Source organism: Mesoplodon mirus, assembly GCF_964341445.2.
Source record: "Mesoplodon mirus genome assembly, chromosome: 18".
Classification (NCBI taxonomy): Eukaryota; Metazoa; Chordata; class Mammalia; order Artiodactyla; family Ziphiidae; genus Mesoplodon; species Mesoplodon mirus.
In genome coordinates, this window is record NC_138994.1 from 7,843,487 (window position 1) to 7,910,738 (window position 67,252).

General features: G+C 53.7%; 3 protein-coding genes across 18 annotated transcripts; 2 read left to right on the forward strand and 1 right to left on the reverse strand.

Annotated features, from left to right (window-relative positions):
- The first annotated feature begins 340 nt into the window (after positions 1–340).
- On the forward strand, positions 341–31,227 carry NMT1 (N-myristoyltransferase 1). Its single transcript, XM_082605106.1, has 12 exons — positions 341–506; positions 12,287–12,395; positions 14,853–14,997; positions 20,954–21,072; positions 21,635–21,726; positions 22,614–22,730; positions 23,531–23,701; positions 24,752–24,860; positions 27,822–27,992; positions 28,611–28,778; positions 29,785–29,922; positions 30,654–31,227. The coding sequence occupies exons 1-12, from the start codon at positions 376–378 to the stop codon at positions 30,672–30,674; spliced, it is 1,491 nt and encodes a 496-aa protein (XP_082461232.1). The 5' UTR covers positions 341–375; the 3' UTR covers positions 30,675–31,227.
- Positions 31,228–36,777: 5,550 nt separating this feature from the next.
- Positions 36,778–55,540, reverse strand: PLCD3 (phospholipase C delta 3). 6 transcript variants are annotated; one of them, XM_082605102.1, is made up of 16 exons: positions 50,777–50,941; positions 47,022–47,062; positions 44,855–45,016; positions 44,528–44,756; positions 44,051–44,180; positions 42,948–43,176; positions 42,288–42,489; positions 41,976–42,120; positions 41,015–41,167; positions 39,731–39,874; positions 39,438–39,588; positions 38,482–38,598; positions 37,664–37,830; positions 37,356–37,491; positions 37,116–37,265; positions 36,781–36,973 (listed from the first exon to the last, which is right to left on the reverse strand). In XM_082605102.1, exons 3-16 carry the CDS (start codon positions 44,985–44,987, stop codon positions 36,885–36,887), a joined length of 2,175 nt encoding a protein of 724 aa, XP_082461228.1. In that variant the 5' UTR covers positions 44,988–45,016; positions 47,022–47,062; positions 50,777–50,941; the 3' UTR covers positions 36,781–36,884. The 6 variants fall into 6 exon arrangements, 5 of the variants coding, with proteins under 5 accessions (XP_082461226.1, XP_082461225.1, XP_082461224.1 ...); XM_082605100.1 differs by lacking the exons at positions 47,022–47,062; positions 50,777–50,941 and adding an exon at positions 55,257–55,540 and having other exon boundaries at positions 36,778–36,973; positions 41,997–42,120; XM_082605099.1 differs by lacking the exons at positions 47,022–47,062; positions 50,777–50,941 and adding an exon at positions 55,257–55,540 and having other exon boundaries at positions 36,779–36,973; positions 39,731–39,871.
- A 608-nt stretch (positions 55,541–56,148) lies between these two features.
- Positions 56,149–63,320, forward strand: ACBD4 (acyl-CoA binding domain containing 4). 11 transcript variants are annotated; one of them, XM_082605129.1, is made up of 12 exons: positions 56,149–56,300; positions 56,544–57,183; positions 57,281–57,389; positions 57,583–57,712; positions 57,969–58,089; positions 58,146–58,245; positions 58,528–58,648; positions 58,871–58,957; positions 59,279–59,349; positions 59,440–59,518; positions 60,235–60,374; positions 62,127–62,630. In XM_082605129.1, the coding sequence occupies exons 4-12, from the start codon at positions 57,625–57,627 to the stop codon at positions 62,190–62,192; spliced, it is 873 nt and encodes a 290-aa protein (XP_082461255.1). In that variant the 5' UTR covers positions 56,149–56,300; positions 56,544–57,183; positions 57,281–57,389; positions 57,583–57,624; the 3' UTR covers positions 62,193–62,630. The 11 variants fall into 11 exon arrangements, with proteins under 11 accessions (XP_082461255.1, XP_082461246.1, XP_082461247.1 ...); XM_082605120.1 differs by lacking the exon at positions 62,127–62,630 and adding an exon at positions 60,505–62,120 and having other exon boundaries at positions 56,150–56,300; XM_082605121.1 differs by lacking the exon at positions 62,127–62,630 and adding an exon at positions 62,711–63,320 and having other exon boundaries at positions 56,151–56,300.
- Positions 63,321–67,252: the final 3,932 nt, after the last annotated feature.

Sequence of the window (67,252 nt, forward strand, 5' to 3'; positions counted from 1 at the left end):
GGATGAGGTCAATCCTTGGATTTTGGAGCCCACGCCCCAAACCCTAGACCTGCATTGAACTACAATTCCCAGCATGCCACGCGGCCGCCCGGGTGGCGGAGCGTGGGCCTCGCCAACCTTGGGCCGTTCTTTCTTCCCGCGCGGCCGAACTCCCAGAAGTTCCGGGTAGTGCTGGCTTCCCACCCACGACAGCCTCCCCTCTTGATTTCTGGGTATTGTAGTCCATGTTGTTCCGGTTTCCCGGGAATGACCTTCTCCTAGTTACGGATACCTTCGCCACAAAAACTACAAAACCCAGAATATCGCGCAAGTTCCCCTCGTCCAATAGGAACCCCCCATGTAGCGGGGCGCGGAGGCCGGCTCTCGCAACTCAAGATGGCGGACGAGAGTGATACAGCAGTGAAGCCGCCGGTACCTCCGCTGCCGCAGATGATGGAAGGGAACGGAAACGGCCATGAGCATTGCAGCGATTGCGAGAACGAGGAGGACAACAGCTACAACCGGGGGTAACAAGATCCTCGGAGTCCAATTCCCATCCAGTCCCCGACAACCTGGGTCTCTGGGGTGCGGGGAAGTCATCGGGAGCTTAGTGTATCCCCACCCCCACCTTCTTATTGGCTGAGACATTGGAATCCTGCCTGGCGATTGGTTGCTGTCTGTGTCATTTATCAGGGGTGGGTGGTTAGTATATTAAGACCCAGAGACGTTCAATACTTTTATTATATAAAAGTTCCTCTGTGTAATGTTCCACTCGTGTGGCTCAGGCGCGTCCGAGGAAAAGAGCATGTTGGACGATGGTCTTCAATGGCACAACACAGGTCAATCTAACAGTGCAGTTCAAAAAGAACGTTACTTATAAGGTGGTGTGTGAACAACGTGATTAGCAGTAAACGAATAATAAAACGTTTCACTGCAGTTCACCTTCAATGAGGAAATTCATCAGGCTATACCAACCATAATTATGTTGTAAAATATCACTACTAGAGAATCCCAAGATATAAACTCACCTTATAAACCCTGCGTAATTACTGTATGATAATGTTTGGATGTATACCGTGTCTGTTGCTCCAAATAATCCATAAGTTTCCTGAACAGCACATAATTAGGTCTTCCAGTATCTTTGCTCTGTTAACTTTGCGAAGTAGCCTGGAGCTTCTAGAAATTGAGTGATGGTGCTTCCTTGGACAGTGTTTGGAAGTGGGTTTAATACTGCATCTCCTGTACTTGAGGGTCTTGCCTGCTGGTAACTGTTCCTCGGGTAGAATAAATGCATCAGGCGTTTGAGTGTTGAGCTTCCAAATCAGTGTTCAGTCTTGCAAGCCACACCCTATCATTTCTCTTTCTCCATATTGTTACAGTGGCTGGCGCTGACGCTCGCTCTCCCTATCTATATTTACATATGTGTTTTCTAACGGAAAGACATGAGAGACTGTTTTGGATGTATAACTTTGGCTGAGTCTTTGGTAGTCTGATTTTCATAGCCATCCTGTCATTTGCTGTATCGGTTGGTGGTAGTTTTGGAGGTAAAAGTAGAAGGTTGAGATTTTTGGATAAACTTTAAAGAGAAATTCTGCTACCTTAAGGCAGTGGGAGAACAAAGGACTATTTAAGTGGTTTATAAGTGGCTTGTGATGAATGCTTAGGTTAAAAGATCTAGCTTTATGTTCTTCAGTTAGCTTTAAAAAACACAAGAAGAATGTAGGGGAAAAGGAAGCTTGTCAAATTTGGTTTTTATAGGACTGTGTTCTTTTGCACACAGATCTCATGTAATGAAAGCCTTGTTTTGAAGTGTGAGATTCCTGAGAAAGGAAGAACTGAGAAAGAGGAAGTAGGAACTGGAAGGAGGGAAAGTACAGCCCTTCTGAGTAGAGATTCCAGTCGTATGTGAGAGTTCTTGAATTCGAAATTCGTTTCAGAAGTGAAAGTATGGCTTCATCTTTGCTGTGTGTGTAGTTGCTTTTAGTTTTCAATGCTAAACTGTTGCCTTGACCAGTGTCTGTAACTCGTTAATTGGTTTATAATCTATGAATCACTTTGCAAGGCTGTTTGGCGGAAAGTTCTGTGTTTTATTTAAAGTACAACAAAGTGGTAACCTAAAAAAAATCCTTTGGAGGTGTGTTGTTGTTGGACATGGTTATGGTCTGGGTGAACAAATTCAGTTTTTTAGCATCCCGAATCTAGAGATCTGTATAAATAAGTTTGGAGGTGGCAGGTGAAAAACAGAGGACCCAGCCTGGAGGACAGAGTCTAGTTCTGACACTTAGAATCTGGGATGGAGTCAACATTTTTCCATTAATTGTCAGAGGAGACAGTTTGGGGAAGAAGCTGTGTGGTATGATGGGAAAAGCATAGACTTTGGAATCATTCAAACCTGAGTTCAAAGCCTGGTTCTGACACTTAATAGTCCTGTGACCTTGGGAAAGTTAGTTAACCGCCAGTTGTAAAGATTAAATGACATAACATCTGAAGCAGCCTTCCCGCTTCCTTTTATTCTTCAAATCTTCCCTGTCCTCCTTCCCCCAGCTTGCCCCCTCATCATGTACTGTGTTTTTTTTGTAGCTTTTATCATGACAGTAGTTAAATAACATTCATATCCAGTCCGTGTCTTACCTACTGTGAGGTGTCTCGGAACAGGGATCCTGTCTTTGAGTTGCCTGGCAGTTAGTGGGTGTTTATGAGTGTTTGCTGGATGAATGAATGACAAATGTTGAAGTTCGTAACCCAGTGTTAGTGGGGCTTCATTTCTCCTCACTGAGGGGAAGGATGTCAGATTTTCTTACATGTACACTTTCTCTTCCCAAATAAGTCTCGTAAGCCTTACTACAGTTTTTGTGAAATAATCCACAGATATCAAGGATCCTTCAATTTTTCGTGGAAGTTTTCCACTGTTTTTTGGCTTCTTGAAATTTTTCTTGCCTTTACTTAATATTAGTTTAAATGTTTTCAAAAGTGATAAAAGAATTGAAGGGGAATATCTCCTTTTTATGCTAACAGTTCTAAAAGACAGTATGCAATAAAAGTTATTGATAGTTCAAACTAACCCTGGTTCTCTTGGGCCTTTCAGGATGGGCTCAGTGCTTTACACTAATGAAGTGAAATGCGTTCATGCACTGGAATAATAGGAAATACAGTTCTGCTAGTCTTACATCCCTTCTTTGTGTAGAAGTTTAGTTCTTGATTTTTTTAGTCATGTGTTTCTTCCATAATTAAATATTTAGTGAGTATAAATTTCATGTATACATATAAGCACACATGTGCACATGTGTGCACATACAGTATATCGGGGTGTGTGTGTGTGTGTGTGTGTATCTGCCTACAGTTTTTCTATCTGCTATTTTTTTTTTTTTAAATCCACTCAACAGAGGAAAGAAAGGAGGGTAGCGTTCCACCCCCACCCCCTCCCCAGTAACTTGCCTGGCATAAGTTACCGTGAGCAATTGAGTGGAGAGTCAGACTAAGATCATCTTTATGCTGTATCCCCCTGCAGGTCATGATTTACCTATGGGTTTAATTTGCTTGTTTGGTTTTTTCCCTTTTTAAAATTAAAAAAAAAATTTTTTTTATTGGAGTATAGTTGCTTTACAGCGTTGTGTTAGTTTCTGCTTCTTGTTTGTTTTTAGTAGTTTCTGCTTCTTGTTTGTTTTTAGTGAGACTTATCGCTAAAGAATAAATCTTATCAGCTGGCAGTAGATTTTAATTGTGCGATAACAAACAAGTAAAGTTTATCTGGGTGTTTTGGAAAGGGAAAACTTTTAGACTATTTTGTTTGTAGGATTCGTTCCTAGAATTTATTGTGCAGTGTCATCGATACCACTGAGAAGCTGGGAAGCCATGGATCAAGAATGCTTTGATAAGGGATGTCTGATGTCTGTTTCCCATTCTGTTCTCTTACTCCATGGGGACAGGTTAATATGGGTTCTTAAAAGTTTTCCTCACTTCCTAATCATGAGATATTATCCTTTATGAGGAAACTTAAGAGAAAAGAAAGGTCTTTTTGAATGGAATTCCATAAAGCTATCCTTACTTGCTTCTGTTTTATTCTTCAGATTCTCCAAGAGTGGTTCTTTCCACATTTATTTGATGGCTTATAGCTGTATCTGGCTCTTAGAAGAAGAAATCTTTTTAGTTCCTTTTTCTTAATTTCTCTCTTCAGCTTTTGGTTTTTCAAAACTAGATCAAAGCAGAAATGAAAAGAGAAACCTCATCACTGATATCAAATAAGTGTTCTAATTTTATTTCCCAATTAAGTGGCAATTAAAAAGAAACTAATCAAGAGCTGCTTCAGAGAGAAGGGACTGGAGAGCAGAAGAAATGAAAAGTAAATGAGAGCCTATTTCAGGGAGACTGCTGTTCATGGCAAACCAGTTTTGCTGATTTTTCACATTGTTTAATGTGCTCACTCTAAAATTTCCCAGCTTTACTAAGTCTGCCATTAACCCTTTCCCTGCAGAGTCCATGGGTCCATCAATTTAGTAACTTTAGGAGGATGCTGCTTTAGCTCTTCCTCTTAACCTTTTATCTGAAATCTCTGCCCTGCAAGCCTCTCTTCCAGTTCCCCAAGGATGGTGCTCTTGTGATTGTTGCATTTAAGGCACACAAAACACTATGTTCTCCCTTGAGAGCACCAAAACAAAACGAAACTAATATTCTTCAACAGGGTCGGTACTTGCTTCAGAATTTTTTCTACTGCTGCTTTCTTTGAGAGGGAGCTAAGGAGGGTTCACTGTTGTTAAGTGTTCAATAAATGTTCTCTGTTGCTAGCATGACTATGTGCTGGGCACTGTGCTAAGCCCTTTACATGGATTATCTCATGTAGACTTCACTTATAAAGACTGATTTAGCTTTTGTAATGAGGCTTGGGATTTGCAAATCCACCTCTCCCTTTGACACCCAGGAGGATCCATTCTGAACTTGCTGAATTTCTTTTCCCTGCTACATTGACTCCTTCCTCCTGACTCTGCAGCAGTGTGAGTCCTGTCTTTGGATGCATTCAATAACCCACGGACTTTCCCAAACTAGGGAGCCAGTTGGTGATGGAGGTAACCGGCCCCTTTAAACCGTCCTTGCTAGACTGATATCTTTTTCAGAGTTCATTCCAGTGTGTGAAATTGCTGCCAGCATTGAGTCACTGCTCTGAAAATGACTGAAAATGGTCTCTGAACCGCATTTGACTTGACCTAGGAGTTGCCAGGTTACAGTCTAGCTCACCAAACCAACCCAGAGTATGTAGAATTTACATTTCTGTCTCATTCCCATTGTAAACTACTTAGTGTATCAGAGCTTTTGTGACCCGTAAAAAAACAATTTTCCTTCATGACAGGAATTGGCTTGTTCACGCCCAAAACTCTGGCTAACTACCCCAGGGCGGGCAGAGGGTGGCAGTAAAAGCAGTCTTTTGTAAAATCCCTTCCCACAACCTGCTGTTCTTTTCACAGGCCTCCCGGGTACCTTGACGGCAGCAGTAGAGTGTTTTTATTTTTACAGTAATTTAGGACTCACAAGCAGTTTTTTGTAAGATTAACTGGGGCTTCCCTGGTGGCGCAGTGGTTGCGAGTCCGCCTGCCGATGCAGGGGACACGGGTTCGTGCCCCGGTCCGGGAGGATCCCACATGCCGCGGAGCGGCTGATCCAGTGAGCCATGGCCGCTGGGCCCGCGCGTCCGGAGCCTGTGCTCCGCAACGGGAGAGGCCACAACAGTGAGAGGCCCGTGTACAGGAAAAAAAAAAAAAAAAAGAATAACTGGTGGGAGTTTTCAAAGTTTGGGGGATTGCATTAAGTGATCCTGCAGTCTCAGCACGGGGATCGGCAGCTGATACTGATTCGTGCCATGTGTTTTCCACGTGGGCCCCCTTGTAAATGCCATTGATTCACCTGGCTTTGGGCCTTCTGAATACTGTACCAGTAGGGTTGCTGGTAAATCATACCTCATGAATAAATTGGTTTGCAGAAGGGGAGTTCCCTGGCGGTCCAGTGGTTAGGACTTGGTGCTTTCACTGCTGTGACCCCAGGTTCAATCTCTGGTCCAGGAACTAAGATCCTGCAAGCCACTGGCATGGCCAAAAAAAAAAATTTTTTTTTTGATTTGCAGAAGGATTTCCTGATGTCTACAAGTAGAATCAAAAGGATGTTAGAGGCTAGGATTTATTAAGTTTCTCTGGAAATTTTTAATTTTAGCCTAAAAAATTAACTTCTAGTTTTTAGGGGTAGAAAACAGGTAACCGAAAGTCGTGAATTTTATTTTCTGAACTCTTTTTTTCTTTTGATCTCATAATCAAAACTAAACCATGGTCTGTGTTTAAGACATTGGAACCATTCAGAGTTGTTAAAATGGAGCTTTTTTGTTTTAACTTTTATAGAACAGGTCCTAAGGAGGGAGAAGACAATGAATAAGAAAGTTGATAATTTAATAAGAAATTTGATAACTTAAAATCTCAAAACAGTGGCTCAAAAGAGCACAGCATTGCCACTGCTTTCATAGAATGTTAACACAGCTGTCCTATGGAAACATTGCTAAAGATGTTTTGCTGACCCTCTTTTGGGTTCTAGCTTTTCAGGGTTTTATTTTAGTCTGTTATGCCTGGAAAGCATCAGTCAAGCACATATTTGTTGAACTGTCAACTGTGTGCTCAGCATAACTAGGGATGCTGTGGGAAACAGCTGTGAAAGATATGGTCCCTATACCAGGAAAACTTTTATCTCATTGGGAAACCAGGCAGCAACACATTATATATATAAAGTATTAAATTGTGTGGGAGATCATAATCTTAAAACAGATGGACATCAATGAGAATGAGAGCTGGAGTAGTCAGGGAGGCTTTCTGGATAAAACATGGCTCACTCTCCTCATTGCCTTTAATGTCTGCTCCTCTGATACGCAAAAATTTGTTTTAGGGCTTTCGAAGGTTCTCAAGATAAATTCTCACAGGGAATGAGACTTCAGTGTTTGGGGAGGAATGGGCCAAGTGGTTAGATTGGTGACTTGTCCCTGGGTACTAGTTGGTTAGTTGATGCCTCATGTCCCTGGGCCTTGGTTTTGTCTTCTGTAAACAACAGGTTAAGCCAGACTGCCCTGAGATTCCTTCCAGCTCCGGTTGTTTAGCTCCCAGGATAACAACTTCCGTCCCTCAGCCACGCACCTTTGAGTGGGTTTTGTTATCAGTGGGATTAAGAGGAGGCCTGTGTCATGGGCCTGCACTGCTGCTGTCGTCTGGAGGTTGGCAGCTCGAGCTGCTCCTCTGTCCGCTTGCCCTTCCCTCCCACCAGCACAGACTCTGGTGCTGCATTCTATTTCTAGAAATAAGTACTGAAGTTCATTTTCCACCTCCTCCCCCAGCCCTGACTTTATTTTATTATTTATTTATTTACGAGTTATTTTTGGCAGCGTTGCGTCTTCATTGCTGCGCGCAGGCTTTCTCTAGTTGTGGTGAGCGGGGGCTACTCTTCGTTGCGGTGCGCAGGCTTCTCATCGCGGTGGCTTCTCTTGTTGCGGAGCACGGGCTTTAGGCGCGCGGGCTTCAGTAGTTGTGGCGCGCGGGCTCAGTAGTTGTGGCGCGCAGGCTCTAGAGCGCAGGCTCAGTAGTTGTGGCACACGGGCTTAATTACTCCGTGACATGTGAGATCTTCTGGGACTAGGGCTCGAACCCGTGTCCCTGCATTGGCAGGCGGATTCTTAACCACTCTGCCACCAGGGAAGTCCCCAGCCCTGACTTTATACCAGAGCATCCATAGGATTTCTTACGTGTTTGAACTTATTTTGACCTTCATTTAAAAATGACATTTCCTGATTACTTTTCTTCTCTGTTCCTGGTTTGTCATTCTGCTCATTCATCCCATATTCACTAGGTTGGTCGTTAATGACTTGAGTTGATCAACTTTACTTTAGAAAGCACATTTCAAAATTTTTATGTGAATTCCCATCTCCCTTTCCACTGCAGGCAAGCCCTTCCCCCCGCAAAAAGGGGGCAAGTTTCACTAATTCTCTGCTCATTATTTTGGAACCAAATGAACCAAAGTTAGACTTTGATTTGCTGTATTCCAAGGTTTTGGCCAGTCCCTTTGAAGTATGTTAAGGTGACTGGCAGGTTTAGAGAGATCTCTGAGAGATTTCTGTTTTAATTTGAAGAGCCCCAGCATGCCCAGGGATACTCACCCAGTGGGTATGGACTCCAGGTACATTTAAAAATGAAGCCAGGGGCTTCTCTGGTGGCGCAGTGGTTGAGAGTCCGCTTGCCGATGCAGGGGACACGGGTTCGTGCCCCGGTCCGGGAGGATCCCACATGCCGCGGAGCGGCTGGGCCCGTGAGCCATGGCTGCTGAGCCTGTGCGTCCGGAGCCTGTGCTCCGCAACGGGAGAGGCCACAACAGTGAGAGGCCCGTGTACCGCAAAAAAAAAAAAAAAAAAAAAAAAAGTGAAGCCAAATTCTTTTGAGAAGGACCAGCCTAGCTTCTGTGGGGTCCTTTGGTTTGGTTCTTCCCAAATCCAGATTGAGGCCATCCTGTGAAATGGTATTGGCTTCCTAAGATGCTTCCTAAAGACCTACTCTCAAGGCCTCTGAGCTTGGTTTCTTATGGGTAATTAAAGGTATTATAATCACCTGGAGAGCTCACCCTACTGTGCTCCTTGGAAGTCTCTTCGCCAAGTCAGTTGTCCTCCTGTTTGGCTTGTTGACTGTCAAACCATGTTGAGCTCATAGTGTTCTCATGGGTATGGCTCAGTACCTGGTAGCTCAGTGACAGTGACTTTTTTAAAACTTTCCTTTGTTCTTCAGGTGTCTCCATATTCTTGATGTACAAATTGAGACAGGATCGTTGCTCAGTAGCTGCATGTGCAAATTCAAGCCAATCCAAGGAAAATGAAAGTAGCTCTCTGGTTTTAGTGTGGGTCTTGGAGTTTGCTGGGCACTTTTATTAATAATGCATAAAACAGAACAAGAGTTCTACCCAAGGGCTGTCCACAAAAGTGGGGTCCATAAAGAGATGGCTACACGGAAGTGGCTCCACTGAATAGCAAGAGCAAAGGCAGGAAGGGAGTTTTTAGTGATTTTGCCTATTTGTGAAGATGTCTGCAGTCGGAGGAAGTAATTTCTTCTATTTTCCTCATGTGAAACTGTGCTTAGTAAGTATTCAGTTAGTTAATATGCAGCAGTTCTTCACTTTAACCTTTTTGCTTCTTTTTTCCATAAAAACAGTTCTTATGGTAATTCGTATACAGGGACCAGATAATTCATTCCATAAGCTGAAATGAATAAGGACTTATAAATTGTATCAACAGTGGAATGCTGCTTTGTCTCCTACCATCAACCAGCTTTTTGGTTTTTTAAATTTATTTATTTTTGGCTGCTTTGGGTCTTCATAGCTGCGCGCAGGCTTTCTCTAGTTGCGGTGAGCGGGGGCTACTCTTCGTTGTGGTGCGCGGGCTTCTCATTGCGGTGGCTTCTCTTGTTGCGGAGCACAGGCTCTAGGCACGCGGGCTTCAGAAGTTGCAGCACGCACGCTCAGTAGTTGTGGCACACGGGCTTAGTTGCTCTGTGGCATGTGAGATCTTCCTAGACCAGGTATCGAACCCGTGTCCCCTGTATTGGCAGGTGGATTCTTAACCACTGAACCACCAGGGAAGTCCCCATCAACCAGCTTTTAAACCTTATAATGCTGCATACAATCCGGAGACTGAAGTGGGAATGTCTCTGGAATCAGAAAAGCACACAGGCTTGTCAAAGGCTTCGAACAGGCCTGTGCATAATAACAAAATTGAGATAATAAGAGGAAAGCTTTATCTTCAGTCTGTAAATGGCTTTATGGTTCCTGTTCTTTGCCATGGCCTTGGGGGTTTTGCTGAGCATCTGGTTTTAAGGCGTCTACCTTATCCCCCCTCTGAATGTTATCGGTCTTCCTTCCGTGTTATGCCTTCTGTGTCCCATTAATATGGTATCTAGGAGGTGCACTTGCATCTGGATGTCAGAACCTTACACTTCGACTAAAGTCAGGACCTTACTTGCTCTCCCTGACTTTAGTCTTTCTGCAACAGGGGCCTGGTGACAGGCCTGGCCCCACAGGTGCAGGCACAGTTCTTCCCGAGCAGGGCAAGTAAGGGTGGATGAGCTAGATGGGAACTGAATGTGATGGGCCGAGGGGAAAGCGGGGCTTGATACCTTCCAGAATAAGAAGCTTCTGTCACCGTAGGCTTTCAAGCGTGGGAGGGACTCATGGAAAGCCATTTTCACGGAGGTGAGTCCCACTGCTATGTAGAGTTTAGGAGGAGGCAGAGAAGTTGTGATGTCAGGGAGATCCAGGAAAGGCTGGAGATAACTTTAGTCCAAGTGCAAGGCTGTGAAGTCTGGATGCAAGCATTCCTAACCAGGACTAGGACAAGAGAAATCTGAGGACATTCTGCAACGGGAAATAGCAGCACATTGCCTTCTCCCTATACAGTACGTGCTATGAGATGATAATTAATATTCATAATAACTCCAAGAGCCTTTCTGAATTACAAAAGAAAGCTTAAATGGTACTTACCATATGGTATGTAAAATGTATTTTATACTGTTTGAATTCTTTGAAAAATTGATTATCTAGACTGTACAGCTAAAATAAAACCCTGCACTTAGCTGATTCTGCAGATTAGGGTTCACTGTACCCTTGCGTTCGACTCCTAATTTAGACTTTTTAATGGAAGATTTCCAGGGAGGATGGCAGAGTGATAGTCCGGCATTACTCCCAGTCTGACAACGCCCAAATCAATTTAGACATGGCAAAAACCAACTACAACAGTAAACCAGGGGGCTTCCCTGGTGGCGCAGTGGTTAAGAATCCGCCTACCAATGCAGGGGACACGGGTTCAAGCCCTGGTCCGGGAAGATCCCACATGCCGCGGAGCGACTAAGCCCTGCGCCACAACTACTGAGCCTGTGCTCTAGAGCCCGTGAGCCGCAACTACCGAACACCGCGCACCTAGAGCCCGTGCTCTGCAGCAAGAGAAGCCACCGCAATGAGAAGCACACACACTGCATTGAAGAGTAGCCCCTGCTCACTACAACTAGAGGAAGCCCACACACAGCAATGGAGACCCAACACAGCCATAAATACATACATACATAAATCTATTAAAAAACCAGTAATTAGGAAAGCAACCTGCAAGCTGAACCTTAAAATTAATCAGTAAAATGAAGGAAACCCAGAATCAAAACTATCATCCTAAAATCAACAGGAATTGGGAGAAAACATCTGGGAGCGAATGAATGGAAAATGTTAGCAAAACACAGTATAATATGTGATTTGTGTCTCAAAAATATTGGGAGACAATACAGAAAACGATCATGAAAGCCTGTAGGAAACTGTTAAATGTGGCTAAGAAACTGTTTTTGCTGCCTTCATTGGGTGAGTCATGCAGAGGGAAAGCAGCATGAGAAACCCCCATTACTGTGGTTCACAGGCACACACGTTTCATGTAAATCTCTTCTTAGCAGGGGTGGCTGGGTGTTCATTGTTGTTATTTTCCCAAGATTCCTAGTGCCGGGTTTTGCTGGTGGTGATCACCCAGTCTGAGCTGGCTGGTAGTTGTTCTCAATCCTACAGGCCTGATTTAGGCATTTCTCATGAGCGTTTGACTATTTTGGACACAGATCACAGCAACATTAAACTGCCTTTTTCCTTGTTCCTTCCTCCCTTTCCAGTACTGCCTTGTGCTTTAGGTCCAGATGGGGCAACTCGGAAAACCTAATGCATCGGGAGGGTGGAAGTGAGGGAGAGTTTCCAGAAGACCACTTTGGGCTGTCATCCCTTTAAATTCCAGGCTCTAAGGAAGTGTTGGTGGTATGAATGCCCTGTTAACAATTATCATGTGCCTTTGCTGCCAGCAACCTGGCAATCTAAAGAAAAGAACCACTGGAATTCCCTGACTGTCCAGTGGTTAGGACTCCACGCTTTCACTGTTGTGGGCCCGGGTTTGATCCCTGCGGGGAACTAGGATCCCGCAAGCCACGCGGCGCGGCCAAAAAAGAAAGAAAATAAACCGCATAAAATAAAAGCAAGAACAGAAAAGGTCCTTTCAAACAAATAGGCCATCCCTTGCACATTGCTCCCTCCCTGGGCTCTGGTGGGAGTGGAGAGGAGAGCTGTGTCTGCTGGTGTCCTCCAAATGCCCCTTCTGGGGCCTGGATTCTCTGGTCTGCTTCTGAAGCCAACAGGCTTGATTAAGGAGGGTCTGGCTCTACAGAAAGCTCTTTGTCAGTGTAGCTCAAAACAGATGATTTTTTAAAAACCCTGCATCAGTATTCACTTTGTCTTACAGTGGTTTGAGTCCAGCCAATGACACTGGAGCCAAAAAGAAGAAAAAGAAACAAAAAAAGAAGAAAGAGAAAGGCAGTGAGACAGATTCAGCCCAGGATCAGCCTGTGAAGGTAACAAGGAGGCTCTGTTTTCTGGTGACAGAGTTGCTTTTTCAGATTTGAGGGTGTTGGGGTAAATGTATAGGAACAGTGTAGATTGACAGTCTCCACTGGTATTCCTTCGAGAGGGAGGACTTGGATCCCTCTGCTGCCCTCTGCTGCCCTAGACCTAGGTGATGAAACTGCTATCCTACCTTAAAAGGCACAGCACGTTTGACATTGACTCCCAAGCCTGGTGCCCCCTCAGAATTTATAGGTGCGTACCTGCATATGGGGTGTTGTGCTACGTGCCATAGAGTGATTCCCTTGTGACAGCCCCTGTGGCCTAGAGCAGTGGTCCTCGGCCTTTTCTGTCTTCAGTCCCCACCACTATGAGAATGAAAGGCCTGTTCCTATTAAGGCAGACCTTTATATCTTGCAAGCATTCTGTTGATGTTATGGTTACTGTAATGAGAACTGAGACTCCCACAGAGCCCATTTCTGAGTTCCATAGTTGAGAACCACTGGCCTAGAGCTTACCTCTGAGACTGACACACCGACACAAAACCCAGAAGTATGGGTAAGGATTGTTTTGTTTCTTAAATAAAGCCACATTAAAAAAAGAAAACCTTTTATTTCAGGTAAGTGCTGTCCTCTTCAAAGTAGGCCTTGGAGGAAGCTCGAAACATATCCATAATTCTTTTAGAATTGCCTCAGGTTACAAGCCTCACAAGAAATCCAGTCTTATTCCAGTATACCCACCCCTTGCTTTATGCCTCGAAAGTCATACTCCAACTTGAATCTCCTACCTTATTGAGATATGGCTTCAAGTAATTTTTTTGATATTTTCAATACCATACCCACTGTGAAAAAAAAAGTACTACCGTTATTGACCACCATGCTGGCCAGCTACGTTCTTGCCAGGTACATGGTTTAAATTAACCCCAACCTTCAATTTCTCTACAAGGTAGGTGGGGGTCTTCCCATTTTAAAGATGAGAGGAGGTGGTTTACCCAGGTCTTTCAGTCAGGAATCCTAGCCCAAGCCCATGCTTTGGCTTTAGGGATTCTTGTTTGTTTCTTTGTTTGTCTGGGGATGAGTGTTTGGATGACTCCAGGGGGGTTTGAATTCAAACCTTTATCAAAATGGTTCACTTTGAGATTAGAAAATCTCAACAAAACACCATTTATGTAGCCGTTCTGTTTTTCTCTTTATGAGAGTGTTGGAATACATAGTAAAGGATTTAGAAAAAATCATAGCAAGAGGAAGAAAATGAAAATCATTTCTAGTTCTACCTCCCAGGAATAAGCAATATAAATATGTTGGTTTATATTCTCTCTTTCCTTCACAATTTAAATGAATAAAAGATGTAGGAAAGTAGAAGTATTAGAAGTTATGGGTATTTGTATAATCTTAAGCTGGATATAAGATCCAGAAGCCATAAAAGAAAAGTGACAAATTTCAAACTTCTCTGTTGAAGTCAAGAGGTAAACAACAAACTGAGCAAGTACTTGCAATACATGAATCAGTAAATTTAAGATAATGAAATGAGTAGGCCATTCACAAAGAAAAAAATAAAGGTTTTTATATGAAAAGATGGTTAAATTTGCTATGAAAATTAAAGCAACATTTTTTTTCCCCTAGATTGGCAGAGATTAAGACTTGGTAAATCTGATGATGAGGGTCTTGAGAAACACGCTCCCATACACTGTTCACTGGGTTAATTGATATTCTCTTTTTAGAGAGTAAGTTGACAATATATATAATCTCAAACGTGCACCTCCTTTTACCCAGCAAGCCTCCTTTCTTAAACTTTATCCTGCAGAAATACGTATTCAGTGAGCAAAAAGAGATGTAGAAGAAAATTCATTGCAGCATTGTCTGTAAAACTGAAGACCAAAATCACCAAAATGCCATTGCTAGGGGGTTGGCCAGATATATTGTAGTCTGTGCACGCAGGGGACTCAGTTGTTGGAATGGGCAGGTCCGTGTGACTGTGTGGAACGGTCTCTGAGACATAGTGTTTAAAGAAGAACAGTCAGTAAAATAATACTTTATGATCCAATTTGAGTTTTTGAAAATTGTGTGTGTGTTTGGAACTTGCATGTCTGAAATTATATTTGCCTCTTCTCACCCTACCTCCCAAATTTAAGACTGTTGATGACAAGGATTATATTTGAGGGATGGGACTGTTGGGTTTTTTATCTTCTGTGTGTTTTTACATTGGTGCATTGTTTGAAATTTTACACTAAGCCATGTTTTGCCGTCAACCGTCATAAGACTGAGAAGAGGAGAAACCCTGTCGGAAGCACCTCCCTATCATTACTGCTCATCGTCAACCACTCTTTCTCCACTTGTCCTTCAACAGCTGACCTCTGAGGAACCACACCGCTTCTTTGAGTTGTACCCCCTTCACTCTTGGACTTGAATGAATCAAAAGTGTTTATTAATATAATGGGCCTTTTCTCTCCCCAACTTTGTCTTGTTCAGATGAACTCTTTGCCAGCAGAGAGGATCCAGGAAATACAGAAGGCCATTGAACTTTTTTCGGTAGGTCAGGGACCTGCGAAAACCATGGAGGAGGCTAGCAAGCGAAGCTACCAGTTCTGGGACACGCAGCCCGTCCCCAAACTGGGTATGTATTTGCTTTCTTCCCCAGGCGAAGGCAAAAGCAAAGGCAAGGGCAAGGGCAAGGGCGAGGGATGTGCCTCAGCCATGCTGAGGGTTCTGTGCCGGATTTGTGAGGGAGGGCGAGAGGGTTCTGTTGTTCCTTGGTGGTTGTTTTTTAGAGGATCGTCTTTACAGTGCAGTTCAGAAAAGACTGTTGTTCAGGGACCTCATCCTTTCACAGTAACACATATTGAGAACAAATAATGGTCCTTTTAGTCCATCATCATCCCGTATAAATCTACAAAGAAAAACAGGGCGTTGGCACGTGATGAGTGGGGATGTGTGCTCGTGGACCTGTCTTCCCACATAGATTTTACGGAGAGACTTGTTTATCTGGGCAAGTGTTTAATCTGGAGTGGGCCAGTCCCCAGCCTCTTCCCCTTGTCTCTCAAGACAGTGCGTGCTTAATAGATGCAAAATAATTTGACCTTTTGCTTAACAGTGATAGTTTAATTCCACCTGGAATACCATATGCAGGTTTGGTCGGCACCTCTTTAAAAAGCTATGATGAACTCTCAAAGGGGTGGGGGCAGGCAGAAAATAAAAGGATTCCAGAAGAGACTGGTCGTAGCAGAGTTAGAGATGCCTGCCGAGACTGAGCCACAGCTCACCTTGACGGCTGACTTCAGAGGGTGTTACTGATGGAACATTTTTGCAGTGGGTTGCATCATGCTCCTGGACCCATTGATAGCCCAGTTCCTATTTTCTGTGTGACTGGGAAAGTAGGTATGTTGAAAAAAAAGCGTGTTAACAACGAACATGAGTGACCTTCAGGCTGTCCACGTTACTGCTCCCCTCCGGTGACACAGTGAGATTTGACAGTGTGTTTGGTGGGGAGGAGGGGGGCGAGGGCAGAATGAAAGCCTGGTGAGGGGAGGGGGCGGCTGTGCCCAAGGAGAGTTGTCCACTCCAGAGTGTGCTCCTCCGGCCAGCAGGATGGCCATTGCTTAAGAGCTTGTAGACATGCAGAATCTCAAGCCCCAGACCTGCAGAATCAGAGCGTGCAGGGGATTTGTGTCCACTTCGAAAGTTTGAGAAGCTCTGCTCTGGAGCAGATGTAGTTTGTAGACAGCTTAGTCACAATCCAGAAGCAACCTGAGACGTGCCCCCCAGAGGGTGTGAAGCAAAGCAGTGCTTAGATGGTTGTGAGTCGTGAATCAGCAGCAGGCACTGTTCTAGAGCCCTGCCCTCACCCATCCACCAGGTCTGTTGAGCTGCCCAGGTCAGCCAGGTCCCAGGCCACTGGCTAAGCCCTCCAGCAAGGCTTTGGGTCACAGTAATGCTATTCTTAGGGTATTACAGGTAACGGGCCCTGGTGACCACTCCCCCACGAAGCAGCAGGAAGAAACAAGAGCCACACTCCACCTCTGAGTGAATTGCAGGAAGAGGCATTCGGGGGTGGGGGGCTGTTGTGCACCTTGGCTGTTTTCAGGTGGGGTTTTGGTTTGATTTTATTCTTCATTAAGAATTTGCAAATGGGTGACTTTGCTCCATTCTTCATAGACATGGAACCTGGTGAAGAGGCCAGTTGGGAGTAACGGGCTTCTCTTCTGCTTTAGCTCATTTACTCTTTGTTGTTTGCCTCAGTTTCTCCACCTGTATATAGACAGTGCTCCTGTTTTGTTCTCAGAAAGCTCGTGAAAAAGCCACGCTATTGCTCACAGGGACGTAGATGGCCTCGGGAAGGTGGAAGGAGGCTGTTTTGTTTCTTCTCGATATGCCTTCTGGGCAGTGTGTGGCGTGGGGCTCTGTGGAAGAGTGATCACTCCGAGCTTCTGGCCAGTCTGCCTTTCAGGTCCATGGTCAGTCAGGTCCAAATAAAGGATTCCTTTGTGTCTGTGAGTCAGCCCATAGAAAGTACCACGTTATAGGCATCAGTTGGTCCACGTGGCTGAGGTGTCACCCCATTTCTGCTTCTGACTGTCCTTAGGGTAGAGTGATGTATAGCTTCTTGCTTTAATTTTTTCCACTTAACTGGGGGCTAATAATTGTGAGACTCAAGCATATGAAGTGTACTGTGTTTGCAGCACTCCCCAACTTGTGGCGAGAGTTAGATTGTATTTCACTCAAAAGACTTAGAATTCTTTAGAAGTTTAAAACCATCTGGGACTTCCCTGGTGGCGCAGTGGTTAAGAATCCTCCTGCCAATGCAGGGAACACGGGTTCAAGCCCTGGTCCGGGAAGATCCCACATGCCGCGGAGCAGCTAAGCCCGTGCGCCACAACTACTGAGCCTGTGCTCCAGAGCCCATGAGCCACAACTACTGAGCCCGCATGCCACAGCTACTGAAGCCTGCATGCCTAGAGCCCATGCTCTGCAACAAGAGAAGCCACCGCAATGAGAAGCCTGTGCACCGCAACGAAGAGTAGCCCCTGCTCTCTGCAACTGGAGAATGCCTGCACGTAGCAACAAAGACCCAACGCAGCCACAAATAAATAAATAAATGTATTAAAAAAAAATCATCCTAAGTTCACCATTGAAAGGCCTGTAAACAGCCAGTGTCTTCAGCTGTGTAACAGTTCTTTGTGCTCCCAGATCAACTTTTGATCTCCCTTTTCAGACCATGTCCTTCTCCTTTTTCAGTCACCCCTTTTTCCTACGCTAGTTGGGGGAAGGTGAGGAATCCTTTTACTTTGCCTAACCTTAGTGGGGTGAATCTGGCCACTGTTAGATTAGTTTAAAAAGTAACTCTCCCAAAGAAAGGGAGAAGGCAGACTCGTACTTGGTTGCCCCGGGCCCTGAGAGAGAAGCTTCCCCACTTTGTCCCTTGTCCTGCTCGTTTGGCTTAAGGTCTCCCAGATCTCACATTCTTTTCTCCCATGTCCTTCACGGGTGCACTGTGGCGCTTAGTTTTGCATCTCGGATGTTAGAAGGCAGAGAGAGAATTTGGGGGTAGAGTGTATAGAAAGAAACCCATTGAAAGTCCAGGGTTTTCTTTCAGAGTTCCCAGTGTCCTCCTCAGCTGCTCGCTGGCTCATGGTGGCCTAGAGACAGCTGGCTGCATTCCTGTCATGCTCTGCAGAACAGCCCACGCCAACTCAGCCAGAGGTGCTCAGGAGCCATTAGAAGGTGGCAGGCAGGCCAGTCTCCACCGAGCAGTGCAGGCAGGAGCCCTGGGCCGCTCTCAGCTTTGCTGGCACCCCAGACCGCGAGTCTGTTCAAAGTGCTTCTGCTTTCTCAGTGTTTCCTCTAACTCTGCTTTGTCAGCTATGTCTTGCAGGTGCCACACAGCCTTGAGATAACCTGTGAGAGCTAGTTTGTCAACACATAGATTAAGACTTACCAATTGAATATTGTATAAAAGTTCACTCAGTAATGTCACTTGACAAGCACTTATTGAGTGCTCTTTGTAAAATTCAAATCTCAGGAAGTCACTACTCCCTCCCCGCCCCCTCAAAGACCCGTTCAGGATGTCCCACAGCCTTGAGGATGAAGTCCAGCCTCGGTAGTAGCTCGCAGGGTCCTCCACGATTGGTCCCCACTCTCCTCTTCAGCCTCCTCTCCTAGTTTCCTTCCTTCCCCGGCTTCATCTCCAGGCCTTGACTGTGCTGTTCCCTCTGTGTACCCCCCCTCCCTGCCCCACCCAGTCCACTCCTGCCTAATTCCTAGTTATCCTTGAGATCACATCTTTAGATATTTCTTCTGAGAGGTCTTTCCTGACCCTTCCCCCTCCTCCCCCTCCTACCATACTTCACTGTCCTGGACTCTCATTATACTGAGTGACAGGTGCCTGCTTGCTTGTCTCTTTGGTGCCCATGATGATGAGGACCTGTGTCCATTTCATTTGCCAGCTCCTGCCCCAGAGCTGGAGCATTCTAGGATTCTGTGAACACATGGTGAAGGCGCAAATGGAAATGCTTGGTGCATGCAGGACCTAGTAACCAGCCTAAATGAAATGATTTGGCCTTGAGACTATTGTCATGTAGTGGCAAAGACCACCGGTATCTTGTCCGTGAAATCATTTAGGGAAAAAAAATTGATAAAAAGGTTCTGAAGTTTAAAGATGTCTTTTGGAGGGCTTCCCTGGTGGCGCAGTGGTTAAGAATCTGCCTGCCCATGCAGGGGACATGGGTTTGAACCCTGGCCCGGGAAGATCCCACATGCCGCAAAGCAACCTAAGCCTGTGCGCCACAGCTGCTGAGCTTGTGCTCTAGATCCCGCGAGCCACACTGCTGAGCCCGTGTGCCACAACTACTGAAGCCTGTGCACCTAGAGCCTGTGCTCTGCAAAAAGAGAAGCCACTGCAATGAGAAGCCCGCACACTGCAACGAAGAGTAGCCCCTGCTCGCTGCAATTAGAGAAAGCCTGCGTGCAGCAATGAAGACCCAACACAGCCATAGATAGATAAATGAAGACGTCTTTTGCAAAGGGTATAAATTCAAAACAAGATAGGGAAAATTGATTAGCACCTAGACTAGAGTAGAAATTCTTGGTACTTTCCAAGGGTCCGGCCCTTGGCTTGGTAGGCTCAAAAAGTTATACGTGGCAGGGAATTGAAAGTGGATTGACTTATATTAAACCAATTCACAAGGGCTGCTTTATGAATTAATCAAAAGGCCAATTTCTAAACCAGGGGAAAAAAATATATAACCGCTCTCCCAAGGAAACCTTTTTGGGAGCAGCTTATAAATAAGAGTTAGCTGGATTCTTCCCTGCTGTGTCCCCACTGTTGCCTGTACTTTGCAATTTGTGACCCTTAGCACATTGGTAATGACTCATTTCTTGAATGTTTCCCCAGAAGGTAGTGCATCTTGTGAGGCCAGGGACCTTGTCTTTTCCCAGCTCTGTCCTGGTACACCATGTCTGACTGGTGTTCAGTAAATGTGCCGGGCGAGAGTTAGATGGTCAGTCCTGATGGTGTTGTCTTCAGCTCATGGCTGGATGCAGCCATTTCTACTACACCTGCCCCACAGATCCATCACTGGGAGGGTCCACAGCTTCCTGTTACACGTTAGAATGGTGTTTGGGCCAGGAGTCCAAATGTCAGTAAAAGCATGAACTGAGTGCCTAGAATGTACAGAGCCTTGTGCTGGGAGCCGTGTACTGAGTGGTCCCCTGTAAAGACTGTTTTCAAAATGTACTAAACATTTCTTTCTTCTAAGTTGTGAACATGAATGAGCTCTGAATTGTAGAATCTGCCAGGGCCAAATAATTCCAGGGACCAAAATTAAGTGGCTGATTTGTCTGAGTTTATCAGATAGGTCTGATTTGGCTGGGGTTGGGAATCAGGGCTCTGTCTTCTCAGCACGCCCCGCACTTCCTACGTACTCCACAGGGGAAGGGTGTCTGTCCCGGGTGGAGATGTCCCGTCAGAGGGTAACTTCCCAGCAGCGTGGTGTAGACTCAGTGATTCAGCCTGAAGTCGCTCACAGAGCTCTGTAAACACCGAGGGCCTGAGCTGGCAGCGGCAGTTAAGTGGCCCACGTTGTTCAAAGCCAAGGCTGGCAGGGCCCAGAGTGAGCCTGGCGCCTGGACGCCATTGTCTAGCTCAGGAATAGGCCCAGTACGTTGTTGTTGCTGTTGACACAAAAGCAGCCTTGTTGCAACTCCTTATAAATCCATCCAGGTCGACGGGCCTGGGCCAGGGCCATGACAGCACTCTACACCAACCAGGAGGCAGGACGCCAAACTAGTCAAGATAAATGTTTGTCATCCAGTAACCAAAGGGAGATTTAAAAGAATGTGCAAGAAACCAACCACCTTGGATCCCACTGATTGTTCTTAAGTTTGGCCATGAATTGGCCCTCAGCTAGGGGCCAGGGGTAGCTGGAGAGATGGTCTGCAGTTGCCAAGAACAGAGTGTTCTTCAGATGGAGGGCTCCTGGGGATAGGAGGAATTTGCTGAGGTCAGTCTTTGAGCTGAGCCCCTTCCTTCCCCTGGGAGGCCGAGCGTGAGGCTTATGGCTGTGCTCTTCTTCCAGGGGAAGTCGTGAACACACATGGCCCCGTGGAGCCTGACAAAGACAACATCCGCCAGGAACCCTACACGCTGCCCCAGGACTTCACCTGGGATGCCCTGGACCTGGGGGACCGTGGTGTGGTGAGTAGGCCTGGGTGGGCCAGCAGTGTGCACCGGCTGCCACTTGCACGAAGAGGCCTGCAGTCACATCGAGACGGCTTCTACGCAGGCCTTCCTCAAGGGCTCTCTTAAGAGCTGAGCCAAGCAGGTCTGAGCAGACCCCCATCTGTTGCCTCTGGGGCCTGCCCACGACTCCACATAAATAGCTCTTGGCTTCTCTGGCAGGTTGAGAGTTAACCCCTGCCACTCCCCAAGGCAGATACCTTTTCTTCATGCTTTCATTTTTCTTGTTCATCCATTTATTCAGTCCCTGGCCTTAACGATGGAGTGGCTGGTTAGTTGGGTGACATTCTTGGTCCGCCCCTTCAGGTACTTAAGTCTGCCACTCTACCCTTGGTGGCTCAGTTTCCTGTTAAGCACTAGGGCGCTTGTTCCAGGAGTCCCTGCCATGAAAAGGATTTGTGAGATTAAGCATAGTTTTTGGTAGTTTGCCTTGTCCTGAAAGGCTTGGGGCCCCAGGGCACTGGAGTTCGTCCCCACCCCCGGCAGGACACCTCTAAGGCCACTCCTCGTCTCTCTACAGCTGAAAGAACTCTACACGCTCCTGAACGAGAATTATGTGGAAGATGATGACAACATGTTCCGATTTGATTATTCTCCCGAATTTCTTTTGTGGTGAGTTGTCAGGGCTTTCTTATTCAGGTTCCAGAGCCAGGCATGGAGCAGAACAGCGACAGGGCACCAGATCTTTCATCCCTGCTAAGAGCCATCCTTTTAATGACAAACGAGTATGCGATTTTTGAGTTCCTGCTGCTCGTGGAGCTTAGAATCGAAACCTTATTTAAGACAGAATGACTGGGTCAGGGGTTCCTTTATGGAATTCGTACCCAGAGGAAAAGATCGTCTGTTGTATGGTGACTTTATGTAAGAAGGGAGGGAGGGATGAGACCTGCTAAGATTGAAAAGAAAAGAGGTCGTTTTCGATCCATTTCCTGAGCATGCTCTGTTGTATGAAAATGACCTTGCCTGGCTGGGCCACCCACCCTCCCGGGCCTCGTTTAATATCCGGGAAGGTAGAGGCATGAGGCCAGCACGGAGGGGGTCTGCCTGAAAGGGGAGGGAAAGGAAGACTGGCCAAGCGGAAAGAGAGGAGGTGATGGTGCTTGCGGGGAGGTGGAGCCCAGAGCTCCAGAGGCTCCACAGTCAGCTCCCAACCATGGGACCCACTGGACTCGAAGCCAAGGAGGCCGGTGCTCCGGCTCAGGCTGTCAGAGTAAGTGAGCGCAAAGAAACTGGATCAGTATGAAATCTCCACTGTGACAGCCCTGGGTTGGGTGAGCAAGCAGGCCAAGTGAACTGAGCAGAAAGAAAGGGCTGTGGCTCGATCCCATTGGTGTCCAGGAGGGTTTGGCCCTAAAGAGAAATAGGAGAATTGAGCTGTTCACCCCCACTCAGGGAGGTGGTAGCGCGAGCTTAGAACCAGACTCGGCGGTGGAGCCCAGACGGTCCCCCAAGCCCGCCGGTGAGCAGCACCCCGGCTACAGCCCCCGTCTCTCCTCTAGGGCTCTCCGGCCGCCTGGCTGGCTCCCCCAGTGGCACTGTGGGGTTCGAGTGGTCTCGAGTCGGAAACTGGTTGGGTTCATCAGCGCCATCCCGGCAAACATCCATATCTATGACACGTAAGCTCCAGCGCCACTCCCACCCCCCGCATCCCCACCATCCTGCTGGGTCTGGGAAGGTGGGGGGGAAACATGCGCATACTTTCCGTAGAAGAAAGAGGGAAGTTCCCACGAAGGGAGGGAGCTTGGGTCATGGGAATAGAAATTCATCATAGAAACCACCTGTCTGGCTCTGAATTGTTGCTGGTGCTCTTGTCTGTGACCTGGGCTGGAAGGAGTCCACCCTGAGGGCTGGTGCACTCCCTGACCAGCAGTTCAGCATTTGCATTTGCGCCACTCACGCATCAACACACTCAAGCCGCTTCAGAAGTGGGTGGGTGTGACTCACAACCACATTGTCACGGGGCCTTCAAGCTCTGCTCTTCATTTTCCCTGGAAACGTCAGAACCATCTACCACAGCCTTCTGGGCTTAGAGGCTGTGGATTCTTGGAGGAGTCAGAACCCCTGAAATCCTAGAATAACCCTTGACTTACTCTGTGGGGTTCCTGACGGCTAAAGGCAGGACCCTGCCAGCCTACTATTGGGGCTTCACCAGGGAGATGCTGTGGTGCCTTAAATAAAGGAGTTTGCTTGAGTCCCACTTACCTTTGGAGGTAGAGTCTGTAGAGAGTGGGCCCCTTGCCTGGTGCAGCAGAGCAGGGCAGTGGGAGGGTGTCCGAGTCCCGACTGCTGAGTGCAGGCAGAGGCAGAACAGGAGCCTGTGCTGAGGGCCCCGGTCCCTGCAGGGCGCTCCATGTGCTGGACAGGATTACCTTGCCTGTTAAGAGCCTTGTCCCTGGGTTGTTTCCTTCCTCTTCAGAGAGAAGAAGATGGTAGAGATCAACTTCCTGTGTGTCCACAAGAAGCTGCGTTCCAAGAGGGTGGCTCCAGTCCTGATCCGTGAGATAACCCGGCGGGTGCACCTGGAGGGCATCTTCCAAGCTGTTTACACTGCCGGGGTGGTATTACCAAAGCCTGTTGGCACCTGCAGGTAAAAAAAACTCTTCTTTGCAAGGTCCTAGAAACGGCGACATGCCCGCTCTAGTTGAGGAGCTTGTGTCACTGTGAGTCACAGTTCTGCCCCTCAGCGTGTGCCCTAGAGCCTCTCGCTGCTCTGGTGTCTGATAAGGTGGGGGGTGGTGCCCACAGGAGCCGGGTGGGGCACACACGGGAGTGACGGGGAGGCTGTAGGAACAGCAGCCTGCACAGTGCGTGCCCTGCCCAAAGGGATTAGGCTTTCTTAGCGCCCCCTGATTCCTTCCATTTGGAAATGGTGGGGGTCAGTCTGCTGGGGTCTTGTTCTCGTTTTTAAGGGTGAGGCCAAATCTGGATTTTTATGGTAAATGTCCTAAAGTTTTAAATGGTTGGCTCAATTTTGTTCTGAATATTATGTGGGCCGAAGAGAGCATGTCTGATCCCTGTGTGCACCAAGCACAACCTCTGCCTTCGAAAGTTCTTTGAAACAATTGAATACTCTGCTTTAAGAACTTCAAAAGTGAAAACACCAGGCAAATGCTGGAAAGGAGGAGGCAGAGGTAAACGTTCCGAGAACTAGAAGTCTCTTCCGTTGACTTGATTCCAGGAGTGGGGATCGCTGTTCCCAGACAAATACTGTTACAGAGGAGTGGCTTGTGAACTTGACAAAGAAAATATAGGAAGCGCTGTGGCCACTCTGCACTCACTGTGGGGAGGTTGGAGATCTGGGGTGACGCCACTGGCTCAGGTGGGGCCTGACGGGTCTCTTACGCCACCTGCCGGCCATCTTGAGATCCCCGTGCCATTGTCCTTTTTTTTTTTTTTTTAATATTTATTTGGTTGTGCTGGTTCTTAGTTGCGGCACGTGGGCTCCTTAGTTGCAGCATGCGAACCGTTAGTTGCGGCATGCATGTGGGATCTAGTTCCCTAACCAGGGATCAAACCCAAGCCCCCTGCATTGGGAGCGCAGAGTCTTAACCACTGTGCCACCAGGGAAGTCCCGCCGTTGTCCTTTTAATGAGACTTGCCATAGTCCTCTGAGGACAGGACATTTGTGTCCCCACAGGTACTGGCATCGGTCCCTAAACCCCCGGAAGCTGATTGAAGTGAAGTTCTCCCACTTGAGCAGAAATATGACCATGCAACGCACCATGAAGCTCTACCGACTTCCAGAGGCCAGTGGTGCTTCGGGGCCCTGGGCAGGGGCAGGAGGGAGGCCAAGGAGAGCCTCGCCCTCAGCAGGAAAGGAGTGGGGCCTGGGCGGGGAGGAGGGGGCTCTTACCAGAAAAGCAACTCAACCCGTAGTTTCCGGGTTCCTAGCCTTTCCATCCTGTCGTTCTGTTATCTGTAGCAAGGTTTTTATTTTAGCTGGACTTTCTCTGTTCTCCTGAGCCTGCACGTGGGCTAGTTTCTCTGCCATCTGTTGGCAGACTCAGAGAACACCTATTCCGTGTAATTTTAGCCTAAGTGAAGCATAATGGAGAGAGGAATCCACTCACTGGTATGCAGCACATCCCAGGACCCAGCGGAAATGAGCCACAGAGCATCTGCTGCTCCCTCTGCCGAGTCAGGTGGAGGAGAGGTGGCTTGAGTTTGTGAGGGGAGCCCAGATTTCCAGTCCCAGTCCTCCCGCCCAGATTTTGCCGCCGAAGGACTAGGCAGCCTGCAGTGAGCTGGTTTTCTCCTCTGGGCCTCGGTTTGCCTAGTTTGCCAGTGAGACAGACGCTCCTTGTTCTCCTGTTGTGCCTGTCTTCAGGAGCCTAATGGATCTTAAAATCCCTTCTCTTCCCTCAGAGCTCTTCCGGGCAGTGTCAGCACAGTTATTGGATGCCTGCTGATCAGAGGGCTGCCCGCCTGGACTCGTCAGCCACCAAACTGGATTAATCGCCCTGGGATTGGGCTGATCCACCCCTGGATTGGGGTCATTAGTGCCCCGCTTTGAGAGCCCGCTGCAGCATAGTTAGGCACTGCCCAGGAAACCAGATTAGGGAGCCATGATGAGTGTCCCCTTGGGCCACTGGAGAGCATTCTTAAAGTGTAGCAGCTGGAAGAACGTCTTTGGATCTCCCCGCCTGTGGGTGAGAACCCCAGCATGGCTGCTTTTTCAGTCCAGGATTTGAGGTGTCATTTTGGGAGCTACCATGTAGAAACAAGGTCACTAAGTGTTCCCTAGAGACATCAGGATTATCAAGGAATTATGGCAGCTAGAGGTCCTGGAACTGCAGTTTTAAATTTATTTATTTACTCACTTATTTTTGGCTGCTTTGGATCTTCGTTGCTGTGCGCAGGCTTTCTTTAGTTGTGGCCAGCTGGGGCTACTGTTCGTTGCAGTGCGCGGACTTCTCATTGCAGTGCCTTCTCGTTGCGGAGCACGGGCTCTAGGTGCACAGGCTTCAGTAGTTGTAGTGCCAGGGCTCAGAAGTTGTGGCGCACGGGCTTAGTTGCTCCGTGGCATGTGGGATCTTCCCGGACCAGGGCTCGAACCCATGTCCCCTGCATCGGCAGGCGGATTCTTAACCACTGCGCCACCAGGGAAGTCCCCTGGAACTGCAGTTTTAAAAGCAATTCCTGTACACCTGAAACTAAGACAACATTGTTAATCAACTATACTCTGATATAAAATTTAAAAAAAAAAAGAAGCAATTCCTGCATTAGGAAGCAGTTGTGTCAGGCAATGACTGAGGTATATAAACTAACTCTACCCTGATTTCAGATTCGGCTGACCCCACCTTTGTGTTTTAAGCCTTTGGGAATGTTCCCTGAGCCCCAGTATTTACTCTGGAGCATCACATGGGTTCATTCCACTGAAGCATTTTCTAAGGAGAAGCAGCTGTGGGGTGGGATTCTGGCATGAGATTAAATCCTGGGAGTTTGGTGCTTTTCTTCTGAATTTTACTTGCAGCAGTGTCCTGCCAGGGGCAGTACTGGGGTAGGGGTGTCCAAGTGGATAGGCAAGGCAGGCATCCAGTGTAGGCTCTGCCGGGCCCGGGGTTCCATGGTGCCTGTGGCTGGGCGGCTGTCTGTGAAGTGCTCTAAGTCTGTAGGAGAGAGAGCGGTGTAGGAAGAGATGAGCTGCAGTTCAGTGGGAAAAGGTTGCGAGGCTCGGAGGAGAGGGGCCAAGGAAGGCTTTACTGAGGCCCAGGAGTAGCACCGGGCTGGGCCTACCCCAGCACATCCATGGGGTGGTCAGGGTTTCTCCATCATGGCACCATTGACATTTTGGGTTGGGTAATTCTTTTTCTTTTTAATAGATAAATTTATTTATTTATTTTTGGCTGCGTGGGGTTTTCGTTGCTGCGTGCTTCTTCAGTTGCGGCGAGCAGGGGCTACTCTTCATTGCGGTGCGCAGGCTTCTCATTGCGGTGGCTTCTCTTGTTGTGGCGCACGGGCTCTAGGTGCGCGGGCTTCAGTGGTCGTGGCGCATGGGCTCAGCTGCTCCGCGGCATGTGGGATCTTCCCGCACCAGGGCTCGAACCCCTGTCCCCTGCATTGGTAGGCAGATTCTTAACCACTGCGCCACCAGGGAAGTCCCTGGGTTGGGTAATTCTTCATCACGGAGACCGTCCTGTGCGTTGTAGGATGTTTAGCAGCATCCCTGGCTTCTACCCACTAGATGCCATAGCACCCCTCCCTCTGGTTGTGACAACCAAAAATGTCTCTGAATGTTGTCAAATGTCCCCTGGGGACAAAATTGCTCCTGTTGAGAGCCACTGGGCTAGAGAGACACAAGATCACAGCCAGAAGAGCCACCGGTCCCGAGGGTGGAAGGTCTTGTGTTCTGTGTTAGGGAGCTTGGAACAGGGAGGGCTGTGACGGGCTGTGTTTTCTTAGGAAGCCGGCCTGGGCCATGTGGATAAGAGATTGACGCAGCCTTAGTCAAGGATGGCAGCCTTAACCACGAGGGCAAGGGCCAAAGACACTGCAGGGGCAGGACTTGTGCCGGAGTGGATGTGGACAGTGGGTGAGAGGGAGCTGCCTGGGAAAGCTGAGGAGTCTCTCTTGAGGGCCTGGGTGGATAGACTCAGGGTCGGGGTAGGAAGGGAGACAGTGTGAGCTTTTTGGTTCATGTAGGACTTGAGAGGGAGCCAGGGTGCTCACGGTCAGCACCTCTGACGCTCTCTGGTTCTTTCTTCCAGACTCCCAAGACAGCTGGGCTGCGACCAATGGAGAAAAAAGACATTGCAGTCGTGCACCAGCTTCTCACCCAGTACCTGCAGCAGTTTCACCTCACGCCAGTCATGAGCCGAGAGGAGGTGGAGCACTGGTTCTACCCCCAGGAGAATATCATCGACACCTTTGTGGTGGAGGTGAGTGGGGACGGGCGTTCCGGCCTCTGCCCCGTTGGCGGGGAGGCGTCCTCCCTAGGTGGCTGGCGTCCCCAGGCTCGGTGACTGAAGAGCGATTGATGGGAGCGTGGGCACCCTGGACTTCCTTGACCATCCGTGCTCGGTCCCCACTAAAGACAGGAAGTTGTAGCTTGCGTTGGCCAAGATGAGCCTTTGGGGACCCGGTGTGAGCCCTTCCTCTCCCCCACCCCCACCCCCACTGGTGACTCACAGTAGAGAGAGCTGAGCCTCTCTCGGTCAGGTGAGCCTTCGACTCCCTGCCTGTCCCCGCTTGGTCTGGCGCCGGCCAGGTGTGCTGGGTCCTGGGAGCCGTGAGAAGGCCCTGGCACCACTGGCGGGGAAGGATCATGGCAGGTTCAGCCCACAGCCCGGCCTGGATTTTCCTCCCAGCTCTGTCCTCACGTTCCCTCGGCCGTGTGTTTTCTTCTCCCTGCATATCCTGTTTCAGTTTCCACCCATTCATCCAGAGCGGCAGAGCTGCCTGAGGGTGGCGGAGTGCAGTAGAAAACATTTTGCTCCCAGGTTGCAGGAGCCCTGTGCCTGTGTGACACTGCCTTCTTCCTATTGCCTCCCCTTCAGAATGCAAACGGTGAGGTGACCGACTTCCTGAGCTTTTATACACTTCCGTCCACCATCATGAATCACCCGACCCACAAGAGTCTAAAGGCTGCTTATTCTTTCTACAACGTCCACACCCAGACCCCGCTTCTAGATCTCATGAGCGACGCCCTCGTCCTCGCCAAAATGGTGAGGAGCGGATCAGAGGGAAGGGGCCGTGGGGGGGGTGGTGAGCACAGCTCACAGGTAGCTGCCCACAGGCTGGGGGCTTTGAGGCCTCCTCCCCCTCGTGCTCCACCAGCCTAGCACTTTTCAGCCAGCAGCTCAAAACTAGGAGGGAGCAAGGAGCGCCCACACTAAGTGAAGGCATTGAACTCCTGATTTATTTCAGTGAGTTTTATTCTTACGGTAGGCACTGCCAAGGAGCCTGAATAGCCAGGCCTGCTCGGGGAGTGGAGGTGTTCTCCTTACGACCTCCCCAGTGTGGGAATGGGGAGATGGGTGTCTTGCGGTGATTCGTTGGAGCGGCTGACAGTAGGGCGTGGGGGGAGGGGCCCGGGCTTCTCTTACACTGGAGAGGCCTCCAGGCAGTCCTGCCCCATGGGTTCTGCCTGCGCCTGGCCCAGCCCACTGTGCGCCAGCTGAACAATGACAGGCCAGTCGCTGCCCTGGGAGAGCTTCTGATCAAGTTGGTGAGATTTAGGAAGTGTCTGTTGCAGCCTCAAAGCAGCATATCAAATGTCGTAAAATCCCTCGGTGCACAAAGGCCTCGGAGTTAGAATGTCAGGGAGTGAGGGAGCAGTGCAAATGCCCAGTGGCTCATGGGAGTCAGCTTTTCAGAGGAAAAGGTTCAGGGTTTGGTCTCCAGAGAGGGCTGTGGAAATTACGAGAGTGTTTCAGGGAAGTGTAACAAGGAACAGTGGGAGCGGTGGCCTGGACACTGCGTACACAAGTGTGTAGTCAGGCGCACGCCGAGGAGAGGCCGGGTAGGGTGCTCAGAGCATCATAAGAACCACCACCAGAGAGCGGGGTGCTGGCCGCAGTCTGGATGTAACACGGAAGCAGCAGGAGCTTCTGAAGGAAGATTGCTCCCCTGGCTGCCTGTGGATGGTTTTGATATGATAGAAAAGGGCAGGAAGGTGAGGTAGCTTTCACCTGTCTTCACCTGTTCTTGTCTCTCCCTGCTGCCATGCAGAAAGGGTTTGACGTATTCAATGCACTGGATCTCATGGAGAACAAAACCTTCCTGGAGAAGCTCAAGTTTGGCATAGGGGACGGCAACCTACAGTATTACCTTTACAATTGGAAGTGCCCCAGCATGGGGGCAGAGAAGGTACGTACGCGCTAGGTGCCGCCTCCCACCGAGCTCCCTCGCAGTCAGGCCCACGGCTGGGCCTGTGTGGGTCAGGGAGTTGGCGTCTCCGACGGAACCAGGACCTCGGGTCTGGGATCCAGCATCAGTCTGGGCCCTTGAAAGGTCCCTCCCTCTGGTGACCAGACCAGGAGGGTCAGTATTCTCCTTTCAGCAGCTGATGTGAGGGTGGCAGAGGGCATGGCCCCGAGAGCCACGCAGAAGCAGGAAGGTTGTCTCCAGCCTCTCCTCCCACCCGGTGAGCTGCCTCATCCAACTGGGGGCAGGGCTTCAGGACCGTCCCAGGATGCTGTGCGAGTCGCATGCCCCTGGTCAGGCAGGAAGGGAGAGTCTGAGGCCCTGAGCGGGTTTTCCTCTGCTGGGCTGCTGCCCTTATCCCAGTGTGGCCCTTCCTCCTCCGCCAGCTCCCAAAGGCAGCTCAGGGCCGTGGGGGTAGCTGGCGCTCACGGGGTGGCTGACAGGTGAGGGCAGCCTTGTGCCCAGTAGTCCTCGGGCTGCCACAGCTGCTTTCATTAAAAGGTCTGATGTATAAAGCACCAGAGGAGGTTGGGTGAGAGCCCTGGGCTCGTCACTCAGCACGGAGGCGCTCTGCGGGCTCCACCAGTCACTGGGACGGCAGGACTGGGCGGGGGAGTGGGAGAGGCTTTGGACAGCTGTCACCTCAACTCTGCCTCTCCCCCTGGCTCTCCTAGGTTGGGCTGGTGTTACAGTAACCAGTTGCCAGTGAGATTCTGGATAAAGCCACTGAGAATTCAAACCAGGAAATGGAGCCCCACCACTTGTTGGTCCAGTTTTCACAAACGTGAGAATCCCTGGCAAAGGGACCAGAACTGAACTGGCTTTACAAACCGCCACTGAACTTGATGATTGTATTGCAATGGCGTAGGCTGCGTGATGTCACCTCTGGCCCTGTCTCTGGTCTCCCTGTTTTCCAATTAATCACATCATTTTTGTTTGTTTGTTTGCGGTACGTGGGCCTCTCACTGTTGTGGCCTCTCCCGTTGCGGAGCACAGGCTCCGGACGCGCAGGCTCAGCGGCCGTGGCTCGTGGGCCCAGCCGCTCCGCGGCATGTGGGATCTTCCCGGACCGGGGCACGAACCCGTGTCCCCTGCATCGGCAGGCGGACCCTCAACCACTGCGCCACCAGGGAAGCCCTAATCACATCATTATGCAGCCGTGATCAAGGGAATGTAACTGCTGAAAACTAGCTCGTGATTGGCATATTATGGAATTAACGGGTGAATAATAAAAGTATATATATATTATATATATATATATAAATATTTTAAATATCTTTCATGTTCCAAATGTACAAGGATGTTTGGTCTCTAATGAAAAACTGAATCCAGATCATTCCTCAAAATTAGAATCTCAGGCCAGTGCCAGACAAACACATTGGTACAGTGAATTGTTTCCTTCTGAAAGCAGGCATTGACTTTTCTTGAGGGAGCAGGAGAAAGAGGATGTGGGGAACATTATCCAGTTCCCCTCTGAATCAGCTGGAATATTGGCTTCGAGAAGGTGGGGTGGGGTGGAAGGGCCGTGCAGGCTTTGGGGAGAGCTCGGTTCTCTTAGAATGTCAGGTGGAGTCCTGGCTGGGGCTGACCCAACTCGGAGGTTTTCCTGCGGGGGCCACACCTTTTCTGCGTCCTAAACCTGGGTGGCGGGGATGACCTGTGGAAGCGGGTTTCATGAATCAAGTCCCTCTTCCAATCCTCTTGGCCTGCTCCCTGTAGGAAGTCATCCTGCCAACTGATTTTTAAATCAGGGCTCATTAGCCAGCTGTTGCCAACCTTATGTTACGGGGATAAGTCCCCTGTGAGATTATGTTTTTCCACTGCCTGGGGTGACTGGCAGTTTTGAAGGGGACCTTTGACCTCCTTGTAGCATCTGGATCGTTGTGAAGACCACATCAGTGCAAATCCTGCTTAGCTCATCTTAGAGCAAAGAGCCAGGAGGACCCTGATGCCCCCAGGGTGGTTGGGCAAGGATGGCGTGGGGCCGATGATACCCAGACCTCCAGCCACCAGCCCTTGGCCTGTGCCTTCCAACCCGTTAGCCATCTCTCATGCTCCTTTCCAAGACACACAGCCTGCGAGTAGCAGCAAGGAGTGGTGGCTAGACGCTGATCTGGACTTGGCGACAGGAATGATTTCCTGTTGTCGTTGGCTGAGTCTGATTTTCACTGATGATGTTTTGTGGATTTTTGTGGTGGTGGTGATGGTTGCTGATGCTGCCGATGGCCCCCAGAATTATGGAGCCTCTGGTCACGTGGCTGTCGTGTAGGCATTCCTCAGTTGTGCTCAGCCAAGTGGCTTGGGGAGGATTGGGCTGCGAATTGTCAGCAGCAACCCATGTGCAGGCTTGTATGTAACTTTTGCTCTAGGAGGAGGTAAGTGGTGTGGGGTGTGGGGTTTCCTGGCTGCTTTCACCTCTCAGCTACTTGTAGAGGGAAGGAAGCCTTAGCCCGCAGGCCTGTAGGGCTGTGTTGCAGGCTGTGGGTTTTGGTGAGAGATGCCCCAGGCTGATTCTGCAGGGTCCCCAGAGCTGGAGGGAATCATGTGCTTGGGATGGGGCTGTTCTGCCTCTGCACACGCAGGACTGCTGGAGCCAGCAGCTCCACTGACTGGCTTTTCACCAGAGGCCTCCAGGGGCCTCCCTTCTCCTTGTCGTCCCTGTGCTGCAAACTGCAGGCACTGATCATGGCTGACCTTTGACTCCTTGACTCCGAGATGCCCAGGCCAAAGAAGCTGCTGTTCTTAGCGAGGTGTGCACTGCATTCCACGGACGGCGGGAGTCGGAGAGGCAAGGCTCGCCCCACAGCCATCGGACACACAGCACCCCAAGGCCCAGAGCAGCCCGCCCTGTGCAGGCTTCTAAGGATGTCAAAGAACACAGTGCCCAACTCTCCTACCTTGAGCAGGACCTGGAACTTGGAAAAGCTCCCTGTCACAGGCTTGGTCAGCTCGGGGCCAGGTCCCAGCCTGAGCTGCCTCTGAAATTTGAGGTGCACGACAGCGCTGGGAGTGAGCTTTGCCTTGGTGACTGAAGTCATGGAATGGAAACTGTGAGGCCCGTGCCTGCTCTGGAAGAAACAGGTTTCCTGGAGAGGTCCCAATGTCTCCCTCCAAAACCCTGCGACTGCTCCTTGGACTCTGCCGGTGTCTCCTGGTAGGGACCCTGCCGCCTTCAGCGCCGCCGCCCAGGTCTGCAGGAGTCGGCTCGGTGGCTGCTGTTAGTCTCCTTTTTACCCAAACAGGGTTCTTCACTCAACTCCTTCCAGGATTTCAGGTCAGAGAGTTCAGAGAGAACCGGTGCTTGGGATTTGGGGCCTTGCAGGATGGTGGACCCGTGGCTGGCTTGAACCCAACGAGGGAAAGGCCCCGGGACCTCCATACTCATCCGTGGGGACCTGCCTTGGGCAGCTGCTCTTGGTGGGCTTCCCGGTTGTGGCCCTTGCCCTCTGCCTCCAGCGCTGGGCTCTCGGACTCCATGTTCCAGATGTTTACTCCTGCCTTTGGATTGACTCTGCATTTGACCCCTGACCCTGTGGCACATTCCCACAGCCTCCTGTCTCTGTAAGGAGAGAGCTGGGGAGAAAGGAGGCCTCAGCTCTCGACTGAGGTCAACTACATAGGGCTTGTTTCCCCCACGCGTGCCCACTTCCAAAGACGCGGATGTCTGGTTTGGAGGCCGGCCCACGCCAAGCCACTTCAACACCTAGGTTTATGGAAAAATTTCAGGCCTTGCCTGCAGCTCCCTTCTAACTGCCGTCACATACTTGCTGAAGCCCAGGGTGGGTGTCTTGAATTCTTTGCCCAAAGATGACCCAAAGGTCTGGATAGCTTCACAGAGCTACAGCCCGGGAGAGGGTGGTGCCAGGCCGGGATGGGGGCGGGCAGGAGCATATTTCTGGCGGGTGCCTCCTCACCCAGGGGCAGCCTTCTTGAGGCCTGGCCCGCCTGCCCCAGAACCAGAGGAGAGCCAGGGCTGTGGTTTACTACTGCAAGGTGACGGCAGGCCTGCAAACAGACCATCCCTAGGGATGCCGTGGGGAAAATGTCACTCAATTCAGTGCAAAAATATTGACTGCCTGCCGGCAGGGTGCCGCATCCAGGAACAGGGATGTGGGAAGTGGGAAGCTTCACCTTTCTGTCTTGGCTTTTCTCCAGGCTGTGGGAGGGGCATCCATTTCTGGGGTGGGGGGAGAAATGCCAAATGCATTGTTGTTCTGCTTGGTCCATCTCACTTGTTTCTAATAAAGGAAGCAGCTGAACAAAACCCTCCCGCCCTCCTGTATTCCTCTGTATTCCTCTGGTCAGCAGGTGGCAGTGGAACCGATGCAAGCCCCCGGCCTGGGCTGGAGTCCTCTCGCTCTGCAGGGAAGGCCCTCGTGACCACAGCACCGGGCAACTTCTGAAGACCTTCCTTTGGCAAGGCTGCCCTTTCAGGGCCAGTTTGGCTCTTTGCCCCTGACCTCTCCCACCCGCCAGCAAGGAGCCGGTACTGACTCAGGTTCCTCCGTGTAAGAGGAGCAGCCAGGCTCTGCGCCAGCACCCTCGGTCCCGGTCAGCGTGGCTCCTCTGACGGAGGGTGCAGGCACCGCCCCTCCCACTTGTCCAGATGTCACACCTCCCCTTGTGGGCCAGGGGCCGGGTGGTTCTGTGGAGACACCGGGGGTGCTTTTGATGCTGCAGGCCGGCAGGTCCCACTGAACCAGAATGGTTCCCAGGAAGGGCCTGAGAAACCGCATCTAGACGTCCTGTGTGTCGTGTGTGTCCCCCCCCCCACCCCCTCTTCTCTTCCTCTGGACCTTTTCATCCATTCCGCCCCCGCCCCACGGCTGGTGCCTCCGAGCCCCTTCCCAGGGAACCTGGACCCTGAGCGGCACCCTGAGAGGACACAGGGTCTGCCCCTGGGATCATCTGTGAGGCCTTTTCCCAGTCCTCCTAGACCCCCACCTTATGTCTCTCCCCAGCCCCAGACCAGCTGACTCCAGCTCCTGAAAGCAGGCCTTCGTTCCCATCTTAGGTTTGGGCTGGGAGAACACAGCCCTGTGGGTGGTCTCCACCCAGGGGTCTCCAGAATTACGAGCTGTGTTTCTTCTTTGCCCCCAGCTCCCATAATCAGTTCCTGTCAGCTTTTTTGCCTCAAGGACTCTCGCCCTTTGAAGGCCATCTTCCCAGCCTTCGGGCTCTTCTCCGAGCAGTAAACCCTTCCTCTGCTGCACCAAGCCAGAGACGAGAAGCAGGGTGGGGGGCTCAGCCGGGGCGCCCGCGTTCACCTGACAGGAGCCCCAGCCCAGGCCCTGCGGGGACCGGACAACTCTCAGTTGCCCTCCGTACCCCAACACTGGACCTGGCCTCACCGTGCCCCCAACCGTGGGGCTGCAGTTTGGCCGCCTGCCTCTCCTGACAGCCGTGAGTGCTGTGTACCACGGCCGCCCAGCCCATTCCTTCATGGTTCCTGGCCAGGGGCATCTGGGCCCCTTCAGAGTCTGATTGTCTTCTTTCAGACACACTAATGGATCAGAACCAAATGCCCCTCTTGGTGTAAACCGAGAGCAGGGTGAGGCTGTCACTTCCTGCATCAGGTCATGGCAGGAAGGCGGAGACAGCCCAGCCCTGGGTTCTGTGGGAGCAGCTTCCTGCCCCAGCCCAGCCCAGCCCCTGCCCCGGGCCACCCTCCGGGGACCGTCATCGAGCTCAGCCCTTGTTCGGTGTTGGTGCTGTTGCTCGAGGGAACCCCAGATGCCAGGGCTCCACATTTAATCCCAGAAAGTCACCTTTCTGACAGGTTTCCTCTGGATTCTGCCTTCTGGTGTCTGGGCACGCTCTCCCAGCATCTCTAGGGGGGCCTGGGGCGGCCCGCTGCTTTCCAGGCCTTTGTCTAGAAGGCTGGTTGGCTGGTGGAAGGAGAGTTCCAGGTCTCTGGGATTCGACTACTGAGCAGACAGGGGCCTCGAACCCAGCTGAGCCTGGAACGGGCGACTCTGGAGTCCGTCAGAGGCCTGTCCCCGCCCCCTTGAGGGCCATAACGACCCTGCTCTGGCAGAAGCCCACCTACCTGCCCCCTCCCCATCCAAGGCCCCTGGTGTACGTGCTGTGGGGGTGGCTTTGTGAACTGCTGTCCTCACAGTCTTGTGATGCTGGCAGCAGCTTTGAGCCAAGAGCCAAGAGGAAGGGTCAGGGCTGTTTTGAGCTGCAGCAGCCTCCAGCACCCCGGCTGTCTCAGGGAGCCCAGATGCAGCGAGAGGCCCAAGGGACGCTCCCTCTGCCCCGTCCCTCCTCACAGGCCTGTGGGTGTGGCCTCAGAGGTGCTCAGGGGGTGGCAATGGTAAACTTGCTTCTTTATTTGGTTCTGCTGTCCTCTCCAGGGCTCTTCTAAGACAAGTTAAAAATCTCCTCCTAGGTTTCCCCAGGGCTGAGCCTCCCTCTCCCTGCTTGCTTTAACAAGGGAGCAGCGCTCAGGTTCCAGAGCTGGAGGGAGGAGCCCAGAAAGCCTGGAGGGGGAAGGAGGGCCTTAGGGGGTGGCTAACGCCTGGGGAGGGGGCAAGGGGGTGGCTGGGCTCCTTGTGGGAGAGAGGCTGGGACGGGGCAGAGACTGGCCGAGGGCTTACGTGTCCTGCTCCCCAAGTCTCCCGGCAGCAACAGGCCTGGCTCTTCAGAAGCCACGACGACCAGGTGGGCTGAGCACCTGAGGAGCTGGGGGCATCTCACAGCCCAGGGAAAAGATCAACTGCCTGTTCTTCAGGAGGGGCCTAGGCGGCCCTCAGCACCCAGTTGAGAACAGAGCCTGGCGGGCAGGCTAAGTGGGAGGCTGGAGGGCTGGCCCTCCATCATCCCTCCACTCCAGAGGAGAGGGCCTCCGCTGAGGGATGCAGACTGGCACCTGCAGAACCCAGGGTGGCTCAGCTGTGCCGTCAGGAGCGCTGGATGCAGATGTGGACAAAGAGGGTGGCTGGTGACAGTGAGGCCCCGTCCTTGGAAAGCAGGTGGATGTGGCGGTATCCTGCCGGGAGGGTAGCCCGGTGTCAGCTTCTCTGCCCACCGCCCTGCAGGGCCAGGCTCTCAGAGGGAGTGGGCAGCCCGGGTGAACAGGGTCTTGGAGGCCCAGCCCCCCTTCTCTTCCCACCCCCGTCAACCCCACCAACCTTGCTTCAGGCTGCTGAGAGGCAGTGTAAACTGGCCCACAAAGTCATTGGGGGACGTGGCGTCATAATCTTCTACCACGAACCGGACCAGCACCAGCTCCGGAGCCCGCAGCTGGAACTGCAGGGTCTGCCCCCAGCGGGGGTTGAAGCCTAGGGCGCAGGCCTGTCCGTCAAGAGCCCGCCCTGCACCTGCCCCGCTCCCCGCTGTCTGCCCCCAGCTCGCCCCAGCAGGGCCCCCACCATTGTTGAGCACGTAGTTGGTCTCCTTGCAAGCACAGTCTGCGGGCACCCCGTGGATCTCAATGCGTACCAGCGGGTCCACGATGGAGTTTGGCTTCTCGGCATTCAGTTTGGGCAGCTGCTGCGCAGTCAGCACCTGTGCGGGAGCGAGGGGAGCTGCAGCCTGGCCCGAGGCGCTCACACCGGCCCTCCCGCTCAGGACCTGGAGGCGGACCGCCCTCCCGCGAGCTGTCCCCAGGCCTCTGCTATCCTCGGGCTGGCACCCCGCAGACAGGGACCCCAGGCAGGGTGTGGTCCAGGCTGCTGACCTGGATGGTGAACGTCGTTCTGGGGGGTCCAGGACACTCAGGGTCGAAGGTTGTGTCAGGCTGCCGCAGGCAGGCAGGTTTCAGGACATAGCCGCACTGCCCATTGATAAGGAAGCGCCCGGCGTTGAGGTCCATCTCATAACCTGGCGTCTGGAAGTTCAGGGCCACTGTGGACACAGCGGGGGCAGGGCAGGGGCTCTTAGTGGCCCTCTCTTCACTGCTCAGTTTCAGGAGTCTCACTGCCCTCCCTGCCAGACACACCTCATGGGGCGAGGACTCAGCTCTCTAGAGAGGGCCCAGGGTCCCACTGCCTGGGTAGTGCTATCCCACCCCTACCATGGCTGGGGGGTTTCATGGCAGCCAGGGGACCTAGCCTCCACGGCCGGAGCCGGAGGGTGGGGCTGGGCCTGGGGCCGGGCCAGAGGCAGGATCCAAGGAAGCCCCATGTTTCCCTCCCTGCCCCCAAGGGGACCAGGCTCCTCTCCTCTGGCACTGCTCAGCGTCCCTCCAGAGCACACGCTCGTCAGCGTTGACTTAGTGGGGAGGACTGCCGGGCTGTGTGTGTGTGTATGTGAGGGGCACGTGGGAGCGGAGGTTTTTAATTTCCACCTTCATAAAAAGTTTTGAGATTGTGCACTGGCTCGTTTACATAAACAAGCCTGCTTTGCGTTTCCCCACCTTCCTTTTTGATCAGTCTTTTAATAACTGGCATCCACAGGACTCATTTCTCCACCTTCTGGAAAGCTGTGCGGCCTCATCACCGCTGGGGCCGCCGTGGCCCCCTGCCCAGCCCCCCTCCCCGGTGCTCTCCCACTCACCCAGCTGACAGCCGGAGTTCCACATCTCCTGGGGGTTGTAGTTGGCCGAGTTCATCCGCAGCCCCAGTGGGTAGACACGGGTCAGTTGGCAGGCATTGTGCCTGATGAAGCTGTTCCCTGAGGGAGAGTTGGGGCAGGACTGTGACAGCCCCTGGGCTGTGGCTCACCGGGTGCCAGGGCCTGTCCCCTCCCCTCCCCCACCTCCAGAGACAAGCTGGGAACAGAGGCTGAACTCCATCCCCAGCTCCCCCGCCCCGGCTCCTTGTTCTCTCTGATGAGGGGACGGGGGTCCTCAGAAGGAGGCTGCTGAAGTCCAGAGAGGGGCAGGGACCCCACCCCTCCCTCCGCCTGGCACTGCCTCCCACCCCAAGTCCCCATGTTCCCGACTCGGTGGGTGGAGCACTTGGCCCCAGGCTGGCATCCCCTGTCTTTCATGGCTCATCCCACAAGCACTCCTCCAGCCACGCCTCCGGTTCCAGGAACCCTTCCTGTACCTCAAGCCTCCAGGCCTTGGGACAACCTGCTTCTCCTGTCTGGAAGTCCCCTCCCCCTCTTCACCTGGCTGCTTCCTCCTCATCCTTCGATCAGGTGTCTTCTCAGCCATCACCTGCTCGGGAACCCTTCTCTGATCTCACCCCCTCCTGCTGGGCTTCCCCAGCCTCCGTCATGCCTGTCATGCCCGACTGATCACCCGGCACCGTAATTATCCATCTATGTCTGGCCCCACCGCTAGGCTGTGAGCTGGTGAAGGCAGACAGCAGCGTCCCTCTTCCCTGTGCCCTTTTCCCTCTATGTACGCCTGGCCAGGTACTGGGCATGTGCTGGGCACTCATTCCCTGAGCCCCTCTTTTCACTGCCCCCGAAGCCCTTTCACACTCCTTTCCAGATCAACTTCAGCATCTACCACCCACCAGGAGCCTGCAGGTCCCCCAGAGGCCCGACGTCCTGGCTCCTACCTGCCTCTCGGATGAGCTTCTTGGCCTTGCGTTCGCTGAGGGAGCTGACCTGGTAGGGCTGGGGCGGGGCTGGGGCAGGGCGCAGGGTCCGCAGGCGGCTGGCACAGCAGTACACGGCCAGGGCCGACAGCTCCGGGGAGATCTGCTTGGCCTGGGAGACGAGCCTCAGCGGCGGTCTGCCCACTCCAGACCCCTGGTCCTCCCACCTTCCTTCCCTCTGCCACCTGCCCCCAAGCTCCACAGTGGCATCAAGCCCCTGCCCAGCCCGGGCTGGCCCAGCCAGGCCCACTCACCCGCCGCCTCTGCTCTGCGGTCCCCGCCTCCTCTTCCTCGTCCTCGTCCTCGTTGTCCTCCTCCCGGTCTGATAGAATTCGACCGTCCTCGTTCCGAGCAGCTGGCAGCTTCTTCCCTTTCACCAGGACCCGGCCTTTCAGCTGCTGTAGAGACCAACACGGAAAAATTAAGCCCTTTTGCCCCTATGTCGGCCGGTCAGTCTATCATTCAGCCACCACTGTGTGAGGGGCTGGCCCAGGGTGTCAAGCAGCGAAGGAGACACAGATGAGTGATGTTTCTAATAGGAAGAAACCTATTAGGGAAACAGCCCTATCCACAGGGGACTGGCTAATGGGGTTCCTCTAAGCATCAGCATACTACACAGCAGCCAATAAAATGAATGAGGCAGCTCGGGGTTGAAAGAGAAGGTGCTCTCTTCAAAAAAGATCTCATGTGAAAGAAGCGCATGTAGAATATGTGTTCACATGATCTTCTTCATGCACCATTTGAAAGAGAAGATAGCTAGGTACATAGCTATATATATGCGTGGGAAAGTTCTGGAAGGATACACAAGACACTGTTGAAGATGATTACTTCTTCAGAAATAGGACGGGGGGGGAGCCTGAGTGGAGGAAAATCCGTTTTTCATTGTGTATGCTTTTCTGCGGCTCCATTTTTTCTTTTACCATATGTAGGTTATTTTCATACTGACAAAAAAATCAAATCACACACAAAGGTGAATCTACATTCCTTGCATAATTTGGGATTGGGAGTAGGAGGAGAGTTTTCTCCAAGAGCCCAAAAAGGATAAATGTCCTGAAGGGGCAAATGAAATGCTCTGGGGGTTGGGAGGAAAGGAGGAAGGACCACTTCTGGCCAGAGAGCTGAGGGGGTCGTTAAGGCCACAGGAAGAGGCCCTCTACGCTGAGCTAGAGCTCTAAGCAGGTGGCGCTTGGCGAGCACAGATGGCTCGGAAGGGAGCTTCAGGTGGAGGAGACAGTGTCAACCAAGGCCTTTGAGATGGGAATGGCCGAGCCTGCAGGGACTCCGTGGCAGGAGGCAGGGCGGGGAGGTCAGGGCCAGGTTGTCGAGGGCCTTCGACGCCAGGTGACAGGGTTGGGTGTGTCTAGTCAAAATGGAAGGCAGCCAAGTGACAAGACCACAGGGTGGCAGATGTCAGATGAACGGAGAAGCGGAGGAAGGTTAAGACAGAGAGAGGGGAGGGGGCCTGAACGAGGGAGGTGGGTGGTGGACCTCGGAGCCAGGCCCTCCCCCCACCCAGGCTGGGGGTCCGGGAGCATCACCTCTGGGGACGGCAGCTCTTCAGGGTTCTGGGAGTCCAGCAGCTGCGTCACCAGCATGTCCCCTAGGATGGTGTGGAGGTGACGGGCCATGGCAGCCTGCTGCTCCAGCCCACAGTGGTTCTCGAGGGACAGGATGACGGGGTACGGAGACAGCTGTGGGAGGGAGGGACAGCAGCTCCGTCACTCACCCCTCCCCCACCAGGAGCCCTGCTGTGCCCGGCCCCCCACCCCTTTCAGGTCAGGCAGGCAAAGGCAGGGCTCTGGAGAACCCACTCTGGGGGAGACTGAGTGCGTGGATGTGGGACACACTAGGGTCAGTGTGTACGTGGAGGGCAGATCTGGGGCCTCGGGGAAGGGGTGGACTGTCTGGGGAGCTGAGGGTGGCTGCAGGAATGTTTTTCTTTTATAAATGCTCTTTATCTGTTAATGACACTGACCATGTCATTTAGGTTGCACACTTTTGGTCCCAGCCCATCATTTGCTGATGGTAAGGTTTGTATAGTTCGACAGAAGTTGCACTTTTATGTAGGTGCAACACTGAGCCTCTCTTTCACGATTTTCTCTTTGTGAGTCATGAGTAAAATGTCCTTCCCTACCCACAAGGTTTTCTTCTGGAAATTTTATGATTTTAATACATTTACTAAATATAAGCGTGGGAGAAGGGAGCCTCTCACCCAGCTTTATTCTACCCCATTGGGCAGTTGTCCCAGCAGCACTTGGTGAAAGTGAGTCTCTGGGCAGGGGTTTCTTTTGTTTTGGGTTTTTTTTGGCCGCACCGCACGCGGCATGCAGGATCTTAGTTCCCTGATCAGGGATCAAACCCGTGCCCCCTGCAGTGGAAGCACAGAGTCTTAACCACTGGACCACCAGGGAAGTCCCAGGGGTTTCTTCTGGAAGGACTGAGAACAGCTGATGTCATGGGGAAGGCTCTGGGGCTGGGCGTGGGGGTCCCAGGGCTCACCGTGAAGGCGTGGTCACGCACTGCCTGGATCACATCTCGGAAGAGGATCTTGGAGGTGAGGGTGTGGCCATGGTAGATGACCGGCTCCCCTCCTGGCCCCTCCCAGCAGTCAAGCTCCACACAGCGGCATCCCTGGGCAAAGGCTCTGCGGACAGATGGATGGATGGGCAAGGTGTCATGTGGGTGGCACAGAGCAGGGCAATGGACAGGCCCCCAGGTAGGCCCCAGGAAGCCCATGGCGGGAGCTGAGCCCCATGTCCATCCCCAAACTGGCTCCCAGACACGTTCACTCCCACCATCCCACTATGGTACCTAACATAGGCCTCGGTGCTGCTGGGCCCACCGATCTGTGAGTCGGTCAGGTAGGTATTATGGGAGGAGGAGATGAAGTAGTGGGCCAGGGGCTGGTTCATGTCCTGGAACACACACGTGTGGGCCGGGTTCAGGGCAGCCCCCTCAGGCGACAACAGGTACATCATGAAGCCATCCAGAGTCATCAGCTCGTGCTGCTTGGCTGAAGGAATGGGCAGAAGAGAGCATCACGGGGGACCCCTTTGGCCCTAAAATGCCCCAAAGCTCACTCAACTTAGTAATAGTGAGCACCTGTCTACTGACTGGACTCTACGTAAGTTATGCCCTTTTTTGGGGGGGGCCACGCCTCGCAGCTTGTGGGATCTGTTTCCGACCAGGGATTGAACCCGGGCCACGGCAGTGAAAGGCTGGAACCCTAACCACTAGGCCACCAGGGGGCTCCCAAGTTATGCCATTTAACTTCAACCCAACCCTGTGAGGACAGTACATTACTATGCCATTTTACAGATGTGGCAGCTGAGTCTCAGAGAGGCAAGGTAACCTGCCCAAGACGGTGCCCACAGCCTGTAATAGCAGAGCCCACTTAGCTGGGAACCCGGACCTGTCAGATGCCGAGCCCTGGGCCGTGTTGGCCCCAGCCCCATCTGTCAGACCCCTCACCTGTCTCGTTGAGCTCATAGGTGTGGATGAGCTGCTGGGCGTGGGCCAGCGTGGCGCCATCCTCACCCTGGTCTTCCAGGAACTCCAGCAGCTCGGGGGTGCTCAACACCCGGTCCTCGCCCGAGTACCGATGGAAGATCTCCTCCAGCTCGGGGCGTTTCAGCAGTCGTCGCAGAAACTCCTCGATCTCAGTCCCCTCCAGCCACTCATTGTTGGAGCGGTCACACTCCTGGAGAGCAGGAGGGAGAGATTCAGAGGAGGAGGACACCCTGGGAGAGCTGGCCTGCGCTGACACACCCGTCACCCACCATGTCTGGGAAGGAGGCATTGTCTGCAGTTTCACAGGTGGAGAAACTGAAAGCTAGCCAGGCTCCGGGTCTCACTCAGACCCACAGAGCTGCTAAATCGCAGGGCTGGGATTCTAAGAAAGGACTCTTGGGTTCATTGCCTGTTTCTCTGCCCCATGACCTACCTACTCCAAGAATCAAGATGTGGGAGGAAAAACTGTGAGCCCTGGGCAGGGCTGAGCCCCGGTGCCAGAATCCCCCCTCCCGTGTGTATACACTCCCTTCTCAGCCTCACACGTTCACAACCGGGGGCAATAAGCAACACATAACAGAATTCACGTGCCGCTATCGGCCCAGGTGCACTGGTGCCGTGGCCCTCGTGTCTTTTGGGGTCACAGTCAACATCCACACAGGTGTCTCCACGTGATCCAACTGGGCCACGGATGCAGAGCCCACCTCCGTGGGCCCCTGTCTGTGCTCCCACGCGTGGGGTGTACATGGTCACGTGTGGAGGTGCCACACATGCTACAGTGGAGGGGGCTGCGCTCCTGTGTGTACCCGTGAGCCTGAGGTCCTCCCTACCTGGGCTCTGCCTGAGGGTGAGGAAAGGAGCTCTGGGCCAGCACTCCCATCCTGGACCAGTGGCTTCACTGGGTTGAAAGTGTACCTAGGCCCAGATGTGGCCTTTCTGCTGAGAGAGGTCACTCTCCACAAAAGCTGGCGGGGGGGGGGGGGGGGGGAGGGGGGAGGGAACTGATGACTCAGATGGCTGGGGGAAGGCAGACAGCAGAGGTCAGAATGGTGGCAGATGCCCACCTTGAAGAGGTGGTAGGCGTACATGTCGTTCATGTCCACGTTGACCATGCGGAGCAGGTTCTTGATCTCCTTGAAGCTCATCTTACTGTCCTGGTTGGAGTCCGCTCGATGCAGATAGAAGTGGATCCAGGTGTGGGTGCTCAGGAAATACTAGAGACAGGCTGGGCCCAGCCCCCTGCTGACAGTACTGACAGGTATGGCATACCCCCACCCCCGCCCTGGGGGCTCCCGGGTTTGGGGGCTGTGCTTCCCCTCAGCCTGTGGACCCCGAGTGCCCCGGCCGCACCGTCCTCCACGGGACCGGGCTCCCCAGAGACAGAATGCCCCGTCACCACCCTCAGTTCTTAAGACAAGGGGCTCTATCTCAAACCGCGGGTCCCTAAGGGTGGAGCCGCGCCTCCCCTGGGCCCGAGGGTCCTCCCGGCACACGGCCGGCCCCCCTCCCCGCGCGGTCCGCTGCCCTCCCTGGGAGGATATTGGTCGAGGCGCTCGCGCTGGCTCATGGCATCGAGGCGCGCGCGCAGCTTGGCCAGACCGCGCACCCAGCGCTGAGCCTCCTCGGCCGTGGGCGCCGCCAGGTCCAAGTTCTTGCGACGCCCCTTGAAGGCGATGGTTAGGCAGCGCGCCGGCTCGAAGGCGCCCCCGAAGCGCCGCAGGCCCTCGGACTGGTGGCCCTCGCGGACGGCCTCGATGTGCTGCACGAAGACTGTGGAGAGGGACGGGACGCGCGCGGCCGGGTCAGGGCGGCGGGGCCGGGCCTCCACTGTCCCCAGCCTGCCCACGCCCGCCCGGGCCCCGGCTCACAGATGTGCTGCGAAGGCGCATGCGGGATGCGCCGCTGGAACCACACGCTCAGGCCGTCCTCCTGCAGCCGGTACAGCCGCTCCTTTTGCCACGTCCGCGAGCGGATCTTGCAGAGCCGGGAGCCCCGCAGCATGGCGCGCACGTCCTCGTCCTCCGTCAGGCCTGCGGGGGCGGAAGGCGATGAGCATCCTGGCCCGCCCCGCTTGCAGGTTCCCTCCACCCTCCTCCCAGCAGGGAGGTGCAGCCTCCCTCCCAAAGCCTCTGCAAACTCTCCCAGGCGGCTCTTCCTCCCCCTGTAACAGGCCCCAGTACTGGCTTTGGCTATAGGCTTTTTGGCCCCAAGGCCTGTGCTTGGTGTGTCCCACCCAGGCCCCCCTGGGAGGGGTGCCAGTAACAGGCCTGCCCTCCCCGCTGTCAAGCAGCCTCCTCTGGAGGCCGTCAGAGCAGAGCTCAAGGCGGCGCCTGGGCCTCAGGCCTCGCTAAAGGTCACTTTCTGCCACTCCCCTCCCAGGGCCTCCAGCCTTCAAGCCTAGAAGCTGCCATCAACAGCCTTTTCCCTTAACACGAAAACCTGACCATCAAGAGGGTAGTCTCACTATCTAACCTAAATCTTTCTTGCTGCAACCCAAGCTCCTCACCTCTGCTTTCCCGAAGACAAGGGAGGACAGCAGAGGTCACTCTGGCTCCAGGGTCTCAGACCAAGCATGCCAGGCCCAGTCCTGCCTTGGCCAGCCTGGGGCTGATCTCCAGATGCCCTGGTGGGGCCCAGCTGAAAGCATGATCTCCTGTGACACTTGGTATCCCCCTTGCCCAGCCACTGTCACAACCCCGGGTAACCCCTGAGCCCACATGTGCTCTCCGGTCACAGCGTCCATCCTTCTTAATAAGACAAAATGCTTACAAAGTACCTACTACGGGGCTTCCCTGGTGGCGCAGTGGTTGAGGGTCCGCCTGCGGATGCAGGGGACGCGGGTTCGTGCCCCGGTCCGGGAGGATCCCACATGCCGCCGAGCGGCTGGGCCCGTGAGCCATGGCCGCTGAGCCTGTGCGTCCGGAGCCTGTGCTCCGCAACGGGAGAGGCCACAATAGTGAGAGGCCCACGTACCGCAAAAAAAAAAAAAAAAAAAAAGTACCTACTACATGCCAGACCCCACTCACGTATTCACACACGAGAAAACAAGCGCAGAGATGCTTCAGCAACTTGCCAGAATTCCATGGCCGGGGAGTGGCAGGAGCAGCCTTCAGACCCTGGAGGTCAGGCCCCAGCACCTTCGCCCTTGGCCCCTACACTGACCTCTCTGCTCCTCCCATCCTCCTCCCTCCCCAGCTCCCTGCAACCACCCTGGGCTTGAGGACCTAGGACAGAGCAGGGTCCGAGGAGTCACATACCAGCTCTGTCACTTCCCAGTTATACGGCCTTGGTGGCACTACCCTGTGACTGCTCTAAGCCTCGTGTTCCCCATTCATAAAATGGAGACCACAACAGTAGCTGCTGCAAAATCCAAACTTCAGTCAAGATGCTGCGCATCCTGGAAGGGCCACACCCTGCTCAGATCTTCCTCGGCAGGGGGTCAAAACCAAAGGTTTATGAGCCAGGGGACAATAGAACGTGTGGAAACCAGACAAACTGTAGGGTCCACACCCTTTGGAAGGACGGAGGCAGCCGGGAGTGGATGAAGGCCCAGAGTTCCCAGAGAACCGGATCTGGATTTATATGTGACGCCTCCAGATTTGTCAATGTTGGCAATTAAATCAAATTGAAACAAAAAACCCCAAAACACCACTGTGTGGGCCAAAGGAAACAAGACAGTGGGCCTCTCTTCCTCCCTTTATTTTAACAAGCTCCCAATACTGGGTTTGGCTTTAGGCTTTGTGGCCCCAAGGACCCTGCTTGCCCAGCTGCGAACACTGACCTGAGGAATCAAGTCTAAATTCCTGGGGCTTCCTCTCACTCTCTCTAGGAGCCTTTTTAGGATCCTTCTCCCGTCTCTTCCTCACACTGGGGTCCTTCAAGGACCACCTCCTCCAGGAAGTCTTTCCTGATTTGTCCTCAAATAGGAGTTCTCCCTCCCTGACCCCCAGCAACACTTTTTATTTAATTAAATCACCCCACCTAAACTGTAATTTCAGTGGACCTTAATAAGCCCAAGCACTGGGATATCCTCACCTCAGTGCTTGTCCCAGAGCCAGGCTTGCAGTCAGTGTTTTCTGAAAGGGGAGGCAGATGGACAGACAGCTGGGGACTAAGTGCATTCTAGCCCCAGCCCCGAGCCATCTGTCCAGATGTCAGGGCAGCAGCCTTGTGGGTCAGGGTTTCTCAACTCCGGCTGTGCATCAGAATCACCTGGTGGAGGTTGCAAAACCCATGACCCAGAGATTCTCGTCCAGCAGGTACAGGTTGGGGGTTGGACATCTGTATGTTTAAAAAGCTACCTTATGACTTTGAGAGTGACTATGATGGAGAATCATGGACTCAGGGGCAGGAGGAGAAACCTGCCATCCTTAAGAGGCTATGGTCCCCCTTGGGCCAATTTGTGACCTTAATGGCTCCAAGGGGTCTCTCAGGGTTTAGACTGTGGCCTTCTGGAAGGGTCAATGCCCACTCAGTGCCACCTAGCCAGGGAGGGGAGGTGGAACCCTCCTTCTTCCAGGTAAAGAGCTGGAACTTGGCATGTGCCAGGCCAAGAGACTCACTAGACCCTCAGGCCCCTATCCCCACAGATTCCCCACATCCAGGCAACCTCCGCATTCTCTCATCCTGAGGAACAACAGAGTGGGGGGCAGGGCATTCAGGGGCACCTGCGGCGCCACCAGGGCTGAGCCCGCCCCTCCACCACCCCCTCAGCTATGGGAAAGGGGACTCCTCATTCCCATGACAACCAGGCTCTGCAGCTGCAGCCACCTCCCCTGACTGGGCCAGCCCTGTGATGCCAAGGCCTGAGGTGGGGGGGCAGGTGGGGAGGAGGGGGGCTGGTGCATGACTAAGTCTGGAAATGGAGGTGAGTCACTGAGGGCCTCTTTTGTCCAGAGCCTGCTGCAAACAGGACATGGAGAAAGGCAGCCTGAGCTCCCGACCAGCCCCCCACTGGGACAGGTTCCCACGCTGAGGAGGCCCCTACTCCTGGCCCTCACCCTCAGCTCCCCAGGAGCCTGCTGGGGGAAGGGGTGACATTCCATTCTGCCCACCCAACCAGCACAGGCCCCCGGATCACATTGCCCCTTGGACCACACTGTCCTCCAACCACACTGCCAGAGGAAAAGCCACACAGAATGAGGGTGAAGTGCCAGGCTGGGCCAGGTGCTGAGTCCCTGGGTGGGTGCCTCTATTTCTCCATTGCTTGAGCTTCTGAACCCTGGGGTAGTGAGGGGGCTGAGCTGTCAGATGGGAGGGGCAGGACCAAGGGAGGTAAGGGCGTGAGGTCAGGAGGCAGGCCCAGGCCCTGGGCAGTGATGCTGAGAGGGGCCTGGCCCTCTGCCTAGCCACCCAGTTAACATTTATCGGTCCCACCAGATCCAAACCCACAGATGTTTCCTCGACCTCATTCCTACCTGCTTGGAGCTGGAGGGCAAGCTGCCTGCCTCCCGTGGTTTCCGTGGGTTCTCTATCTATCCATCTCTGCCTTGAACCTGGAGCTGGGCTGGGCCAGCACCATGGCCACCTCAACCGAGCAGGTGGGGGAACAATCACGAAATAACAGTAGTAAAAATGAGGACAAACAGTACCAAAAGGTGGAAACCACCCAAGTGTCCATCAACAAATGAATGAATAAGCAAAATGTGCTCTATGCATACAGTGGGATATTATCCAGCCATAGAGAGGAGTGAAATCTGATCTCTGCTACAACGTGGATGAACCTTGAAAACATTATGCTAAGGGAAATAAGCCAGACCCAAAAGGACAAATGATGTACGATTCCATTTACATGAGGTACCTAGAACAATCAAATTCATAGAAACAGATTTTATATCACTTATACCTCAATTTAAAAAAATTCAGCGACAGAAAGTAAATTAGAGGTTACCAGGGGCTGGGGAAAGGGAAGAATGGTGAATTATGTCCTGATGGTTACAGAGTTTCTGTTTAGAGTGATGGAAGAGTTTTAGAAATAGCACAATATTGTGAATGTAATTAATGCCCCTGAATTACCCACTTCAGAATGGTACATGGCCAATTTTATGATATATATATTTTACCACAAGTTTTAAAAATTAAGGGACTTCGCTGGTGGTTCAGTGGTTAAGACTCCACGCTTTCAACGCAGGGGGCACAGGTTCGATCCCTGGTGGAGGAACTAAGATCCTGCACGCCACACAGCACAGCCAAAAATAATAATAATAATAATAGTGTAACATGCCAGAAACCACTGTACGCTTTAAATGGCCGAATGGTATGGGATGTGAATTAATTCTCAATAAAGCTGTTAAAGAGGCACAGAGCAGCTAACGAACTTGTCCAGGGTCACGGGGCAGCTGGAGAGCGTTGAGAGTTGGGGGGCCTCACCCAAAGGGCTCTGTGTCACTGAAGGAGCACACGGGGCTCTCCGTCTGGGGCCCCCCCACAGGGGGCTCACAGTAAGTGACAACAAAGAAGGAAACCGAGGCAGTTCCCGGGAGGGAAAAGGGACCCGGGTATTCTGCTCCATCCCTGCTCCTCAGTCCCACGGCTTCCAGCTGGGCCCCTCTCCCGCCCAGCCCAGCTCCCGTGTCATCAGCTGGGGCCCAGACACCTTCCCTGAGCCGCTTATCTCAGCCCCCAGAGAGGGGCCGGGAGGTGGTGAGGATCCGGCAGCCCCACGGATTCCCAGTGACCACCTGCAGCCTGGGCGGTTTGGGCTGTGTGTGGTCTGGGGCCAAGGCTGGGGGCAGGAATCTGCCTCACTGGCAGAGCTGGAAGGGGCTGTGGGGAGGCCAAGTTTATCCCTGGCCCTTCAATCCCACCTTTCTCACAGATGGGCCACTGATGATCAGAGAGGACTAGCTGTGTATGCTGAAAACAGTGTGGGTGGCCCAAGGCAGGGGTGGATGCAGGGGCCGTGTAGGGGGTGGGCAGAGGCCAGAGTGGGCTGGTGGCAGGGGTGGGAGTGCTGTGTGGTCATGGGGCGTGTATGCAGAGAGCAGGGTGTGTAAGGAGTGAAGGTGTGTGTCGGGTGGTGTGTGCATATCAGGTGTGTGTGTGTGTGTGTGTGTGTGTATGGGGTTGGTGGGTGGGAGGTGGTCAGCTTGGCGTGGAAACTAAGGTGTGTGTGTGTGTGTGTGTGCCAGTGCACACTCAGGAAGTGCCCACGGGACTCCAGCAGGAATGTGAGACATGCAGGGAACAGCGACAGCCGACAGCTTCATGCCAACGGGGGGAGGGGAGGAAGAGCAGATTTTCCCCCGGTGACTGAGGCCATGAGGCTCTGGGAGGGGACAGGCAACAGCGAGGGGGTCTCAAACACCTTCCCACCGGAATCCTCAAGCCAGCAGGGAGCCCCAGCACCTCGGGTACCAAACGTGTCCCCCTCGCCCTGACTGGCTGCCACACCCAGGGCTAGAGCCTAGCGGAGCTCAGTGCCAGAATCCATAACATTCCTTGAAGCATCAACAAAGTCAAGAAAGGCAGGCGGTGCTTCCCCTGCTCTGGGTGGACACAGTGCGATAAAGGTGGCAACATTCTTCTCCGCAGGGCCAGACCAGGCGTGAAGCCTGTTTGGGGGCTGAGATCGTGGAGCGGGGCTCCTCAGAGCTGAGGAAGGAGGAGAGGTGAGGGGGGCCAGGATGCAGGACAGAGCCAGCCCCCACCCCAGCCCTGCCTGGCACACGCCGACGTGACCAGGAGGGCTGCCCACCCCTCCCACCACCCAGGCCAGGCGCCTACCCAGACCGGGGGCTGCTCTGAAGACCGTCCCACCTGCCAACCTCGCCCCTGGCAGCCCCACTCACCCTGCAGGAGATGCCCTGGGCAGGCCATAGGGAGAGCCCACTTTCTCTGCGGCACTTGGCGGTGTGTGCCGACCCGGGAGGGAAGGCAACAGATTCTGCCCAGTTAGTGCTTTGCTCACAGGGAGGATTAGGGGCAGGGTGGAGCATCGGGGCACAGGAACAGTTCCAGGCTCTGGGGAGATAGGGCTGCCAGACAAAATTCAGGATGCCCAGTTAAATGTGAATTTCAGATGAACAACAAATAATATTTTAGTATCAAATATTTACATAATTTGGGACGTACTGATATTTTTTTTTTGGCAGCCCTATGAGGACACCCCTGGCAGCTGGCAGAACCACTATGGGGGAGGGGCGTAGCAGGCCCCTCCCCACCAGGCTTAAATCACTCATTCATGCATTGTGTTAGGAGCTTGGACCCTGGGCCAGACTTCCTGGGTTCAGATCCTCTTTTAGCTGCTTCCCAGCTTGGAATCCGGGGCAAGTTACTGAACCTCTCTGAACCTCAGTTTCCTCCTTGTAAAATGAGGCTAATGGTCCCACCTACCTCATAAGGTTGTGACATTAAATGAGCTAATAGGAGAAAAGCGCTCCCACAGTGTTATAAAGGTGTTAATTAGTATTCATTAATTCCAGCAATAAAGAGCCCTCATTGAGGGCTTCCCTGGTGGTGCAGTGGTTGAGAATCCGCCTGCCAATTCAGGGGACACGGGTTCAAGCCCTGGTCTGGGAGGATCCCACATGCCGCAGGGCAACTAAGCCCGTGCGCCACAACTACTGAGCCTGCGCGTCCGGAGCCTGTGCTCCGCAAGAGAGGCCACGATAGTGAGAGGCCCGCGCACCGCGATGAAGAGTGGCCCCCGCTCGCCGCAACTAGAGAAAGCCCTCACACAGAAACGAAGACCCAACACAGCCAAAAATAAATAAATAAATTAATTAATTAAAAAAAAGAAAGAAAGAAAGAAACGTTGTTTCTTATTAAAAAGAGCCCTGGGGCTTCCCTGGTGGCGCGGCGGTTGGGGGTCCGCCTGCCGATGCAGGGGGCGTGGGTTGGTGCCCCGGTCTGGGAGGATCCCACATGCCGCGGAGCGGCTGGGCCCGTGAGCCATGGCCGCTGGGCCTGCGCGTCCGGAGCCTGTGCTCCGCAACGGGAGAGGCCACAACAGTGAGAGGCCCGCGTATCACAAAAAAAAAAAAAAAAAAAAAAAGAGCCCTCATTGAAAATGATGGCTTTGGTGGCAGACAGACACTGCCTCTTAGCCGCGCGGCCTTGGACCGGTGACTTCGCCCCCTCCACCTCAAGTTTCTCATCTGTGAGGACAGTAACAGCACCTTCCCCTGGGGTGGCCGAGGACTAAGTAGGATCTGGGCTACTGCGAGCTCAGCCCTGCCCCGGTGCTCACTGGGCTCCTCTTTGGGCTCTTCAGCTGTTCCCTGGCCTCCCTGGCGCAGGCCAGGCCAGCAGCCCAGCCTGGGGGCGGGGGATGGGAGCAGAGTGGACCCCAGGCTCCACAAATGACTCCCACTCAACGTGGGGGCTGCTGTCCGTCCCCCCCATCTCGGTTTCCCCCACTATGGCCCCCCTTTCTTTTCCTCGGGCCCCTCTTTGCCTTTGACTCTGAGCCACTCCCTGCTCTAGTCTCTTGACCTGATCGGAAAGAAAATCTGTCCTCTGTTAGACTAAGGGGTGTGGCGAAGGCGGTGACAAGGCACAGCCCTGAGGGTCATTTCAGGAGAGGCAGCAGGTGCAGGGGTCATCGTGGAAGCTACCTGGGTAGACCTAGGACTTGGCTTTTATGGCCAGGGCAGTTGGGCCCCAGGACACCTGGGTTTCACCTCCACCCTGTTCCTGGACTCAGTGAGGCCTGGGGAAGGGGCATTCTCCACAGACTTGACATTCCTCTCTTGGAAGGCAGTCACTCAACAGGACGGTGCAGCAGTCAGGGAGGAGGGAGGGTGGCCCAGATGGCATTCTGACACCCACAGAGTTCCCAAGAGTGTCACTGTCACAGGGTGCCGGGAGCTCCCGTTCAGCATTACTCAGCCAAAGGGTAGTGAGTCTTGGGCTCAGCTGTAATTATTTGCCTACAAGTGGCTCCTGGCACTAGACTGTTCATTCCCCTAGGGCAAGCTGCTGTGTTCTCCATCTCCGTAGCCCCAGCCCTGACACTGCGCCCTGGCATGCGGACGGGGCTTAGCAAAAGTGTACGGAATGAGGAGGCAGGCAGGTGTGCAGGAGCATCACCTCAGTCCTCCCATGGTACCCATAACCCCCGCAGGCAGCTGACCCCTGGGGCTGCTTCTCTGGCCCAACACCAGCCCTTGACTATCTCAGCGGCACCTCAACTCCCCATGGCCATCGACCTCTCCCCAAACCACCACTGCCCCTTAGACCGCAGGATGATGACGCTGCCACCCATTAGAGACACCTTCCAGATCCCACCAACTGCAAAGTCCAGCCCAGTGCATCTCTCTGTAGTTCTGGAATCCATCTCGGCTGTACCGGCCCACTTCTGAGCTCCCCGTCCCCTCCGCCCACACCCAGCTTGCCCAGCTGACTCCTCAACCTCCCTCCTGTGGGTCTCCTTGTTTCACCGCTGCCTTCGTCCAAACCACCCCTACTCTACACAATTCCTGCCTCTCTCCTCCAGGCTGAGACCTTTCCCGGGCTCCTGTCACCCTCCAGAGAAAGTCCATAACCTTATAAGCAGGGGCCTTGAGGACCCAGCCTCCACCTGGCTCTCCCCTTTTGCCTCACTCTAGTCTCCCTCCCGCTCCAGGGTGCAGCCAGGGCTCGCCAGCACCTTGGTCCTTCCTTCATAGCCTTGTTTCTTTGCTTCATTGTCTGACATCCTTGCTGGTACTTCAGCTCTCTGAGGGCCAGGACTGTGTCTGCCTTGTTCGTTGCTGAATCCCCAGGGCAGAGCATACTATAGGCACTCAATAAACGTTTGCGGAATGCACGTGTGATTGATGAAGGGTAGGGCAGAGACCACGTCTTCTGTCTCCATAAGGAGAGTGCCAGGCACGGTGCTCAGAACACAGCACTCAATAAATTCAGGTCAAATGAATGAGAGGAGGTAGAAGTGAGAACAGGGGGTGGGGCTTCCCTGGTGGCGCGGTGGTTGAGCATCTGCCTGCTGATGCCGGGGACACGGGTTCGAGCCCTGGTCCGGGAAAATCCCACATGCCGCGGACCCGTGCACTACAACTACTGAGCCTGCGCTCTAGAACCCACGAGCCACAACTACTGAGCCCACGTGTCACAACTACTGAAGCCCCTGTGCCTAGAGCCCATGCTCTGCAACAAGAGGAGTCACTGCAATGAGAAGCCCACGCACCGCAACAAAGAGAAGCTCCCCTTGCCGCAGCTAGAGAAAGCCTGTGCACAGCAACGAAGACCCAATGCAGCCACAAATAAATAAATAAAATAAATAAATAAATTTTAAAATCTTAAAAAATAATAATAATAACAAGGGGTGGAGGACAGTGGTAAAGAGAAGGTAAGACTGGCTATCGGGACCCCTGTTGTTTTTTTTTTTTTTTTTTTGCTGTACGCGGGCCTCTCACTGTTGTGGCCTCTCTCGTTGCAGAGCACAGGCTCCGGACGCGCAGGCTCAGCGGCCATGGCTCACGGGCCCAGCCGCTCCGCGGCATGTGGGATCTTCCCAGACCGGGGCACGAACCCGTGTCCCCTGCATCAGCAGGCGGACTTCCAACCAGTGCGCCACCAGGGAAGCCCCGGGACCTCTGATTTTTCCTCCAAGATTCACACAGGTCTTCGGGCAGCCCTGCCCTCTGTTCCCTCAGCCCCACCTCATTATTCTACCGACCACAGTTCTACACCACTTCAGTTTTACAGTGTTTTACATTGTATAAAATACTCTCACACATAAACCCCCTCGTTCAAGCCCTCAACCCCCCAGTCAGTCCCACTTTGCCCTGGTTCTGCGAGGGGGCCAGGGGCACTGTGGGGTACATACCAACTTTTGCCCTCTATTAGCGGTGTGGTCATAGACAAATTCCTGACTTTCTCTGAGTCAGTTTCCTCATCTGTGAAATGGGGATTATACCACCTGCCTCTCAGGAAGGTGAAGAAGACTGAAGGGTACCACATCTGTAACCACCCAGTGCTGGCCAGTGTCTGGGAGATGCCTGATAAACCACAGTTACTTTCCTTTCCCCCACTGACTTCCCTCAAATCTGAGAAGGCAACTCTGGCTTTCTGACCCGAAGGTAGGGCGCCTCCTGGTGGGAAACAAAAGCCATCCTGGGAGCCTCGCTCGGACCCCAGGACCTCGAGTGACCCCAGGTGCGACCTCCCCTCCCCCGATGGAACGGTGCTGGCCTTCCATGCCTCGCCGGACTCCCCACAGCCCCATTGGGAAGCCCACCAACGGCTCGCCGGAACACCCCGACCCTCCCAGGCTGCGCCCCCGGGCCCGTCCGCGCCCACCCCGAGCCGCCCCAGCCGCTCACTGACCCATCTTCTTCAGCGCCCGCAGCCCGGGCCTCTTGTTGCCGCCGTCCTGGGGTGCGGGCGGGGACGGGAGCGCGACGGGCGCTGCGGGCGCTGCGACCTGGGCCGGCACCGGGGGCTCCTCGCGCCGCCGGTGGCGGCTCCTCCAGCGGCCGCACAGCATGGTCGCGGGGCCGGGGCCGGGCCCGAGGTCTGTGCGCGGTGTCGAGCGAAGAAACTTAGCGGCGCCGGGAGGGAGTCGGGAGGAGGAGGTGTCGGGAGGAGGGGAGGAGGGAGAGAGGGAGGGACGAGGGTTAGGGAAGGAGGGACCCAGAGGGAGAGGGCGGGGCCAAGGATGGCGTGGGGAGGTGCGAGGGGGCGGTGAAGGGGGCGGTGACCCCAGGCGGGGAACCGTGCCCTAGAGGAAATGTGGAGAGGGGGCCCGACCCGCGCCCCCGAGTCTCCGCGTTAGGCCCCTGCTCCTGAGTCCGCCTCCCCATTCTCCGAGCGGTCCTGGGACCCTATCGGAGTCCTGAGCCCCCAGCTGGGGGGAGGCATCGGAGGGAGCGAGGGCTGCCCTCTGGCACAGACACCCTCTCCTTTCCCCGGACCCTGACTCAGTGTGGACTCAGGACCCCTCTCCACCCTCCTCCTCCCCGTCCCGCCCGAGGGCCCAGAAGGAAGCCAGACAGGGGATAGGGTCCGCGGGCCGGATCGTTCTGGGCCTAGGGTCTGCGGGCCCGGAAAGCTTAGCCGGGCAGCAGGGCAGCCCGAACCGGAGGGGTGGGGCGTCGGGGGGAGTGGGAACTGACTGGAGGTGGGGAGGGAGGAAGGCTCTGGCCATGACGCCATAGGATTAACCCTCTCCTTGCCCGGCCAGTTGCCGTCCCCAAAGGGGTAGAAGACTCCAAGCTGTCTGGTCTGGAGAGGATGGGGTCGCGCTAAGCCTGGAGACCCTGGCAGAATCTGGGGTTGGAGGCTTGGACAGGTTGGCACCCCCGCCGGGCCTTTGATCGTCCTGGGACGGCCACCGCACGCTGCGTAGATGTCCTTGGCATCAACTTGTGGGTGAGCATCGAGTGCGGGTTCCGGTGACCGTGTCATGCGTACGCTTACTACATAAGAAACCACCTGCGTATTTGTGCGCGAGGGGTGGGATATGTGCGTCTTCTGCAGCAAGTGCCCTGGGTCGGGGGCGGAGAGCTGGGTGCACACCGCCACTCGGCGGCGGCCGGGAGTGTGTCGTCCCAAAGATAAAGCTTAGTTTCTCAGGACCTAGATCTGCTACCTACTGCTCTATTCCATTTTCAGATATCCCGGACCCAGAGATTCCGTCCGTGCTCGCTGGCGTCTCCACACCTCTCTGGATATTCTTTCTAAATATTTAGTCTTCTCCTGTGTACTTTTGATCCTGCAATTCCTTCCTCCAGAAATGACCTTCCTCATTCTTCTCCTGGCTTACTCTTAAGGCTTCCAAAACTCAGCTCCAGTGTCCCTCCTTTAGAACCCCTGACCTCAGAACATGATTCCCCCTTTTATCCCCAGCGCCTGTTAAGTGTCTGGAGAGCTGAGTTGCGTGGCTCGAATCTGGGGGACCTGGGTTCAGCTGACTAGCGGGTTTCCACCAGAGGGGGCGCAAGAGACAGCGTCATTTCACGGTGTCCACCAGGGGGCGCTCCCGCCTGCCTCTGGCGGTCCAGGGTTGAGGAACCCACCCGCGGATTTGCCCCGCCTGATTGGGAGAGGCACCGCTAAACTATTTGCATAATGTCGAAAGGGCCGCGTTGAGTGGTCGAGGTGTAGAAGAAATCTGAAACGGGCTCTCTCATTGGCTTAAAATTTCCCCCTTGCTCCGCGTCCCCATCCGGGCCAGGCCCGACCGGGAGGTCAATCGGAAGCTTCCGGCTAGTGGCGAGCGGAAACCTAGGTGTCCGGGCAGTGGGCGCTGAGGGTGAGTGCCGGGCAGCTGAGCCGGGGTATGGGGAGCCGGGGTGGGAGGATGTTTGCCCCGCCCTGTCTCCTCTCGGCTTGCGGGTTCTCCTGTCTAGGAGTTGGAGATGTGCATCTAGAGAGGCACCGCGACCCTTGCCACCTGTCTCTCCACCCACACACCGAGGTCCTCTCCACCCATCCTGGCCCCACCCACGCTGCCTTCGGGTAGGAAAAGGCGTCTCCTGAGTCGCAGCTTCTGACCTCCCGGGGTGTCTCACTCAGGCCTCTAAAGAGCTTAGTTTGCTCCTGGAAAATGGACCAGTGACTTACAGAGGCGTGTGCCAGGGAGGAGTTGGGCGGGGGCGGCGGGCAGGTGGGGCGGGCTGGAGCCTGCTCACACACAGGCTTGTTCTTGCAGAGTCGCTCAAAAGTAGGGCCCCAAGGCTCAGAGCAGCTGGGTATGGGTACCGGAAATGAAAGTCCAGAGCCGGACTGCCAGAAACAGTTCCAGGCCGCAGTCCGCGTCGTTCAGAACCTGCCTAAGAACGGTGAGGGCATGGGGACCCGCATTTGGGGGTCAAGACGACTGGGGTCCGCCTCCCAGGAGGCTTTGATCCTGGCAGTTTTTACAGACAAGTCCCTGCCTGAGTTGTCCTGGGGGTTCCCTCTGCCACCTGCCCCTGTCCAGCTGCCCTGTGGGACCCCTCACCATCTCTGCCCTCCCCAAGGGTGGTTCTCCCCCCACCTCCATCCCCTTTGAGCTGGGAGTGATGCTCTCTCCCCCACTTCCCAACCCCTGCCCAGGCTCTTACCGCCCCTCCTATAAAGAGATGCTGCGATTCTACAGCTACTACAAGCAGGCTACCATGGGGCCCTGCCTGGTCCCCCAGCCTGGGTTCTGGGACCCTATTGGACGTTATAAATGGTGAGCTCCCCATCGGCTGGGCAAACAGGCCTCAGCTGTCAACCAGCATTTCACAGCCCTCTGTTCCCCAGGGATGCCTGGAACAGCCTGGGCGAGATGAGCAGGGAGCAGGCCATGTCCGCCTACATCACTGAGATGAAGCTGGTGGCCCAGAGGGTAGGGAGAGGCTGCAGACTCCTCTCTGTGACCAAGCTCTCAGCCAGGTGGCCTGCCCCCCACCCTTCCAGTCCGACCCCATTATGTTTCCTGCACGTTGATACCCCTACCTATGGGAATTAACCACCTTCATGCTGTTCCCCCACCCCTGCCTCTCTGGTTCCTGACTGGGCACAAGGGTGGGGAGGTATGACAGGGCAGCAGCAGGGTGGAGGCGGCCCAGCTCAAGGGGGCAGTGGTGGGAGGGGCCAGCCCTTCCCCATTAGACCCCCTCCCGCACAGGTGATCGACACAGTGCCCCTGGGCGAGGTGGCAGAGGACATGTTTGGTTACTTCGAGCCCCTGTACCGGGTGATCCCTGACATGCCGAGGCCCCCGGAGACCTTCCTGAAAAGGGTCACAGGTCAGGCCCCCAGGCTGGGCGCTCCACGAGTGCTGACTGAACTGTCTCGGGGGGCTGCTCAGTTGGAGGGGAGCCTGGGGGCAGAGGGCTCTAGGTGATGTCCCCGTGAGGACCGCAACCAGCGCCCCTGATGGGGTGGGTCTCAGGCAGAGTCCATGGCTAACTGGGGAGCAGGGGCCTGATGTCTTCCCAGCCCCACCTCTGGGTGTTGTGTCTCCGCAGGTAGGAAAGAGCAGGTGCTGAATGGAGACGCCGAGCCTGCCCCAGAGCCTCCCTGCCTTCCCAAGGAACCAGCACCCCCAAGCCCAGGTCAGTGCCTGGGCAGGAGGGGCAGTGGGCCAGACCCAGGCCAGAGGTGGGAGGGACCTCCAGGCAGGGTGGCGGGGAGCAGGCTAGGTGCCACGCTATGCCTGTCACGCCTCGTGCCCAGACACTGAGACCTCCTGCGCTCCCAAAGGCCAGGGGCAGGTTCTGGCATTCCTGTTCCGGGGCCCCACTCAGGGAGCCATCTGTGCCTCTAGTGGCAGTATCTCTAGTGTGCCCTGAACAGACGCCTCTGCCTAGATGCACCCCCCTCCCCTCCCTCCGTGGCCTCCCTGTTGTCACTAACCCTACTCATCCCCTTCTCAGAGTCCCAGCCCCCCAGGGACCAGGACTCTGAGGTTTTCTGTGATTCCATGGAGCAGCTGGAGCCTGAGCTGGTGAGACCCCCTCCCATCGCCTCCCCTTCCCTACCCCACTGGGCCCTAGCTGCTCCCGCCACCCACCTTGGACTTTGTGACTCTTCTCAGCAGGTTGGGGCAGAGCAGAGGGGCGCCCTGGGAGGGGAGCTCAACACCGGGAACAGCACCGAGTCTCCTGCAGAGGAAGGTGAGCCCCTGCCTGACCCTTCACCCCTTCTGCCGTTCCCATGGTTGTGGTGCCCTGAGCCTTCCCCTGGCTGCCCTCACGGGGGGAGGTGGAATCCAACGCTAGGCACTGGAGAGAGTAGCCTCTGCCCAGGAAGGGTTAAAGCCAGACACTGGCCTGGATGGGCAAAGTCCCTGCCTGGCCTCCTCTCCGAGGGCCACCAGGAGCCTGTACCCGTGGCTGGCACTGAGGAAGGGAAGCTGGGGTAAAATTCCTAGACCAGCTCTCTCACCTGCACCTACGCGGCCTTGGGAGTCATCCTCTCTCTCTGGGTCTCCCGTTTGGGACTCCCTTAGGACAACGAGTTCTGCCCTATCCCTTTCTAGAACTTCCAGTGTGCCACGTCCCATCAGGGGCACTTTCATAAATATTATCTCCTTTATTCCTCAGAGCGAGCAGCCCTGTGAGGGAGATGACATAATTTTCAGTTGACCAACGAGGCTTAGAGAAGTTACTGACTTGCCCAAAGTCACACAGCTATGTGGTAGTGCTGCTGGGATTCAAACCCGTGGCAGCCCATTACTCAGCCACATGGATGGGCTTTACAAGACTCACACTTGGTACAAGGGATCGCACTCTGCTCTTACTCTTCCCTGGACCTGCCGCAGCCTGCCACCACCCTGCCCCTAGCTGAGCTGCCTCCTGAGCCCCCTTCCCTGTGTGTCTGTGCACTGCAGGGAGATTGGAAAGCACCCTGCTGGGGCCCCAGGAATTGGACACGTGGCTGGTGGGGACAGTTCGGGCGCTGCAGGAGAGCATGCGGGACGTCCAGGGGAGACTGCAGAGCCTGGAGAGCATGCCTGTCCCCCGCAAGCAGGTGAGCCCCATCCGAAGGCCCAGGGCAAGACGGGGGCAGGACTTTGAGGGTCTCTTTTCTGGGCTCCTCATCCAGCCACTTCTGTCTTTGGCCCCACGTCTCTGCCTGCTCACACCTCTGCCTTCTCCAGGGAGTGGTGTGGCTCGTGGCGCAGGCAAGGAAGTCAGGGGGTCTGTAGTAGCGCTTCCAGCCTCGAAGTGGGAGAGGCCCTCCTTCCCTGCTCTTATCTCCCTCTGCCTGAAGAGTAACTGAGGACAGATGGAATTCCAGCAGTTGGAGGGGCCAGAATGTGTCTGCTCTTTGCATTGGGGCTGGGGGTGGGGGTGTCCCTATTGCCCCTCAGTCAGGACTTCTGTTCCCAGATTTATTGTCTCGCCCTCCCCAAAGTCAGCCCTTGCATCCCTCACTCCCTCCTCTCAACTTCTAGATCTGCTTGCCCCTTACACCTCTGCTTCTGCAAAATAAATAACAGCAGCCGTTTCTGGAACCCCAGCTGTGTGCCAAACACATTACCTGCATTATCTCATTTTATCCTCAAAACAAACCAGTGGAATAGGTTTTCTTTTCATTTCCCTTTTACTGATGAGGAAACTACAGCTCTGAGATGTTGAGTAACTTACCTGAGGGTACACAGCCTGGAAGAACCTCACAGAGCTGCTGTGAGGATGAGATGAGATAATGCGTGTAGGTGCTTCCGCAGCGCCCGGGGAGGACTTCTCAAACGGGGTTCATTGTTAGTATTAACATTAAGTAATGGAGCCGCGAGTGGCCCTAGGTCTGTCTTCCCACCAAAGCTGGCATCCACCACTCACTATGAGTGAGTCTGTTCTTGCGAAGCCCGGAGTGGTGGGGGCAGGGGACGGCTGAGTTCCTGGATGCGGGGAAATCACTTACGTGACCCTTCACCCCCTTGGCACAGTGGGTGTCAGCCAGGTTGGCAGGAATTCCCTCAGATCCACAGCGGCTAACCTTTCAACACTCACCCCCCGGGGTTTTATTTATTGTTTACCTTTTACTAATTTTATATGCTGAAGATTTTAAAGGTTTCCACCCTTTTCCACCTTCCCTGTCTGTCCAGGCCAGGAGTGTCTGTTCTTAAGACTCTGTTAGTCTAGACTAGTCCCTCTTCCTTGCTACTGACTTGCGGATGAGACTGGATAGTGGTCCTGTAGAATGTTCCACTCTTGTGGTCTGTCTGATGACAGCCTCCTGGCTAGTTTACATGACCAGATTACATCAGAGGTGATGTTCTTTCTTTACATCAAGGGACACATACTTGGATGTCCTACCGTGAATGATTCTAGCGTGGACCACTAGCAGGGATGAAGGGGTGACAGTCTGTTCCCACCACTTGCAGCCAGGGAATGTCCAGTTCCCCATCAAGCCCATTTGACACGCAGCTTTTGACAATTGATAGATACTCCTTGCCTGGATCCGTAATTTATTTACTGGCTACAAAAAACAATGTTGACTTTTAAATTCTATTATTCCTTTAACATTTATTAGCTGTCATTTTTCTGTAGAGTTTCCCTGATCATCTAGGATTTCCCTGAAATACAGTGCCTTATGGAAGGCAGAATAAGTGCTTAATTCTTTCTCTTTAATTATCTATTTTTAGAGTAAGGAGTTGATTTAACAGCCACCTCAATGGTGACAAATTTCCCCTTTCTCTTTGAGTATCATCATGAACTCATGGATTTTAAAGACTCAGTATTCCAGTCAACTGCAATCATCATTCTTTTTGATGCCCAGGCTGTCACAACTTTGGTGGGACCCTTTCAAGCTGGGTCCTATGTTCTGGTAATTTGGACTCATTAATCTTTAAAAGCTTCCTTGCTTCCTGGTACAAGACGTCTCACATTCAATTCTACCTTCCCTGCTCCAGACCTAAAATCTGCCACTTCTCCATTCAGCAGAGAATGGTATTTAGAAACTAAAATCTGAGCACCCAGGGTCCTCATTTGAAATATGTGGCATGTCCTTTACAATATGGGGTCTTCGGGCCACACCAACAGGGTCACTGCTTTGTGGCCCAGAGGAGACAGCCTCGAAGCCAGTCTCTCCGCTCAGCAGCCTCGCCAGCCTTCAGCCTTCTTGGCACCTTGGAGGAGGATATGGGAGAGAGTTAGGGCTCAACGTGTCAGGGACACACTGGGGAGAGGGAGGCAGAAGCTCCCACCTGAGCTCTGCAAGCAGGCTGCGAAGGAGGGCCCAGCCTGTGCTGAGGCCCGGGCTGGCTCCTGACTCTCTCCTCTTGGCGGCAGAGGCCAAGGCCCGGCACTGGGCTCTCTGCTCCCACGCTGCTCTTCTTCCTCCTGTGGCCCTTCATCGTCCAGTGGCTCTTCCGACAGTTTCGGACCCAGAAGAGGTGACTCTCAATGGAGGAGTCTCTGCAGCCAACGGAGGAGACTCTGAGCCTTCCTGGAGTTTAGGAGAACGGTGTTAAACCCCGCTCCCACCTGCTTCCTGCCCCAATTAGTGTTTGCCTTGGCACCTCTCCCCTAATGGGGAGCCAGATAGGACCCCACTCTTCCTGCCGCTCCACAGGAACTCCCCTCCTCTCACCCCCAACCACCTCAGGCTCCCTGGGGAGGCTGCACGTGTGCTGCACGTCCCCAGTTCAGGGCTGGCGGCTGATTCAGGGCGGAGCTGCCGGGTCTCAGCCTCTGCCCTCCCCACCCTCTGGGTCACCTGACTCCTTTCCCACCCCAGCCTCTCCCCGAGGAGGCTCAGCTCGTGGGCAAGTTGGGACTTGGGCCGGGGCCTGGAAGAATGATTGGCTGGGAGGCCCGACCGAGCTGGGGAAAGGCGGAGAGAGCTAACCCCGGGGGAGGGGAGCCTGCTCCGTCTTCCTGGCCGCCCTACCCCACATATACTCAGGACGTCTTCACTAAACATTAACTTACAAAAGAGTGTTTCACTGAATAAAATAAAACCTTCATCTTCTGCCGTCTGGGCTGCCACGGATTGAGGCGGGAAGCGGGTCCGGGGCCCGCGAGCCTCAAGTCCCTTCCCTGCCCCCTCCCCCGCTGCCCGTGGACGGCCCCGAGAGGCCAGCGGGCGGCGTCCCAGAAGAAGCACTTCCCAGCTCCCCGGGCTAGTGGAGGCAACAGCCCAGGGTCTGCAACGGAGGCGGAGGAGATGCAGGCGGAGGGGGCGGTGGGATGCGACGGGGGCGGGGCCAAGGCCTTGGCCCCGCCCCCCGCCCCGTCGTGGCCGGGAGGAGGGAACCGGCGAGCTAGGGGTGGCGGGAGGAGAGGAGTGTGGCGGGGGCCGGGCACAGGCTCCGTCCACGCCCGAAGGGGAGGGCGGCCACCCCCTGCTCCGCGCGCCAGGCGTAGGGTCGGGGCCGAGACCCCGGCCCTAGAAGTGCTCACTGCCCCCTTCCCCCTCCTCAGCTGCTCGCTCCCCGTTCCCCCTCCCGGTGACCTCCGCGCTCGGGCTTTCCCAGGGAACTTTCTGGAAGGCCAAGGCCGGCGGGAGCTTCGTTCCCGCCCCTCCCTGAGGGGTGGGGGCGGGGCCCTGCGCGGGAGCCCCGGTGGGGTGGGCCCAGGGCCGGAGTGAGCAGAGACCTCCGGGGGTCGCTGGCTGCTGCAGACTGCTGGGGCTCCGAAATTTTGAGTTAACCCGTATGTTAAGGATGGACACTGGAGGGCAGTGGAAGAGGGACCAAATTGATGCTGGGGATGCAGGAGTGGGGCGGAAGCCAGCTCCTCCAGTTGCACATACTAGCTGTGCGACCTGGGCCAGATTCTTAACTGCTCTGAGCCTGGGTTGCTTTGTGAAATAACGATGAAGAGCTCTTCATCATAAGGCACTCTAGGGGTTTAAGTGACCAGGACAGGGGCTTCCCTGGTGGCACAGTGGTTAAGAATCAATGCAGGGGACACAGATTCGAGCCCTGGCGCGCCACAACTACTGAGCCTGCGCTCTGGAGCTTGCGTGCCACAACTACTGAAGCCCGCGCGCCTAGAGCCCGTGCTCTGCAATAACAGAAGACAGTGCAATAAGCTGGCGCACCGCAACGAAGAGTAGCGCCTGCTTGCCACAACCAGAGAAAGTCCGCGCACAGCCAACAAAGATCCAATGCAGCCAAAAATAAAAATAAAAAATGAAATTTAATAAATAAATAAATGACCAGGACATGTAAATGCCTAGCAAAGAGTTAAACCTCAGCTAATAATCAAGGTGCGTGGCCTCCTTTCATAGAATTCCAGAATTACGAACTATCAGTCTGGCCACCCCTCCCCTAATAGGACAAATGAGTCCATATAGCTGAGCCCTGTCCAGTAGACTGAGGTTGGGCTCAGTTTACCTTCCAAATCCCGATTGAGGGTACCCAGGAGTCCTCAGGCGTCTGAAAATGTAAGTTTGGAAGTCTCTGACTCCTGGTCGAGTTCTCTGCAAAGACTCTTTTCCTCGGGGAGCTCCCAGTGTGAGGGGCAGCTCTTGCTCCCGGGAAGCCTCCTGCGTGACTGATGGAGCAGCACAGAGGAGGGGCAGGCTTTTCGGATAGACCTGAGTTCTTGGAAGCCCAGGGAAAACAGGCTCGGATGTTCAACCTCAAAACACCTGGATGTGCCTCAGGGTCACTCTTGCCTCTCCCTCTGGGCATACCCATCAGCACTTCCCCACAGAACCACTCCTGAGTCCCCAGACAAGACCTGTCTTGGGATGAGATGCTTGCTCTTCACAGAATGCCCTACTTCATGCTACTCTGCCTGAAAATGCTTCATCTTTCAGACAGCCAAGAAGTCACCTCCTGCATGAAACCTGTCCATAATTCTCAACTCCTACGCAACTTGGCTCACAAGCTCCTACCAGGAGTTTCTTCACTTGCTTACTGTGGTTTGATGGCCTCTCTACACATCACCTGAGTAGCAAGGATGACATTTTATTCACCATTGTGCCCTTCTATCCGATGTTTGCTAAGTGAAGAAGGGCCTGGGGTACTTCCCTGGTGGTCCAGTGGTTAAGACTCCCCGCTTCCACTGCAGTGGGCCAGGTTCGTTCCCTGGTTGGGGAACTGAGATCCCTTATGCTGTGTGGTACAGCCAAAAAAAAAAAGGGGTGGGGGTGGGGTGGGGGGAGAGGGTAAAAAAGGAGAGAGAGAAAAAATAAATAAATAAGGACCTGAATTAGGCTGAAGCTGTTGGGGATGAAAAGGAACCAAATCTAGCGTTCTTACGAAAAAAAAGGAATTCTGTGTTTGTGACAGAAAGAAAAATGGCACGGGGTCACACACAAAGACCTTCGGTTTAGCTGAAATTGCCACTCAGTTGTCATGTGACCTTGGACAAGTCAATTTCTGAGATTTCTTATCTCTAAAATGGAGACAATAATCCCTACATTGCCTAACTCACTGGGCTGTTGTGGTGGGGCAAATGGTTCTGTGTGTAAAAGAGCGTTGTGCGGTGGAAAGCGGTTGGAATGTAATACACGGCAGCTGAGGAAGAAATAGAACAGTAAGAATAGAACGGGTCACTGTGCGTGTGGCAAGTGGGAGAAACTGAGATTTCGGGAGATTTTAGGCCTAAGTGATTTGGGCGGAGGGTTTGGGCTACTCCCGGCCCCTGTCCTTTGGGCGGGAGCTTGGAATCTGGAGAATTTTCACAAGGAGGCTAAGTCGCCGCCCCCCTCCACCCCGCCATGAATCTGTCCCACAGTTCTGGGCCAGAATCCCCCTGCCTCCATTTCTGGGCAAGGATTCCTCCTCGCGGAAGCCTCTGGCTCTGCTTCCCTCCCGGTGTTGCCCAGCGCCTACTGACAAGGAAGAGCCTCTGTGGATGATCCCCCCTTCTCTCTCGCCTAGCCAGGCTTGATTATTTCAACTCAGTATTAACTTCGAGCCCCTCCCCCAACAAAGAGGCTCATCAGCAGCCCTGGACTCTCCTGTCCGGGCTCAGGAAAATTTCCTGGTCGGTTCCTAACTGAAGAGACCAAGACGGCCCCAGAAGACCGTTTTCTTCGATAAAAGCTGAGGCCCGGGGAGGGGGAGGAGGGGGCGAGGCCTTACAGGCTGGGTCTCGGGGGAGCCCAGGGCGCACACCCGGTGCTTCCCGGCCCAGGCGAGACCCTCGGTCACGGCCCACCATTTTGCACTGGCCCCTGGGGCGGCGGTGGCCCAGAAGGACTACGCTGGGGCTGGGACTCGGCCACTTTCGGCCAAGGGTCCCGAGGCCAGTCCGAAGGCGGACGTCAACCGGGACTCGAACCTGCTTTCTCATTTTCCGAGGCCTAGTCCGAGGTTGCTGCCCTAACGCAGTCACACTGTCCCTTTAAGGCGGCACTTTTTATTCTTCATTTGTTTACTTCTTCATGCGCTTTTTTAAACAAAAATGTGTTCACAATATCCTTCCGCAAACGTCAATCCCAGTCACTAACCACACACTTTAAAGACATTCCTATACTTTTAAGAATCGAGAATTATTAGCCATGGGCCAACGTCTCTCTTTACAGAATTAAATCCTCGTTTACACTTTAGGGACTACTTTTTAGGAGTAAACCATTCTTGCTTTAGCTAACAAGTGTTTATGACCTTCAGAACCTTTCCGCTGAGGACAGAATACAATAGTAGTCTTTAAGACGCACCTTTTCATAAAAATATTCTGTGCGGGCCCTTATAGGCCATCGAATCTTCTCGTATTCCTGAAGCAGAATGGTATGGTCCAGAACCCGCCCCATCTTCTCTGCGATCGGCCTTCCTTCCTCGGCGAGACATGTGCCCCTTGACCAATGGGCGCTCACGTTTCTCCAGCGAGGGATAAACGATGGAAGGAGGTGGCCTGGAAGACGCCCCCGACGCGCCCTGGGATTGGCTACGTCGCACGGCGCGAGAGGACGGCGGGTCTGAAAGATGGGAACTACGACTCCCAGGT

Bases quoted from the DNA above. Each gene is read 5' to 3' on its own strand.
- ACBD4 (XM_082605123.1), top strand. From the start codon at position 57,625: ATGGGTACCGGAAATGAAAGTCCAGAGCCGGACTGCCAGAAACAGTTC. The intron at 57,713-57,968 runs GTGAGGGCATGG...ACCCCTGCCCAG, and splicing joins TCAGAACCTGCCTAAGAACG to GCTCTTACCGCCCCTCCTAT. The intron at 58,246-58,527 runs GTAGGGAGAGGC...CCTCCCGCACAG, and splicing joins TGAAGCTGGTGGCCCAGAGG to GTGATCGACACAGTGCCCCT.
- PLCD3 (XM_082605098.1), bottom strand. From the start codon at position 55,416: ATGCTGTGCGGCCGCTGGAGGAGCCGCCACCGGCGGCGCGAGGAGCCC. The intron at 44,757-44,854 runs GTGAGCCGGGGC...CCCTCTCCACAG, and splicing joins TGCGCCTTCGCAGCACATCT to TCTTCGTGCAGCACATCGAG. The intron at 38,599-39,437 runs GTAGGAGCCAGG...ACTCTCCCTCAG, and splicing joins GAAGCTCATCCGAGAGGCAG to GGAACAGCTTCATCAGGCAC.
- NMT1 (XM_082605106.1), top strand. From the start codon at position 376: ATGGCGGACGAGAGTGATACAGCAGTGAAGCCGCCGGTACCTCCGCTG. The intron at 14,998-20,953 runs GTATGTATTTGC...CTCTTCTTCCAG, and splicing joins GCAGCCCGTCCCCAAACTGG to GGGAAGTCGTGAACACACAT. The intron at 23,702-24,751 runs GTAAAAAAAACT...GTGTCCCCACAG, and splicing joins AAGCCTGTTGGCACCTGCAG to GTACTGGCATCGGTCCCTAA.